Genomic DNA, 72,089 nt, shown 5'->3' with positions numbered 1-72,089 from the left:
TAACAGAGATGAGAGTGTGAGTGTATCGGACTGGAAGACTGCAGAAGTCTGTCCCAACTAGTGTGTACATGGATCCAGGAACCCCATATGATAAATAGTTGACACACTGATTATCATCAAGATAATCACGATGGAGTGATCACTCACCTAAAGCCAGACATCCTGGAATGTGAACTCAAGTGGGCTTTAGAAAGCATCACTACGAACAAAGCTAGTGGAGGTGATGGAATCCCAGTTGAGCTATTTCAAATCCTGAAAGATGATGCTGTGAAAGTGCTGCACTCAATATGCCAGTAAATTTGGAAAACTCAGCAGTGGCCACAAGACTGGAAAAGGTCAGTTTTCATTCCAAAACCAAAGGAAGGCAATGCCAAAGAATTCTCAAACTACTGCACAATTGCACTCATCTCACATGCTGGTAAAGTAATGTTCAAAATTCTCCAAGCCAGGCTTCAGCAATATGTGAACCGTGAACTCCCAGGTGTTCAAGCTGGTTTTAGAAAAGGCAGAGGAACCAGAGATCAAACTGCCAACATCCACTGGATAATGGAAAAAGCAAGAGAGTTCCAGAAAAACATCTATTTCTGCTTTATTGATTATGTCAAAGCCTTTGACTGTGTGGATCACAATACACTGTGGAAAATTCTGAAAGAGATGGGAATACCAGACCACCAGACCTGCCTCTTGAGAAACCTATATGCAGGTCAGGAAGCAACAGTTAGAACTGGACATGGAACAACAGATTGTTTCCAAATAGGAAAAGGAGAATGTCAAGGCTGTCTATTGTCACCCTGCTTATTTAACTTCTATGCAGAGTATATCATGATAAACGCTGGGCTGGAAGAAGCACAAGCTGGAATCAAGATTGCCGGGAGAAATATCAATAACCTCAGGTATGCAGATGACACCACCCTTATGGCAGAAAGTGAAGAAGAACTAAAAAGTCTCTTGATGAAAGTGAAAGAGGAGAATGAAAAATTTGGCTTAAAGCTCAACATTCAGAAAAAGAAGATCATGGCAAATAGATGGGGAAACAGTGGAAACTGTGTCAGACTTTATTTTTCTGGGCTCCAAAATCACTGCAGATGGTGACTGCAGCCATGAAATTAAAAGACACTTACTCCTTGGAAGAAAAGTTATGACCAACCTAGACAGCATATTTAAAAGCAGAGACATTACTTTGCCAACAAAGTTCCGTCTAGTCAAGCCTATGGTTTTTCCTGTGGTCATGTATGGATGTGAGATTTGGATTGTGAAGAAGGCTAAGTGCTGAAGAATTGATGCTTTTGAACTGTGGTGCTGGAGAAGACTCTTGAGAGTCCCTTGGACTGCAAGGAGATCCAACCAGTCCATTCTGAAGGAGATCAGCCCTCGGATTCCTTTGGAGGGAATGATGCTAAAGCTGAAACTCCAGTACTTTGGCCACCTCATGCGAAGTGTTGAGTCACCGGAAAAGACTCTGCTGCTGGGAAGGACTGGGGCAGGAGGAGAAGGGGACGACAGAGGATGAGATGGTTGGATGGCATCACTGACTCGATGGACGTGAGTCTGAGTGAAACCTGGGAGTTGGTGATGGACAGGGAGGCCTGGCGTGCTGCAATTCATGGGATCACAGTCGGACACGACTGTGCGACTGAACTGAACTGAACTGAACTGAATCACATTTAATGCAATATCAAAACTCCAGCAGAAATTTTTATTGTTTGGCCACTTAATTATAAAATCTATATGGAAATACAAAGGACCTAGGAAAGTCAAAATAATCTGGGAAAATTTAAAAAATTAAAAATGGAGGATTCACACTACCTAAATTCAAGGTGTACCAAAAAGTTACAATGACAATTGTTTTGGGCATGTGAATAAATCAATAAGTCAATGAAAGAGAGTAGAGTCTAGAAATAAATTTACAAATATAAATTAATTGATTGTCAACAAGGTTTTAGGTCAGTTAAGTGTGGAAAAATATTTTTTCATCAAATAATACTGGAATGACTTAGATAAATGAATGGAAAAGTCTGAACAATAATCTCTAACTTACATCAAATAAATTTTCTCAAGGGGCATCACAGATCTCAGTGTAAAAACTAGTATGATAAAGCTTTTCAAAAACACAAGAGAGTCCTTACAACTTGATGTGTCTTTACAACCTGATATGAAGATAAGAATGTTAGTGAAAGACATAAAAATTACTAGCTTTAAAAAATAAAGTTTGACAACTAGACTTTACCAAATTTAAAAATATTCTCCTCATCAAAAGCATTGCAACAGTATTAAGAAAATATAGAAGATAAAACTCATACTGAGGGAAATATTTGCAACACATATCTAAAAAAGGCCTTATATTCAGAATATCTTTTATAAACTCTTTAAATTTCAGTCATAGCACAGCAACACAATTTAAAAAGTTGTAAATAAGGCTTGAATGAAAGCATCATGAAAGATGCAAAAATGGCTAATAAGCATATGAAAAGTGAATGCAAATTAAAGCTACCGCAAACCAAGATGCCACTTCACTTACAGTACCAAATGCTGTTAGGGTATGGAGCAACTAGAATGAAGTGTTTCTAGTTGAAATGTGAAATGTTATAACCATCTTGATTTAGGTATAATCCAGCCATTTCTCCTAAATATTTACCTAAGGGAAACATAAATATGCATCCCCAAAAATCCCTTTATAGAATGTTCACAGCAGCATTATTAATGATAGACAAAACAGAAAATAACTCAAATGCAGTAAAAATATGACATATTCACACAAAGGAATACCATTTGAGTAATGAAAAAACATAGACTACTGATGCATAAATATATATTGATTAATCTTGAGAACATTACACTAAGTGAAAGCAAAAGATACCAGAGTCAAAAGAGTTATGAGTCCATCTCTATGAAGTCCTACAACAACCCAATCTAATCTATATTACTCAAAACTAGGACAGTGGTTTCCCATGAAGGATGAGAGGTATACCATGTGAAATGCTGGGCTGAATGAATCACAGGCTGGAAAAAAGATTGCCGGGAGAAATATCAACAGCCTCAGATATGCAGATGATACCACTCTAATGGCAGAAAGTGAAGAGGTACTAAAGAGCCTCTTGATGAAGGTGAAAGAGGAGGGTGAAAAAATTGGGTAAAATTTCAGCATTCAAAAAATTATGGTCATGGCATCCAGTCTCATTGCTTCATTACAAAAGAAGGGGTTTTTGGTGACAAATTTTCTTTTCTTGGACTCCAAAATCATTGAGCATGGTGACTGTAGCCATGAAATTAAGAGATGCTTGCTCCTTGGAAGGAAAGCTATGACAAACATAGACTGTATTAAAAAGCAGAGACATCACTTGGACAACAAAGGTCCGTATAGTCATAGCTATGGTTTTCTCAGTAGTCATGTATGGTTGTGAGAGTTGGACTGTAAAGAAGACTGAGCACCAAAAAATTGATGCTTTTGAACTATGGTGCTGGAGAAAACTCTTGAGAGTCCCTGGGACAGCAAGGAGATCAAACCAGTCAATCCTAAAGGAAAACAACCCTGAATATTCATTTGAAGGACTGATGCTAAAGCTGAAGCTCTAATAGTTTGCCCTTCTGATGCGAAGAACTGACTCATTGGAAAAGACACTAATGCTGGGAAAAATGGAAGGCAAAAGGAGAAGGGGTAGCAGTGGATGAGATGGTTGGATAGCATCACCAACTCAGTGGACATGAATTTGAGCCAACTCTGGCAGATAATGAAGGACATAGGAGCCTGGTGTGCTGCAGTCTATGGGGTCACAAAGAGTCGGACATGACTTAGCCATTGAACAACAACAAATATACATTTTGAATGTATTTTGTTTTAAAAGTTAAGCAAAGCCTTATCCTTATCAGTACATCAGATTTTATAGAGAGATCTGATGGTTCCACCTCTACTTACATAACACACGCACACACACTTGGTACTTTTGGTTCCCAAAATTCTCATAGATTGAGAGGTAAAGTTGAGCATCTTGAAGACAAAATTCAAAAGGGATTTAACTTTCAGATTAGCATAACTTTCATTAAATGGCACATAAAAGTTCATGACTGATGGCATTTATCTTGGTTATTGACAAAGTAAATGGAATCCTTGAGAAATAAATTAAACTGATAAGAAATATTCTGATTGGTCAAAGGGTCAACAGTTATAATTAATGGAAAATTGCAATAGTTTACAAAATGACATATTCCAGAGTCAAAAGTGATCATCCTAATTATTTTTGAATAGGTTTTAAATGAAAGCAGTAATGATGAGAGACTTTTATATAAATCACATGTACATATGTATGTCTAAAAGAACTATTTAGAATTTGCTCTGGTTTACATTTAATTTTTGAAAGGCTTGATCTTTAAATATTACATTTTTTATTAAGGAATTGATTATAGTCTTGATTGAGTTTACTGTAAAAAATCTAATAGAATATTTCATCAGTACAGAAGGACTGAAATAAATGTTAGATTTTTATTACTTTCAATATTGATGGCATGTCCTATGAATTGTTTATCATGGGGATCAAGAATACCTTGATTACTTATGCTAATTTTTATTTTTCATGGGACCTTTCCACACCCATTATGTCATAACCTTAAGCATTCAATAAGAAACCTATAAAAACATCAATCATATTTATGAAGAAGCTAAGATACAAAGGTTATCTGGACTATCTAAAGCTATGGAAATACTTAATGACAAAAATCAGAATAAGGCATGAATTTTTATGTGTCTACTCTTTCCACCAGATCATACTATTTAGTGCTTTTAGGGCAACATAACCACATGCCAGTAGTAATTTCCATAATATCAGTGGCTCCATAACTGAGGTTAAAGTCATTTTGGTTGAACATGTTCTTTGTTTTCTTTCAAGATGACTTTAATGATCATGACTTTAATGATCATTTACCAAACATTTTTGTGACAGAGTTATTGCATTTAATTTTCTTCTTAAGCATCAAAATCATCCCAAGAATAAGAAAGACCTGAAAGGAACACCATGACCCAGCTTCTACATAAACCTCTAGTTTGCTTTCTTACCATTCTTTGGCCAATTCTATCACCCATCAAACAAAAAGCCATTGCTTATAATTCTTGGTTCAAGCCCCATGTTTCTAGTCAATCTGCTTGAATGCTGATTTTTCCTATGTCTAGGATTCACCCCTTTACTGTGAGAACTGTCTTCTGTCCTCACATGACTAATTCCTGTTCTATTTATGAGGGGAAAATCTACTAAAAAATTATATATGTATATATACACATATATAATTTTACACAAGCATGGAAAAGAAATGCAAGGAATATTTTACAAAACCACAGTTGTAATAGGAGCTAATGATATGCATTGCCACGAGAATGGTGAACCAAACACAAAAACAATCATAGGATGTCTCAATGTAATGTGTCTATCAATGGCTCATTATCGAAGGGAAATTAAAAATAAGAAGAAGGAAAATTAAAAGTGCTTCATGGTGGAAATTCATTTTCTTGGCAAAGGAAGATATTAAATTTACTGGGGCTTGTCATTCAGTTTAGTTCTGTCACTCAGTCGTGTCCGACTCTTTGTGACCCCATGAATCGTAGCACGCCACGCCTCCCTGTCCATCACCAACTCTGGCATTAATAGTTATCAAATAGTCCTCACTTTCTTCCTTCTAGAACATAGTTGTATCATACTACCTGCTCTCTTGAAGTCAAGTGAAACCTTAGCCGATGAAATGCATTTCATTTCTGGGTAGACACTTGAAGACATAGTACATGTTTCTTCTTGTACTCTTTTCCTGCCTTGATCAACCATTTCTAACCTAGAAATAGAATTATACTAGATTTGCATCCCTCAGTGGCCCATGATATGAAAAAGCAAACCTTTGCAACATAACTAAGATTTGAGAGTGTATTTTTCCCATGGGTTACCTGACTAGGATAGCAACACTTTTGTAGTCATGGAAATGAAACTGAGAGTAAGATGGGAGAAAATTCAATATAAATTCATTGAAAAACAAGTAAAGTTTTTTTTTTTCTCCACTAAGTTTATTTCTGGTATGCACATATACCAATGGCTCAGTGAAATGGACCAAGGTGATGCTTTGACAATCTAAAAACATTCTTTTTATTTTAAGAGAAATGATATTTGAAAATTCTTTTATGAATGCATCCCTTCATATAAGGGAGACCTACTGGGTGGGAAAATGGATGATCATAGTCTCTGTAATGCTGCTCTACCACTTCCCAGAGTGGATATAATGTTCGTGGTATGGATGAGAATTTTTGTCAGCTTCAATGTTATGTCCTTGAGGGAGTCTTTGCAAACTGCTCCACAGCATTCCTTGCCTTGTCTTTTCCTTTCCTTTCCCTTTTTCCTCCCTTTGATATTTTCACTATCCTCTCTCATTTCTAGCTATCTAAAGAAAATGAGAAGGAGAAGTAGGATTTCTTCAATAGAGGAAACCACTGGACTCAGCTCCAAGCACACACCAGTCTCAATATTAGTCTTGCAAACTACAGTAAGCAAAAACAAAGCTTTCAAAACTCCCCCTTTTCTAGCCCCAGACTAGCTAGAGATGTTCTGACTCATTTGTGGCTGTATGAATTATCATTCTCTTTCTGGGCCATGATTCTAGAGGAGGAGAGAATTCATATCACAGTGTCTAGAGGGAAATGCATTGAAAGTTTTCACAATCTAGCCACTTGGCAGGTCACAGAAAGAGAATTTGGGAGTAGCTCTTATTCTTTACTTTGGGTTCTGAGTATAAACCTCAGAAGTCTGCCCCCCTAATCATTTATTGTGTATTGACTCTGCTGCTGGAGAACTAATATCCAAAATTAGTGTATATAAATATTACCCAAGTAGTTTATGAAACATGTCTCCCCATTGGAAATTCATTTGTAGGTCTGAGGTGAATCCCAGTAATCAGTAATTTAACCAGCACCACTCTCGTCCCCAGGGAGACTCTCAGACAGTGATCTGAAAATAGCTCATTTGAAAAATTCTAGGTTAGAGAATTGGGTTTATTGTTTTACATATAAATTATTTGCATTATGCTTTATCATAAAGTTTGCCTTGTTCCCAGAGGAAATATATAGACATGAAGTGAACAACATGTGTTCTCAACTGCTTTAATTAAAAGAGTGGCATGCAAATTTCAATGCTATTAACAAAACCAAAATGGATTTGCTTTTCTGGATAATTGAATATGTTAAAACTTCAGTGTTTTTCTTCTGTGACTTAACTCTATAAATTCTGCATCGTTTTCATTTTAGAGGTACTGGAATGTGTTGTGAATTCCTTTACAGCAAGAAGAATGACTTAAATGTTTTAGTTTTTTTTTTTTTTTCAATTTTAGCATAAAAACCAGCATAAAATTGATGCAAAATAAAAATGTAACGTAACAAAATTGTAATCAGTCTTTTCCATAAAGAAAAGTATTTTATTTTATGTTGGTAGATAGCTCTGTATGAGAGAAATATTTCTAAGCATGCCATATTTCAAAGAGTGAACACCCTCCCCCATTACATATATTTTTTGGATGGTACATATGAAATTTATTAAGGAGAAGTCAAATACTGAAGGTCAGGCATGTTGTTTTTCTAGTTACAGTAGTTTTCAGACAGGCACTTCTACTCCTGTTCTAAGCACTATGAACTGAAAAAGAAGGCTCTTCTAGGTAGAGGAAACAATGTACTCAAAGTCCAGAAAACAATGATAAGGAAAAAGGATTAGGCAAATATCAAGTAGTCTTATTTGATGGCAACAAGTTCCATTTGTCTCAAGGTTGTGGGCTTGGAGGGGTTGAGCCTAGAGGCAGGGCTAGATGTTTTCAGCATCTAGCAGTTGTCAAGAGTCTTCTTCTAGCCATTACCAAAAATCTATCCCATTGTTCTCACACATAGTACATACTTATTTCTCTTGTAAGAGAAATAAGCCAAAGTCCTATGTTGTAGGAAACTCGGTTTAAAGTCTGAATTCCAGGAGATGTGCATTCCTCTGTGTTAGGTTTGGATGTGCCTCTTTGTCATGCAGTTACTTGTGAATTAAAAAGATAACTCATATTCTCTCTTCCACCACCAACGCCACCATCACCATAGAGGAATGTGAATAGAATTACTGCAATCCGTAAGTCCATTCACAAAAGGGAAATTTGAGGCACACACAAGTCATTTCTTCAAAACAATAATCAAATCATGCTGCTGCTGCTGCTAAGTCGCTTTAGTCGTGTCTGACTCTGTGCGACCCCAGAGACGGCAGCCCACCATGCTCCGCCATCCCTGGGATTCTCCAGACAAGAATGGGATTCTCCAGACAAGAACACTGAAGTGGGTTGCCATTTCCTTCTCCAATGCATGAAAGTGAAAAGTGAAGTCGCTCAGTCGTGTCCGACTCCTTGCGACCCCACGGACTGCAGCCCAGCAGGCTCCTCCTCCCACGGGATTTTCCAGGCAAGAGTGCTGGAGTGGGGTGCCATTGCCTTCTCCAATCAAATCATGCTAGGCAGTTATTATGCGGTTCCTCTGTCCTATAGAGAAATAAAGCAGTTCCTTTGTTAGACCCCAGTTCTTGGTCTTTGGGAGGAATCATCATATTTTTAGCAATATTACAGGTTCCTTTTTGTCCACCCTCTTCTATACGTATCTGAAATAGTTAGCAACTATATATTTAGTAAGTATTACATAGAAATTGGATCCTGCTTCCTGCTTCTGCAACTTTGGGGCTTAACGTGTATGTAAGAGTTCAAGTAGTCAAAAGCATTTTAGTCTAGTCTTTCGGTGCCTTTCAAATTGGTTACCTCAGAAAAATTAGTAGGAGGAAAATTTTGTTGTGTTTTACAAAGCTAAAATGTACTTAAATTACAACCTAAAAATTACATTCTTGAATATTCATTGAAAAGGAATGAAAATTTATATTTACTCAAAAGCCTGTATAGAAATGTTCATAGCAGGTTAATTCATAATATTTAATAACTGGAAATGACTCAGATGTCCTTGAACAGGTAAATGGTTAAACAAATTGCGTGGCACCTTCACGCCTTAGAATACTACTCAGCAATTAAAAAAAAAAAAAGAACAAGCTATTGATATATACATAATAAAGATACATCTTGTATTAATTATATATTGCTTCTCTAACAAATTACCATGTGCTTAGTTGCTTAAAACAACACAAATTTATTTTCTTATTGCTCTGGTGGTCTGGAATCTAAAACCAAGGTGTTAGCTAGGCTGCACTCCTGGAGGCTTCAAAGAGAACCTATTCCCTTATCTGTTTCAGTTTCTATAAACTTCCTGCATTAGTTGGCTCATGGCCCCTTCCCTGCTTCATTCCAAGTACTTACTTCCATTGTTACGTATGGTAATTCTCTTTGACCTTCTCATCTTCCTCTTTTAAGGAGCCTTGAGATTACATTGGGTCCATTTGGATAATTCAGAGCAATCTTCTTACTTCAGTTCAGTTCACTTCAGTTGTGTCTGACTCTTTGTGACCCCATGGACTGCAGCACACCAGGCTTCCCTGTCCATCAACAACTCCCAGAGTTTATTCAAACTCATGTCCCTTGAGTCCGCGATGCCGTCCAACCATCTCATCTTCTGTTGTCTCCTTCTCCTCTCAACCTCAATCTTTTACAGCATCAGGATCTTTTTCAACTGAGTCAGTGCTTTGCGTCAGGTGGCCAAAGTATTGGAGTTTCAGCTTCAACATCAGTCCTTCCAATGCATATTCAAGACTGAATTAATCACATCAATAAAGTCCCTTTTGCTATGTGCACCCAGACACTGATAAGTTCAAAAGATAGGGCAGAGCAAATGCAGTGAGACTGGACAGCTTAAATAGCAGGCCAGGTGCTTCTCCTGGGTCAAGTTTAGATAGTTGTACTGTTTTGCTTGTTTTCTTAACTTTCATTATCCTTTCCTTATAACCTATTAGCAATGAGCAACAGTTAGTAAATTGACATAGACATATCTGAAATTGTGAAAGATAAAAGGATTTTCTATGACTGGGTGTCCCTGAAAGCAAAAATGAATGCTCTGGGGTATAACTCTCAAAGCTAGTGCTAATGTACATTGTCCCCTTCTTGATAGGTCCTCAGTAAACCTGGCACTCTACAAAGATAGTATACTGTGAGGGTGTTTTGGCCAGGGTTATCTTTGGACTTCTCTGGCTTTAATCACCCAGAATGAAATCAGAAATTAGATCATTTCATGGAAATTGAAGTAAGCATTTGTGTTGTCTCTCTCCCTGGAGGGTGGAGAAACAGTTTCTTAATACAGTCCTCATCCTCACGATCACCATCTTTATGGTAACTGCCATAGTAGTAATAGGCGCTCTGTGTGCATTGCTTTCATGAGTATCTCATTTAATTCTCACAATAAGCCTTTGTTTATTGTATTGTTATTGTCTCTACTTTTAGATAGCTATCTGAAATACTAAGTAGCTCACCTAAAATCTTGAAGAAACGTGAGGGCTGAAATTTGAAATTGGTCAGTCTGAATTCAGTGCTCATGTGCTGGAGTCCTGGTTCAGTTCAGCTCAGCTCAGTTCAGTTCAGTCGCTCAGTTGTGTCTAACTCTTTGCGACCCCATGAATTGCAGCATGCCAGGCATCCCTGTCCATCACCAACTCCCAGATTCACTCAAACTCATGTCCATCATGTTGGTGATGCCATCTAGCCATCTTATCCTCTGTCGTCCCCTTCTCTTCCTGCCCCCAATCCCTCCCAGCATCAGAGTCTTTTCCAATGAGTCAACTCTTCGCATGAGGTGGCCAAAGTATTGGAGTTTCAGCCTCAGCAACAGTCCTTCCAATGAACACCCAGGACTGGTCTCCTTCAGGATGGATTGGTTGGATCTCCTTGCAGTCCAAGATACTTGCAAGAGTCATCTCCAACACCACAGTTCAAAAGCATCAATTCTTTGGTGCTCAGCTTTCTTCACAATCCAATTACATGGCCTCAAAAGAAGTAGATATACTATGTTATTTGAATTAAAAATAAAACCATTTAAAAGTTTTCAGTATCATGCCAAGTGCTTACTTAGACATTCAATGCACATCAATTTTCTCCCTGTCTCTGTCTTTCTGTTTCTTTCTCTCTCAAGAAGGGAAACAATTACTATTAAAACAAATAAAAACTTGCTATAGTTTCCACATTCCAAGGACATGTAAAATTCAAAGGCAGGTGCTTTGGGACAGAAAAGCTTCTCATGTGTATTTTGGATTTGCAAAATAAGTACAAAGCCTGCTTTATGATGGGGAATCAGTGTTAAATTTGTCTGTAAGTAATGGATTTTGGAATTTAAGAACTCCAGATGGCAACCAAGGAGTATGGGGTGAGGACCCCTGCAGAGCATCCCAGGAGGAGACCTAGGTTTGACATTTCTGAAGCAAAGAAGAGATGGCATGAAGGAGGCAAAGACAGCTAAGGGATAAAATATGCAGAGAGAAAATCCAGATGACGAGAATAACAGGAATATTTTAGGAATGTTAATGTCTATTATTCAAGACTATGTTGTCTCCAATTCAGAAAAATCAGAAATTTTCCCTATTGTATGCTGCCACCATCTATGACACCCAAACCCTTAGTAAAATTAATAATGCACCTTAGGATGTTAGAGTTTTTTCCCAAGTGTGAAGGAGAATGGGTCGCACACCTGGGAAGGGTAAAAGGCATTGGAAAAAAAAAAAAAAAATCCTCGGAGCGAAGTGAAAATCAAGGACCTGGTGACAGCAGAATATCAGACTGCTCTGTGGTCTGTTCCAGAGTAGACATATTACTCAGTGCAGGTTTGTATTGCTCACTACACAACAGGCCAATAAATGAAGAGATGACTTGATTTGGAAAGCCAGCAGAATAAGAAGATAGTGGATATGTGTCCCCAGGAGCTATCTTACCTGAGTTAGAATTCAGACTTCTTTTATACTAAAATGAGACAGAGTGTAGGTGTTTGTTACAAATTTCTTGGTGCATGAATCCTTTGTTCTTGCAGCTGTCCAGCTTGGTCTGACAACAATGTTCCTATAAACCTCCAACAAGACAAATATTTTCTGTTTTGTAATTTTTTATCTCTGTGAAATAGAAAAACATTATACCTTTAAAGGTCAAAACTACCCTATTTATTTCAGACTATGGGCAATATTCTTTTACAAAAGAGGCAGAGACAGCATGACTAAGCACAGGCAAAGGAGCACAAAGGTTAGAGCTCAAGGGATAGATGCAATATGGAGTCAGGTTTGCTCTTCTCTGTTACAGATATAGATGCCCTCCTTTCCTATCAAACTAGAGCAAGTGGTCGATCTCTTACACCAGAGTTAATGGGGAACCTGATCCTGTTTCTGAAAGAAACTCCTAGGAGGCATTCTACAAGATTATCCTCATGCTGTCCCCTCATATTGCATACCCAGGGGCTACCATGCAGGGTATTTACCAGAAAAGCTTGGAGAACTGACAGTTCTTGGTCTTTGAAGCCTTGATTGAAGTTGGGTGAAAGATTTTTATCAAGATAAGTCCACCAGGAATCATGAACATAATTCTACTCTTTGTCTAAATGGCTGCTTCCCGCACGCGATGACAGCATTTTCTCCTTTCTCTTCCCCTCATCCTCCAGGGCAGCTCCTAAGTGGGGCAGCTTATTGAAGCTTCTATGAACAGAACCTTGAATATCAATAAGACCCTTGATCCTTCTCAGCAGAGACAAGTGAGACAGGTCCACCTCCCAGCTCTTTGAAAGACAAGAGGTTATTATGACTCTGCACTTTTTAACCTATTCTGTAGAGATAGCAATCACACACTGCCATAATTCCATTAGTTAATGAATACTTTAAGAATGTGTCCATCATAAAAATACACTTAAAAATTAGTCAACCAATTATCTTTTATGTTAATGCTTCCTCCTGTTTCTTAAGCCTTCTAATTTAACCAAGACCATACGGGAAAGATATGATTTAATTCTTGGGTTTAAAATCTTCATGTGTTTGTATAGAAGGACAAAAAAAAGAACTATTCCTGATTCTTAATGCAATGCAAGCATATCACTTCTCACTACTGTTGCTCATGGCAAACCAATAATTATTATGATTTTACTTGCTAGCCCAAGACTCAGCTTCAGAATCCTACTCGACCCAGAAACTGGGGAAATACTACCAGTGAGTCAATTTCCAGAGGTGGAACAAATTAATAACCTTCCATCTAATAGAAAAAGAACCTCATTTACCATGAGGAGACTTGAGCTATAAACTCATTTTCAGTATCTAGCTGTGACTTTAGGCAAATTGCTTTATTTTGAGTGTGGTGTTAAGTCACTTCAGTTCTCTCCAACTATTTGTGACCCCATGGACTGTAGCCCTCCAGGCTCCTCTGTCCATGGGATTCTCCAGGCAAGAGTACTAGTGGGTGCTATTTTTTCCTCCAGGGGGACTTCCCGAACCAGGGATCAAACCTGAGTCTTATATGTCTCCTGCATTGGCAGGTTAGTTCTTTACCACTAGCACCACCTGGGAAGCCCTGCTTAATCTTACAGGGTCTGCATTTCTTGTTCTTAAGTAGAAATACTCCAGTGGCATTAGACTTGTGAAAATTCAACTGTATATATTCAGCAAATAACAAGAACAACATTAATAATAGTTTTTCAATAAGAAAATTTCAAATAATTATAAATTACTTCATCTGGTACTCAGCCAAAGAAATAGTGACCTTTTTCAATGTAGCAGGAAAAACTGGTTGGATTGGTTTCATGAGGAAGTTGAAATAAACACAAAATCATTTGTGCTATTTTCATGAACCTTTCAAGATATTTTTGAAGGGCAGTTTCTACTGTACACAATTTTTTGCCTAAGTGATAATTATGATGAGATCCCTTTTAAGGAATGAGAGCACTCTAGTAAATACTAAAGCTAATGAGTGATAGTGATCTGGTCCCGTCACTTCATGGCAAATAGACAGGGAAACAGTGGCTGACTTTTTACTTCTGGGGGCTCCAAAATCACTGCAGATAATGATTGCAACCATGAAATTAATAGTCCCTTGGAATGCAAGGAGATCCAACCAGTCCATCCTAAGGGAAATCAGTTCTGGGTGTTCATCAGAAGGACTGAAACTCCAGTATTTTGGCCACCTCATGTGAAGAACTGACTCATTTAAAAAGATCCTGATATTGGGAAAGATTGAAGACAGGAGTAGAAGGGGACAACAGAGGATGAGATGGCTAGATGGTATCACCAACTCAATGGACATGAGTTTGGGTAAACTCCAGGAATTGGTGATGAACAGGGAGGCCTGGTATGCTGTGGTTCCTGGGGTTACAAAGAGTCAGACATGACTGAGTGACTGAACTAAACTGAACTGAATGAGTGATTGTGAGGTTAAATGAACAAGTAGAGTAAGGGAACTTTCAAAAGTGAGAAAGCACTATCAAAATATAAAATTACAGTGTGATGTTGGTGATCATGGTACTAGGAAACCCAGGGTGCCAATGGAAACTTATGACCAGCCTAGACAGCATATTCAAAAGCAGAGACATTGCTTTGCCAACAAAGGGCCACCTAGTCAAGCCTATGGTTTTTCCAGTGTATGGATGTGAGAGTTGGACTGTGAAGAAAGCTGAGCACTGAAGAATTGATGCTTTTGAACTGTGGCATTGGAGAAGACTCTTGAGAGTGCCTTGGACTGCAAGGAGATCCAACCAGTCCATTCTAAAGGAGATCAGTCCTGGATGTTCATTGGAAGGACTGATGCTGAGGCTGAAACTCCAATACTTTGGCCACCTCATGTGAAGAGTTGACTCACTGGAAAAGACTGTGATGCTGGGAGGGATTGTGGGCAGGAGGGGAAGGGGATGACAGGGGATGAGATGGCTGGATGGCATCACCGACTTGATACACATGAGTTTGGGTGAAATCCGGGAGTTGGTGATGGACAGGGAGGCCTGGCATGATGCGATTCATGGGGTCACAAAGAGTAGGACACGAATGAGTGACTGAACTAAACTGAATGAGAAATCTATATGCATCACCTAAAAATTGTTGTGCATATTTTCTCTGTGTTAAGAAATGATCAATCAATGTATACATGCCAGTCCCAATCTCTCAATTCATCCCATAACTTCTTTCCCCGTTGGTGTTCTTACATTTGTTCTTTATGCCTGTCTGTATATCTGCCTTGTAAACAGGTTCATCAGTACCATTTTTCTAGATTCCACATATATACATTAATATATGATAGATGTTTTCTCCTCCTGACTTCACTCTTTAGGACAGTCTATATAAAAGAGATAACTAATGATAACCTATTGTATAGCACAGAGAATTCTACTTAATGCTCTGTGGTGATGTAAATGGAAAGGAAATAAAAAAAGATATATGTATATATAGATCATTGATTCACTTTGCTATATAACAAAAACTAACAGCACATTGTAAAGCACCTATGCTCCAATAAAAAGAACTTTTTTAAAAAAGGTGATTTATGGATTATCTCAAATTCTGATACATTCATGACATCCTCAAGAATCTCTGTGATGAAGTTGTACCTGTATTCAATCAATTCAGGTAACACAGATGGGATATAAAAGTGACAGCATGGGAGGGTAGGAAGGACTTGGAGGTGGGTGTGAGTTTCCAAAGTATTGATTTTGGTGCTTGCTGGTACCTGAAGATACTGGAGATATTGTACAAGAGAAAATTGTACATATAGTCTAACCCCTCAGGACAAGCAGTGAAAAGAGAAGAATGGATTAGCTTAATGGTTCCAAGTCTGGGAGTTGTTTGGTGAAGAGCAATGCATTGGAGAAGGAAATGGCAATCCACTCCAGTATTCTTACCTAGAGAATCCCAGGGATGGGGGAGCCTGGTGGGCTGCGATCTATGGGGTCGCACAGAGTTGGACATGACTGAAGCGACTTAGCAGCAGCAGCAGCAGTAGCAGCAGCAGCAGCAGCAGCAGCAGAAATGGATAGGACTATGTAAAATACATATGGTCATATGGCTTTGAATTAATCAGGCAAAACACAAATCCATTTCTAAGGCCTAGAGAACAAATTCCTCAGCAATCAAGAGTTAGGTAGACAGTGAATACAGGGTAGTCCTAATCACAAGTATTCTCACTTTTCTAGCAACAAGGAGTAATTGTGACTTCCAGTCATTTTCAAGCTTCCTTCCTTATAATGTGTTGACTGGCTGCCACTCAAAGGCGTGTCCAAAGGCCCAAAATCAATATTAAGAAAGAGAGAAATCAAGGAATATAAGGCAGAGAAATTTCAGGTATTCTGACAGAGAAACATACTATGAGATTTGGATGAGAAAAAGCTGTCTCCAATTCCCTGAAACTCTTGTCTTTTTATTTTTTTCTCTTGGAAGATAATATACTCATTAGAAAGGGATATGTTTATTTGTGTGTGTGTGTGTGTGTGTGTGTGCACATGCAGGGTTTGCTTTGTTTGACTATGTTACTGATTTAAAACTTGGTGTTATGAACACTTTTTGTTTTATGACAGTGCTCAAAAATATTGATGTCATAAACTTATCTCACTTCCCAATTCTTCTCATTTACATGCCCTCTTTCAGGTCTGGTTTTTCATTATCATACTGGAAATTTCAAGTAGAATTAAGTTACCTTAAAGGAGAGTTTTTAACATTTGACTGTTTCAAACACACACACACACACACACACACACTCTCTCTCTCTCTCTCTCTCTCTCTCTCTCTCTCTCTCTCTCTCTCTCTCTCTCCCCCCCTCTTTCTCTTCTCAACTTTTATGATTTCCACTGCAAAGAAATTAGGAGATTTGGCAGAAACCCCACTATTTCTTGGTTCAGTTCAGTTCAGTCACTCAGTCATGTCCGACTCTTTGCAACCCCAAGAATCGCAGCATGCCAGGCTTCCCTGTCCATCACCAACTCCCGGAGTTCACTCAAACACGTGCATCGAGTCAGTGATGCCATCCAGCCATCTCATCCTCGGTCATCCCCTTCCCCTCCTGCCCACAATCCCTCCCAGCATCAGAGTCTTTTCCAATGAGTCAACTCTTCGCATGAGGTGGCCAAAGGACTGGAGTTTCAGCTTCAACATCAGTCCTTCCAATGAACATCCAGGACTGATCTCCTTTAGAATGGACTGGTTGGATCCCCTTGCAGTCCAAGAGACTCTCAAGAGTCTTCTCCAACACCACAGTTCAAAAGCATCAATTCTTTGGTGCTCAGCTTTCTTCACAGTCCAACTCTCACATCCATACGTGACCACTGGAAAAACCATAGACTTGACTAGACGGACCTTTGTTGGCAAAGTAATGTCTCTGCTTTTAAATATGCTGTCTAGGTTGGTCATAACTTTCCTTCCAAGGAGCAAGCGTCTTTTAATTTCATGGCTGCAATCACCATCTGCAGGGATTTTGGAGCCCCCCAAAATAAAATCAGCCACTGTTTCCACTGTTTCCCCATCTATCTGCCATGAAGTGATGGGATGAGATGCCATGATCTTCGTTTTCTGAATGTTGAGCTTTAAGCCAACTTTTTCACTCTCCTCTTTCTCTTTCATCAAGAAGCTTTTTAGTTCTTCTTCACTTTCTGCCATAAGGGTGGTGTCATCTGCATACCTGAGGTTATTGATATTTCTCCCAGCAATCTTGATTCCAGCTTGTGCTTCCTCCAGCCCAGTGTTTCTCATGATGTACTCTGTATATAAGTTAAATAAGCAGGGTGACAATATACAGCTTGACATACTCCTTTTCCTATTTGGAACCAGTCTGTTGTTCCATGTCCAGTTCTAACTGTTGCTTCCTGACCTGCATATAGGTTTCTCAAGAGGCAGGTCAGGTGGTCTGTTATTCCCATGTCTTTCAGAATTTTCCACAGTTGATTGTGATCCACACAGTCAAAGGCTTTGGCATAGTCAATAAAGCATAAACAGATGTTTTTCTGGAACTCTTTTGCTTCTCTTGGTGGTGATCTATTAAAATCATGCACAGATGAAAATGTATGAAATCATTTTTAGAAATTTACATTTCGTTGTGTGCGTGTTAGTTGCTCAGTTGTCTCTTTACCATGGACTGTAACCCACCAGGATCCTCTGTTCATGGTTTTATCCAGCTAAGAATAATGGAATGGGTTGCCGTTTCCTTCTCCAGGGGATCTTCCTGACCCAGGGATTGAACTCAGGTCTCCTGCATTGCAGGCAGATGTTTTATGGACTGAGCTACCAGGGAAGTCCATTTTAAATAGTTTTATTAGGTCATTTTAATGTGTACTTTTCCTTTTATTTTTCTGGAAGCTAGTCTTTCTTTCTCCTCTTTCAATGATTCCTCTAACACCACATTTGGAAAGGCTACTCACAGTTTTCATAGCATCCATTTTCCAATTACACAAGTATGTCTATTGCAAAAGAGATAGAGCCTACAGGGAGCATTAAAAAATTTCTGTCTTTGAAGATTAGTTTTAATGTACCATTTAATATTTCATTTAAAAATTGTACATAGAGTTAATGTTCTCTGTGTCTCAATCTGTCTGTTCTCTGAGATTCCCACACATCCTCACTGCTGATTTCAAGTATTCTAGAGACTGAGTTAAATGTGAGTTAAATGTTTGAGACTGAGTTAAAGGTTTGTTGTCGCTAGGTTGTTTCTGCCTCTTTCATTAACTCCATGAACTGTAGCCTGCCTGGCTCCGCTGTCCATGGGGTTTCCCAGGTGAGAATACTGGAGTGGATGGCCATTTCCTTCTCTAGGGGATCTTCCTGAACCAGGGATTAAATCTACATCTCCTGCAATGGCAAGTGGATTCTTTACCACTGAGCCACCAGGGAAGCCCATTGAGTTAAATAGATTTCAGTTAAGTAGATACGTACAGGAGCTATAAATGGACACAATGATAGACAAACAACTACAGAGACTCTGCCCAAGAGTCCTGCTTCTAAATGTTTACAGTTCATGGCACACAGCATTGGAAGTTTATTTCTATTGCTTGGTATTATCAGGTATCAGGACTATATTGAACAACATGGAAAAAGCCAAAAATGAATGACAATGATGAAACAATCTGGTTATCATTTTATTTCTTCTAAAAATAATACTAGTAAAAGAAGCACCTTCCTCTAAACTATCCAAAGAAAGTATTTATTTATCCAGCTTTCACTACAATGGTTTTTAAATAATACAAGGAGACCATAAAATGCACATTATTGGGGCACTATTCTGATTTAGTGGGGCCTCTGTAGGGTTAATAATCTGCATTTTAACAAGTGTCCGAGGTGATTATTCAGACAATCGAATACCAATCTGAGAAGCCTAGCCTTTCTTGAATACTTCAGGAAGGACAGTTTTGGGAGCTTTCAGATTTAGTTTTCTAGACTATTTTCTTGCTTCTCAGACATCAGTATAGTCCAATTACCCCACAAGGATAGGACTCCATGGAAACTTAACCAAAAATAGATGAAGGATGAGGTATAAAGTATTTTTTTCTGAAGACTATGCCCAGTTTTCTTTTGGCCTGCCATCTGATAGCTTTTAGATCTTATTCTTTTTTAAGAATTCCAAATTAGCATTTTTAAAAAATAAAATATTTCAAAGCATTTGATTTAACGGAGTTCTCCAAGATAAGAAAAAAATTAAAAGCTCTTATTGCTTCTAACTGTCAAAGAACATGAAAATAACCTCAATTCTACATACAACTTTTAACTCTTTTTAAAAAATTTTTTTCTAAATGCATTAGCAGATGATCGCTATGCAAAGATTATGAAAAAGGAAATATTTATGCTAATTTTTACTTATTCTGCTGTACATCATAAAGTTCATATGCTGACATATCTTCTGTATTTTTGAGCAAGTGTATGAAATAATAACAGTCGTAGTCATAGTAGGGTGTTTGTGGTAATATTTACCTGGAACAGTTACTATGTTCAAGGTGTATTATTAATCACTTTGTATACATCGTCTAAAGTATTTGTCACAATGATCTCATACAGGAGGGAAAGTGTAATTGCAATTTATAGATTAGGAAACCAAGGCTTAGGTTTGCTTACCCGTGGTCATGGAGATGGCAAATGACACCAAATGGACATGAACCTTACGGCACCCTGTTCCAACGACGCTTTGAACCACACTGTGGTCCATCTGCCAGCACTATCACCTTTCTTAACTCAAAATCTCTTTCTTACAGTATCTAATTAATACAGGCATTAAATTACATATCTTCAGCTAATAAAATCTACGAGAAAAGGTTCAAGATTTTGATTCCACGCCATCTTTGACACTCATGAAACCTCCCCAAATTATATAATAGAGATGATAGTCATCCATACTAAATATATTTTTAAAAACATTTCTGATAAAAATACTTAATCAGTGGTGAAGGGGCAACTGCCTCATTGGCTTGTCTTTCCATTACTGGTTCATGTATCATCCAACTGATTGCACTGAGGTCATTGCCAATTTAAGAAACAGGCAGCCATCAAGAAAGCCTCTCATCCTGACCCCAGATGACTCTCTTCCTCTCCCTCTAAGAATGAATAACAAGGTAAAATCTCTTCCTTTCATACGGAAGGCAAATCTTAAAATGTAAATACAACAGAATCCAAAAATATGGACTCCAGTAATTGTCAAATGTCCCCTGGGAATAGATTTCAATGTGCAGAAGGGAAGAGAATTTGAATGGGTGGCAGGAGAGAGAAAAAGACATGAAGGCACATAGAAACAGATGGTTCTTCCCTAGTTTACTAAGTATTAATATTAACAACTGTGCTCCCTTTGCTTGACCTCTCAGAGCAGTTTCTGATGGATTACCCCTATGAAGTATTTAAGATGTGTATGCTGCCACTTCAGTACACATTGACCTTTACCAGAAACTGTAAATGAAATAGACGTGTGTTTCTATACACTTTGTACCTAGATTTTTTACTCAGGATGGTAGGACTCTTTTTAATCACATTATCAATGTCTTTCTGTAAGATGCAACTCAATGAAAACCTGTATCAACTAAGGATCAGGACATGTTTGTCTTTTAAGTCTTTTTTTTAATCCCATGAGACCTACAGAAGGATACAAAACATCATTCTTTCTTCTCAGTCTGTTGGACTTTAAGAATATTTCAAATATCTTATCCCATCTTTTGGGTTCAATTATTGTCCCTCATCTAATTCTTTTAGTCTCACTACTTTTAACTGACTAGTGCTAACTGTGTCCATGTTCCCTAAATTATTTGAAACTGTTTGGAAATTAAGATGTGTATGTGTGTGTGTACAGGTGTGTCTATGCAAATATAATTTTCAAGTAAATGTAGATAACTGACAAGCCCATGTATTAAATAAAATAAATATGTGAGACAAATGAAAACTATTTAGTCATATCGAGAGATGTGTGTCTAGATGTTACTGTGGAGATTTTCAAGCTATATTACAACATGAGGAGCAAGAAGAGAAACAGGCTGGCCTATAGAGAGAGACACTTACTAATAAAATCATTTCCTGTTTCTTCATTGTCGCTAAGAACATGTACTCCTTGGAACAGTTTAGAATTTACAAAGGATTGCTGCATAACTGTTATTGCATATTTGTATATTAAAATGAAGCAGAAGTGTTAATAATCCGAGGCAAATCTTTTAACTTTGTCCTTAGCCATTCCTTTCTCATCACTTGTTGTAATATGGATGATCAGAATTTGTGATGATGGTAATTTTTCTTGATAGATTCTAGTTTTATCAGGGTAACAATAAAGAGAAAGCTTGCTCTGGGGCTGAAGATTTCCTTCTTTTTTCCCTTGTAGCTCATTTATAACTTTCCTATTAAGCTGTGGTATTTTATGCCTCAGAGAAGAATGAGAATACTGATGTTTGGATGGTTTCATTTTCTATCATTTCATATAAATTGAACTCATTTTCACAGTCTCTGAAGAATATTCTTTTAATATGCATGCTATCCTTTTACTTGTATCATGGTTCAAGAGAGCTGCCTTTGGACCTACAGAGTAAATAAAAAATGTGTGTGTGTTAGTCATTCAGTTGTGTCCGACTCTTTGCAACCCCATAGACTGTAGCACACTAGGCTCCTCTGTTAACGGAATTTTCCAGGCAAGAATACTGGAGTGGGTTGCCATTCTCTTCACCAGGGAATCTTCCGGACCCAGGCAAATTCTTTATCGTCTGAGCTACCAAGGAAGTCCAAATAAAAAATAAAGCCTTGTTTTTCATTCTTATCACTGGATTTGCACAGGTTTGTGTAGCTGGTCAAATATCCAATCTACTTTTGCCCACTATAATCTATTTAACGTTGAATCTTTTCAGTAACATAATGTGAATGTGCTTAATCGCTCAGTTGTGTCCGACTCCTTGTGACCCCATGGACTGTAGCCTGCCAGACTCCTCTGTTCATGGGGGTTTTTCAGGCAAGAATACTGGAGTGGGTTGCCATTCCCGTCTCTAGAGGATCTTCCCTACCCGGGGATCAAACCCAGGTCTCCTGCATTACAGATAGATTCTTTACCATCTGAGCCACTAGGGTAGCCAGGGACATGAATGACTCATGTTAGTCTTAGTCCTGAAGACCCTTGCACTGTAATCTCTAGACTCCCACCTCACTTGGAGACCCCTTCCTATTCATGGCAGAGTCCTGGTCAAGAAGAAAAAAAAAAAATCTTTTTAAGTTGCTAATACAGGGATTTCCACATCACTGTTTCAACTAATCTCTTGCTCACAACCTTGACTGAATTCCTAAATTCCATGGAATTTTCCACTGTCCCAAGTGTCTCTTCTCTTTTATAACCAGTAACACGATCAATTTCTATATCCACCAAGGGTGAGGCTCTATTTTTCCTTTATGGTTGACTCCTGCTGTGTGTTCAAAGGAATCTAACAAAAATGTGAAGATATTAGTTTCTGCTGCACAATGAAGTCAACCAGCTCTCTGTATACATATAACCTCTCTCTCTTGGACCTCCCTCCCACCCCACCCCCCAACACTGTAAAGCAACTATATGCCAGAAAATAAGAAAAATCAGGACACAAATTTTCCTTTTATAAAGAAAATTTACATTTATAAGGGTGTCTCCCTCTCCTGTACCAAGATGAGAAGGACTCTTAACAACCCTCTCTCTAAGGATAAGGCACTGTCTTCAATCTGTATAGTAAACTTTACCAACAATGCTATTTACCACCTTTCCTGACCACTTTCCCAAAACTAGCCTCCACCACCCAGAAGCCCGAAACCCCTTCTCCTTTGCTTATATACCGTATAACTTGAACTCATTTTCACAATCTCTGAAGAATATTCTTTTAGCATGCATGTTATCTCTTTACTTGTATCACAGTTCAAGAAAGCTGCCTTTGGACCTACAAGATAAATAAAAAATAAAGTGCTGCTTGAATTCGTGTCTTTATATGGTATATGTCTTATAGGGAATGTCTTTATATGGTATATAAGTTCTAAACACCTTTTTGGGTTACTCATCCCTGAGTATTCCAAAGTGTATGTGCAATGCACATGTTATTAAATTTCTGCTTTTTCTCATAAATAAAAAAAGACACATGAAGGTGGAAGTTATGAAGGTGAAGGTAGGGAGTAGCTGAAGAAAGCACAAAATCCTTCTCCCACCAGAATTCCAATTATTTCAGGCAGTTCTCCTATTAACACTAAAATCCTCTTTTTCTTTTCCTGCCCTATCACTTTGGAGAATGTGTTGTTTTTCTCTCTGCTTTTACCATAAATGACAGCAACTATCATGTTACCTACTCAGGGAGACATATGTTACTGTAGTCTCCAGGGTAGAGATTCTTTGTTGGCATGGGGCAATTTGAGATGGAACAAAACAAGTGGAATCATTTGTAAGGGTTTGTGAAACAAGCTAAAAAGCATTATTGTAATGTCATAAAATTTCAAGCATGAATATTCAGTAATTATTAAATAAGTATTGTTCATGATTAAATCATTTCTTCAACATGAAGATTCAGTTCCCCTTAAATATCTAGTTTATCCTTTCAGAAGTCATCATTTTGGAAAAAGCCTACTAGATTAGAATAAGAGAAGAACAAACAGACGTTTAGGCAAACATATATCTCATATGGGCTTTCCTGGTGACTCAGGGGTAAAGAATTTGTGGTAAAAGCTGCAGGAGACACGACTTTGATTCCTGGGTAGAGAAGATCCCCTGGAGGAGGGCATGGCAATCCACTTCAGTATTCTCACCTGGAGAATCCCATGGACAGAGGTGCTTGTGGTTTGGATTCTATAGTCCATAGAATCACGAAGAGTCAGACAGAATTGAAGTGATTTAACATGCACGCATGCATACCTCATGTATCCATGCGCAATAACCAGGGCAAAATGAGTAGCTCCTCAAGGTGGCTTAAAATTTAGACTATCATCTTCCTGGGCTTCCCTGATAGCTCAGAAGGTAAGGAATCCACCTGCCAATGCAGGACACCAGGGTTCAATCCCCAGGTTGGGAAGATCCCCTGGAGAAAGGAATGGCAACCTACTCTAGTATTCTTGCCTGGGGAATTCCATGGATGGAGGAGACTGGTGGGCTATAATCCATAGGGGTCACAAAGAATTGGACACAACTGAGCGACTAACACATAGGAACACTATCTTTATAGAATTAGGGAGGAGGTATTTAGACTCCTTAGGGAGAGAGTGAATGGTTGCTAGGAAAGATAAATGGTCCTTTGAAGAACCGATGGGAAGTATGGTAGTTGGTGACAAAATTGGTCTGGATGTGGTGTTGACTTCTGGACTCTTCTCTGTGATAAGAGTCAATCTTCCTCAGTTGATGAAAATCCTGGGGAGGGTATTTATGACAGTTGAATTTCTTTTGGAAGATCTGTGTTTAGGAAGTAAGGAAAATTCAGAGATAACCTCTCCCTGCATTACTATATTTTGCAAGTCTATAAGACTTCCCAAGTGGCATTATTGGTAAAGAATCCACATGCCAATTCAGGAGACATAAGAGATGCAGATTCGATACCTGGGCTGGGAAGATACTCTGGAGGAAGACATGGCAACCCATTTTGGTATTGTTGCCTGGAGAATCTCGTGGACAGAGGAGCCAGATGGCTATAGTCCAACAGGGCCGCAAAGAGTCAGACACAAGTGAAGCGACTTAACATGCATGCATGCATGCACATATCTATAGCTCAAAATAATCAATAAACCAAAGGGACTCACTGCAGCGTGTCATATTTGAAATCCTATAATCATATTTTGGTGTAGCATATTCTGCTATCCTTCATTGTGGAATAAACTGAAATTAAGATGGCCATCTTCCCAAGACAAAGCCAGAAATCCAACCTGTTTGCATCATTCCAGAAAATCATCTCATTCCCACAGTAGGGCACTGGGTGAATTGAGTCCCTCACAGAAGAATAAAGAGCTCTTTGAAGGAGGATAGGAGCCTGGATGCTCCTCTTTGTTATGTAAAATGTTGAGGGAGACTAAGAGAGTGAAAGAACTTCACCAAGTCCTCTTGGTGAAAGAACTTCACCGAGAGTCCTCGATCTCTTCCCAACTCAGAGATCGAACCCAGGTCTCCCATGTTGCAGGCAGATTCTCTCTGAATTGTTAGAACATTCAAACATATATCATCAATAAATAATTGAAGATGGCATTTGTATCACTTAGATCTTGGTTCTGCATGGGATGAAAACCCTAAAAAAGTGATTATTGTGTATGTATTTCTATAGTTATTGTTATGTCAGGACCCTTCTGACATTTATGGAAAGTTTTTCCTCCCAAGGGTTTTCAGTGGTTGATTGATCATGTGGTCTTCCTTTCCACCTGCATCTACTTCCTCCCTGACTAATCAACATATAACTTCGTTGTTTGAAGTACAAGATGATGGTTGCTGGGATACTGTCACCAGCCTCAGAAATCCTGAATATGAACAGCTATTTTATTTCTATAGCACTTCTTTTTAGCCATTTTTGCATATTGCATACATATTAACTTAGGAAACACATGGCTCTGCATTACTTATATTCAAATTGAGGTACCTTACATACAGTTTTAGGTACAAAGATTTATGCATGGGTAATAATGTTCCAAAAAAGGGTCTGATTTTGTGTATCTCCATAGGCACTCATTGTTCATTTATGGGCAAGACAGTAAACAGACATAGTGCATTGATACATTCAAAAATGAGGCTCAGACCTTACCTTGTGGCTTAGTGGTGAAGAGTCTGCCTGCCAATGCAGGGGATGTGTATTCAATCCCTGGTCTAGGAGGATACTATATGCTAGGGAGCAACTAAACTTGTGAATCACAACTATTGAGCCTGTGCTCCAGACCCTGGTAACGGAAACTACTGAGCCTATGCACTGCAACTACCAAAGCCTGTGCAGCCTCAAATCTGTGCTCTGTAACATGCAAGCCACTGCAATAAGACTCACGGTCCTAAAGAAATAAATTGATTAAATTATATTTTAAAAATGAAGCTCAGGGGCCATGCTGGAGATATCCTTAAACTTTAAACAAAAGTATTAGATAAGAAAAGATTTAATTTGATAGAAGAGAAAGTGTATCATGCCGCCCTGGGGGTATCGTTGGGTATCAGTGGTGTGGGTACAATTGTTCTCAGAGAAGTTCACTGCATTTTGGGAGGATGGGTTAATGGAGTCATACTAGAGTGGAAAAAAAAAAAAAAAAGCAAGTAAAAGCAAGTCAGATAAAAAGAAAAACCCTAGTAATGTGAAGTAACAAAAGATAATTGCAAAACTGAGGGAGAGACAATGTCAATACAGTCAGCAGGCATCCCCAGTGCCTCATCTGAAACCAGCGCCATCCGAAGGGCTTATTACCATTTGAAGGAATGAGTGAGTGAATAAAAGTCTGTTCTATGTTGAGAATCAACAAAATAATTGCTGCAAGGATGGAAAGAGATTCCTTTCCCCTCTTCAGGACAGTAACTTCCCACGTGTCAGAGCAGCTAGGACCAGAGCAAGAAAAATCAAAACCAACCAAAAAAACAAAAACCCTACCAATATCCAGAAAGTTGCAAAGACAGTGAAAGGACTCCAGAAATTTACTAAGTGTTCTCTGTGTGTAGCAGATGGAGAACCATATGCGGGCAAAGAGGGAGACTATAATGACTTTCCAAGAATACATGTGAACCATCAAAGTGACTCTGCCATCACAAGTGAGGCACTTGGGGTTTGGAGTTCAGAATTATAGTGGTGGTACCCACAGCCAATGGCTCTTCTTAGTGAGAAGTATAAAGACTGTATTTTGCATCTTCCAGTCTTGTGTCCTGGGAAACAAGTACATACATATTTAATTCAGTTAAAAATTACTTCCAATTGGCAGATGTTGGGATATTAGCTTCAGAGCTGAGAGAAGTATTAAAATATTCACTAAATACATCAGTATGTTGAACCGTCTGTGGGCTTTAAAATTGTATTGTGTATCCCATTATGGAAATATGCATTCAATATGTTAGATGAGGAAGGCAAAATACAAAACCATATGTACACACTGTGTTTACAACTATGTTAAAATGTACAGTTATAGGATTTGAGAGAGAAAAATACCATATGATCATTAGTAAGGATGTGAATGTTTGGCATTTTAAAGTTTTCAGAATATTTCCCTGTGAATTTCTGTACAGTAAACTTCATTATAGAGAAAGTGGTTGCCTCATCTAGCCAGTCAAATCACATATAGCCAGATGGAGATATATGTGTCCCATACCTACTATAACACAGAAGGACCATAATGTAGGATATTCAATCTGTAATGGCTCTATCACTAAAAATAAATGATTTACCAGCAGGCATACAGACTGAGGAAAATAGCATTAATAAACTTTAACATGAGTTTCCCTAGATAAGCTTTATTGTTTTGCATTTAGGTTATACTAGGTCAACTGTCAACTAGACACTAAGGTTCAATTTAAAAATATTATTAATTAGGTAGACTATCTCACAATAATAATTTTTTGCATTTCATTCAAACTCAGTGAATTTCACATCTTTCCCCTGCTGGTCATTTTCCCCTTAATAAAAGAACCAGGAAAGTTCTTGAGCTTTCATTCTGGAAAGAAGATGAAAGGGGTTGAGTAGGAACCTAATTAATAGTAGCACTTTGCATATTTCACCACCTTTCTGTAAACAGATGTTCTGTTAGCTGGCTAGACTACAAGTGCCTGAATCATAAGAGGAACATAATTAACAGAATCCTTTATGATGTGCAAAATCCATCTGCAAAGACTCCTCCAGAAGACTTGGACAAGCGTGGACTTCAGCGTTCTTTTTATTCTTCGCCCTAACTCTTGGTCTCGTAGCCCTGTGCTATCCTCTCTTCTTTGCTCCCCTCTGAGAGGCTTCAGAGCAAGGAGAATAATATTAGAATTTTTCTCAAATTCTATTGAAAGATTGGATCAATAGAATGTTTGTCCTGGTGACTCCTCCAGGTTATGTCTAGAAACCTCAGGCTTTAATATGCTGGGGAGATATGCACCTTAAAAATATTTATATTTGAGTACATTTGATTTATAATGTTGTGTCAGTTTCAGGTGTATAGTAAAGTAATTCAGCTATATATATATATCTATTTTTTCCATATTTTTCCCTATTAGGTTATTACAGAATATTGAGTATAGTTTCCTGTGCTATACAGTAGGTTCTTTGTTGATTATCAATTTTGTATATAGTAGTGTCTGCATGTGAATCTCAAATATGTTGTTGTTGCTGTTCAGTCACCAAGTCATGTCCAACTCTTTGCAACCCCATGGACTGAAACACACTAGGCTTCCCTGTCCCTCACCATCTCTCGCAGTTTGCCCAAGTTCATGTCCACTCAAACATGTACTTTTCTACCTAAGACTTTTTAAAAAGACTTAGTGAACAACAAGACTCAGTGCTTCCAATGTAGAGGGCATGGGTTTGATCCCAAGATGGGGACTAAGATCCCATATGCTGTGCAACACTGTCAAAAAAAAAAAAGAAAGAAAAGAAAGAAAATGTAACTGCAAACAAGAACTACTTGCTATAAATTACTTGAAAAAGAAGAATGTTAAGTGACTTCCCTGGTGGCTCAAACGGTAAAGCATCTGCCTACAATGTGGGAGACCCGGGTTCAATCCCTAGGTAGGGAAGATCTCCTGGAGAAGGGAATGGCAACCCACTCCAGTATTCTTGCCTCTCCTCTCCCCCTCTACCCAAATGAGGGGCTCAAAGAAATAAAACACATATTACATTAAAAAAGAAAAAAAAAAAACACCTTTCTGTTATTGAGGGATTAGAAACTCCTGTGGACTCATTCAAAAGTCATAGCTCTACATTTTTTACCTCTTTCAAGTCTTTTGGGGGAACTCTTACTAGTAATAGTCCTACACATTTAATTTTTCACCCCATATACAGTTCCCCAAACATTAGCTCAGTATTTGCTCAGAGTTTGTGCCATTAAATGATGCTGCACTGCTGATGCCTGAGCAACTTGCCTTCAGATTACACCCAGCACTTACCACCTCTTTCCAAGGGGTAGTATCAGAATTCCTCCCCAGCCCAGGCTGCAGACTGAAATCATGTGATTAATTGCAATTTCTCAGGCTGGCTTTCCTTGTGGACTGTGGAGGGAGAGGTTGCTAGAGAAATGCCTACAGCGATCAAGCTGTTCACAAGCCACTACAAAGGGACGATAGTGCCATAAAGAATGGTCGAGATGAAGAGAAATCCCACTGTTAGTCCAGAAGGCCAGTGTCATGTCTTATTGGTTACACCAGATGCAGCTCGTTCAGGTCCGCTTTGCAAGCAGCTTTGGCTACAAGCTCTGGTATCTTGGAATTGAAAGTGAAATTAAACCATTTGGCTCAGGAGTCAGCATGTGCCTGATAATTTAGGCTCAGTGTGCTAGTGAATCTACCAAAAACCATATTCAATAATGCATATTGGATTTGTTGAACCATGAAGAGAAAATACTTTTTAATTTTGAAAGACTTTCTCAAAATAGCTGCCAGTGTCTGCAGTTTTCCCTGAAACCTTTTCTCCCACCTGCAGCCATTACAGCTTTGTGGTAAAGATTATATTCACGTCTGTTGAGTTTAGGACTGAGTTCCCAGAATTCACATCCAATTTGTCTCATCACCATATCTTCTTGTCCACAGGCACATGGCTTAGCTGAATGCATGGGGCATCCCACATGGAACCTACCTGATTTTACAAACAATCCTCCCTTCCCATCACCTCTCCATTTTACAGTTCTGGACTCTAGATATTACCTTAACCAGTTGCACCCTCCTGTGAGTCTTCATGTCCCCTACTGTCTCCTCAATCCAAGTTTCATAATTTCAAAACAAATATGTGCAGATTGAAAGCAAATGCTTTGATATAATCTAACTTGAAACAATTCTTATGAATTGATATTACTACTATTATTATTATTTTACTGTAGAGACCTGATTTGTTGTCAGAAAACTAGCTCTTAAATTCACAATCACTGTTTTAAATCTGTAATATTTCTTTCTTGGAAGCTAAAAGACAAATTTTGAATTAAAGTTAGTGTATATTTTTTGTTGTATTTCTTAGGTAGCTAATATCCAGTGACATATTGATTGTGTGTGTGTGTGTGTGTGTGTGTGTTAGTTGCTCAGTCGTGCCCGACTCTTTGTGATCCCATGGACTGTAGCTCACCAGGCTCCCCTGTCCATGGAATTCTACAGGCAAGAATACTGGAGTAGGTTGCCATTCCTTTCTCTGGGGGAATCTTTCCAACCCAGGGATTGAACCTGAGTCTCCAGCATTCCAAGCAGATTCTGTACCATCTGAGCCACCAAGGAAGCCCGGACATATTGATAATAGCTGCCTATATTGCTTTGCTGTGAAGAATTCAGAGCACAGTTCCTAAACTGGGGCAAAGGGTTCTGGGATCGATTAGTAATGTCTGTTTTTGGCTTAAGGGGAAATTTTAAGGTATACATGCCTTATATTTGCCATCTTTCTCTTAACTTTTTCAGAAAGAATTAATTTCAGATGTCTTATTCAATAATATAATCCAATTACTAGATCAAAGGGACTTTAACTATAGCTAGAGGGCCCATTTCTTCCAGTCTGTGTTCTTGTAAATAAAGTTTTATTGGAAAACAGTCACCCTCATTTGTTTACATGTTGCCTATGGCTTTGCTTTTGTGCTGCAGCCAACATATTGAGTAAGTATGAAAAAATTGCATGGCCCATAAAGCTTAACATATTTGCTATATGAGCCTTTACAAGAAGGGGGAAAAAAAGTGCCACTTCCTGATCTAGAAAGAAGCAGTAGTAACTTCCTGGCTCCTGTCTCTGTAGAGTTTATGGCGAGGGCCACTTAACCCCTCTCCACTGATTCAGCCTCACCTGGTCTTCAGTCAAATAAATTTCTTTGAAAAGCTTAGGTGTATCAGCATCAGGTTATCTTCATGACCTCAAATAGCTCCTCAAACACGACTTCAGCAGACCTTATTCTCCTCAACTCTAATAGTTGGCATCTGTTCATTTTCTGTAAATAAGTTGCTACTTAGATGAGTCCAAAATATTAAAATTTATCCCTCCTACTCCTATCTCTGCCTTCCGGATACCAGCCACCTATCTGAAATCAACTAAGTCATCTATCACAATTTTAGTGGCTACAACAGCTGTTGCACGTAAAATAACCTCAAAACTCATGGCTTCAAACAACAGTCATTGTTAGAACTCTCACATCCCTCTGACAGCTCCTTTGGGCTGGGTCTAGCCATGGATCTTTAGGTCAGTCAGGGACTCTACTTTACGATAATTTTGGCTAGAAAAGATCAGCTGGGCAGCTTTGCTCCACAGTTCTCTCATTCTCCTCTCAGGATCAGTGGGCTAGTCTTGATGTGGCCTTGGTCTCTTAATGACCTAAATACAAGAGAGCAAACTCAACTACATAGGTGATTCTCAAGCCTCTCCTTTCTTATATCTGTAATAACCTATTGCCCAAAGCAAGCCACAGGGCCAAACTAGAGTCAAAGAGCAGGAACAAAGCTCCACTCACATAAGGTGGTCTCCAACATTACATGGCAAAGTGCAAGGATAAAGATTATTAATATGGTTTAGAGCATGGGCTATTTGTCCAATATCTCCATCAGATATCACCTGTCCATCATCTGTCCAATATCTCTGGTTCAGAGCGGAACAAAACCACTCATATATTACAACATAGTACTTTTCCTAGGTACTAAATACTGGGTGCCATTCCAGATATTTTGATTCCTAATCCCAAGTCATGCATGAGACATGGAGAAAGAGAAAATTACATCTTAACCCAAATTCTACCACTAGCAACGACCTTCCTGAAATTTGTTGTTTTGTCACTAAATTATGTCCAACTCTTTTGTAAGCCTATGGACTGTAGCTCACGAGACTCCTCTGTCCATGGGATTTCCCAGGCAACAATACTGAAGTGGCTTGCTATTTCCTTCTTCAGGAGATCTTCCTGACCTGGGGATCAAAACCTCATCTCCTGCATTAGCAAGGGGGTTCTTTACCACTGAGCCAAATACACAAAACTTTTGGAAGGTGCTCTTCTAAGTGAAGCTCACTTGTCCATCCTTATCTCATAGGACATATAATTGGAATGATGGTAAGCCATCAGACTGAGTTGGTGGCTCAGTACATGCAGTTAGCAATGGTTACTTTTTTTTTTTACTTCATATTTTGAAATAATTGTGGATTCACATGCAGTTTTATCACAGAAATATACTTTATACCCTTCACTCCCTTTCCCCAATGGTAATATCTTCAAAATCTATAGTATAATATCCCAACTAGGATGTCAACATTGATAACACCCATCAAATTTATTCATATTTTACCACTTCTTCATGCTAAGTGTGTATGTGTAGTCTTATACATTTTTATCATGTGTAGATTTCTATAGTCAATATCACCACAGTCAATATGTCAAGATACAGAACAGTTCTATCAAGCATCTATTTTTAACTTAAGTCTAAGAACAGTGAATTCTGTAAAAGAGCTCAGAACCAACCTTAGTGAAGGTTTTTTTTTTCTTTTTTAACAGTCTCAACATTTGGTTCATGTCACACAGACATAGCCTCTGTCAGACACAGGATATTTGTCTCTTTTTTAAACAGGTAATTGCCTGTTAAATGAGTCACATAACTACTCCCCTCTCAAATGACCATGCAGTGCTTATACAATGTGTATCTCCTTACAAATCTAATAAGAGCTGTGTAAAATGAATTAGAAAGTGTTTCACTGAAATGCTATCTCAAGGAAACCCAGCCTCTGCCCATTAGATTTGAAGCTGTGAAAGAATCTGAAACACATTGATGAGTGAGCCCCATTTAGATATTTGCAAAAACGAGATGGCTTCAGTTTTCCTGTTGTTGATCTCATCAGAAATGATTCTTTGGCCATGCTAGTTGTCTTGGTTCTGAAACCCTGATTAGTGAATAACTATAACAAATGACTTGGGTCTCCAATTCCTATAGACATTTTATAAATGGAAGATTTGACAGTGGTTGTGATGAGCATGAAATTTCATGGTACTCATTACCAGAGAGAGGGCTAGGTTTCTTTCTCCAGACTCCACGCCTAACTTTTGTGAGCAAAGACTTCAGGAAACTGTGGTCCTGACAGGATGCATTTGTAAATTGTTGCTGGGACCCATTCAGCACACTGTGTTAGAACTTCAGGGGAAGTACAATACACACAACTCAGTACCATACAACCTATTGTACAGAGGTCAATCACAGAACAGTCAGTAACACCAGAAGAGGATTCTTCTAGTGAAGGGGTTTGCAATACTTTTTAACATTAGAACTTTAGAATTTTTTTAACATTAGAACAATATTTACAATATTTTAAACAAAGGCTATATTAATGCATTCTTTAGAAATGTATTTTAAAATCTGTACAAGGGCATAGTCTAAAGAGTCAAATACTTCTATAAGGCTTAGTTTAAAAACGGAAAGCTGACTTAGGAGTAAACCATCTTCAGTTTGCTAAATCCCTGGTGTCTAGTTTCTTCTTGCTGTTGTATTGCTTTTTTAATGTACTGCATATTTTTTAATGCCTTAAAAATTCCTTTTCTTGTCATTTTAAAGTTCTGGGAAGAAGCAGAAAAATAATTATATTTACTCTGCCATGATTTACCAGAAAGTCAATGTAATCTTAGTTTGAATCTCAAACTCCTAAAGACTTCCTCTGTGTTGTATCTCATCCCTTCAGAATCCTCTTGAATCATCTCTCCCCAAAATTCTAAAGGCTCCTTGAAGCATCATTTGAAAAAGCAGCACTATAATCCAATCTCAGCATTTCATAGATGTGGACACTAAGTTAAGTAAGTAAAGTCGTTGCCTGAGACTGCATACAGGGTTGTAGGCAGATTTAAAGCCATGACCCACATCCCCTTCCTCCTAGATAGGTCCTCTTTTTATTATATTACATTGTTTTTCTTTAAATCAAGAAATAATGAAACTTCTCCTGATCTTATGATACTGGTCTCCTCCATCTATTGAGTCATCATTTATTTTCCCACTAAATAATTTGAACACATGCTCTGTCCTAGGTATTGTGTTTGACACAGAAGATAAAATAGTAAATAGAATAAATATAAACAAGCTTGAGCCTTCCCTTGTAGCTCAGCTGGTAAAGAATCCATCTGCAATGCAGACGACTTGGGTTCGAGTCCTAGGTTGGGAAGATCCCCTGGAGAAGGGAAAGTCTACCAACTCCAGTATTCTGGCCTGGAGAATTTCATGGACTGTATAGTCCAAGGGGTCACAAAGAGTCGGACATCACTGAATGACTTTCACTTTTATAAACAAGCTTGATCCCTGCCTTCCTGGGGTCCACATATGAATATGGAGAAGTCTTTTTCTGGCAATTTTCAGGCCAAATTTGGGAAGCATACATGCCTTATTTGACCTGACCATTCTTTAATAATGAATGAATTCATTGCTAGTATTTATTTATTTATTTTGCTGGTAAATTTTTTTTTTAATATTTATTTTTACTTTATTTTACTTTACGATACTGTATTGGTTTTGCCATACATCAACACAAATCCACCACGGGTGTACATGAGTTCCCAAACATGAACCCCCCTCCCACCTCCCACCTCACACCATCCCTCTGGATCGTCCCCGTGCACCAGCCCCGAGCATCCTGTATCCTGCATCAAACATAGACTGGCGATTCGTTTCTTACATGATAGTATACATGTTTCAATGCCATTCTCCCAAATTATCCCACCCTCTCCCTCTCCCTCAGAGTCCAAAAGTCCGCTCTACACATCTGTGTCTCTTTTGCTGTCTCACATACAGGGTCATCGTTACCATCTTTCTAAATTCCATGTATATGTGTTAGTATACTGTATTGGTGTTTTTCTTTCTGGCTTACTTCACTCTGTATAATCGGCTCCAGTTTCATCCATCTCATTAGAACTGATTCAAATGTATTATTTTCAACGGCTGAGTAATACTCCATTGTGTATATGTACCACAGCTTTCTTATCCATTCATCTGCTGATGGACATCTGGGTTGCTTCCATGTCCTGGCTATTATAAACAGTGCTGCGATGAACATTGGGGTACATGTGTCTCTTTCAATTCTGGTTTCATCAGTGTGTATGCCCAGCAGTGGGATTGCTGGGTCATAAGGCAGTTCTATTTCCAGTTTTTTAAGGAATCTCCACACTGTTCTCCATAGTGGCTGTACTAGTTTGCATTCCCACCAAAAGTGCAAGAGGGTTCCCATTTCTCCACACCCTCTCCAGCATTTATTGCTTGCAGACTTTTGGATTGCAGCCATTCTGACTGGTGTGAAATGATACCTCATTGTGGTCTTGATTTGCATTTCTCTAATAATGAGTGATGTTGAGCATCTTTTCATGTGTTTGTTAGCCATCTGTATGTCCTTTTTGGAGAAATGTCTATTTAGTTCTTTGGCCCATTTTTTGATTGGGTCGTTTATTTTTCTGGAATTGAGCTGCATAAGTTGCTTGTATATTTTTGAGATTAGTTGTTTGTCAGTTGCTTCATTTGCTATTATTTTCTCCCATTCAGAAGGCTGTCTTTTCACCTTGCTTATGTTTTCCTTTGTTGTGCAGAAGCTTTTAATTTTAATTAGATCCCATTTGTTTATTTTTGCTTTTATTTCCAGAATTCTGGGAGGTGGATCATAGAGGATCCTGCCATGATTTATGTCAGAGAGTGTTTTGCCTATGTTCTCCTCTAGGAGTTTTATAGTTTCTGGTCTTACGTTTAGATCTTTAATCCATTTTGAGTTTATTTTTGTGTGTGGTGTTAGAAAGTGAGTTAGTTTCATTCTTTTTTTTTTTTTGGGAGCACCTTGACATTTCTTTTATTTTTCTTTTTTTTTTTTTTTTTTAATTTATTTTCATTCTTTTACAAGTGGTTGACCAGTTTTCCCAGCACCACTTGTTAAAGAGATTGTCTTTACTCCATTGTATATTCTTGCCTCCTTTGTCAAAGATAAGGTGTCCATATGTGTGTGGATTTATCTCTGGGCTTTCTATTTTGTTCCATTGATCTATATTTCTGTCTTTGTGCCAGTACCATACTGTTTTGATGACTGTGCCTTTGTAGTAGAGCCTGAAGTCAGGCAAGTTGATTCCTCCAGTTCCATTCTTCTTTCTCAAGATTGCTTTGGCTATTCGAGGTTTTTTGTAATTCCATACAAATCTTGAAATTATTTGTTCAATTCAAAGGTATTGTATTAAAGGCAATCTGCCAGTCTGGCTTCTCTTAAGGATTATTGTTTTGGAAAGACAAAGCCTTTAGATCCACCTAACATCAGTAATCTGGAGTGAAATATAGCAGCCTTTTTTTTTCTAGGCATGTGCCTCTGTGCAGCCCAGCCCCCACCAATCCATTTTCCTCTTCTTTTACCATCTGAGCCATCAGGAAAGCCCTCTTTGATATTACCTGCCCTAATCTTGTAAAAGGGCTTCCCAGGTAATGCGGTGGTAAAGAATCCACTTGTCAATGCAGAGACAGATGTGAGTTTGATCCCTGGGCCCAGGAAGATTTCCTAGAGTGAGAAGTTACTGCTCACTCAAGTATTCTTGCCTGAAAATCCCATGGACACAGGAGCCTGGTGGGCAAAGAGTAGGACAGAACTTAGTGACAAAGCAGCAATACAACCCATGAATAGGCTTGAAAGGAGACAAAAACTGAGGATGAGAGAAACAGTATCTAGAATGGTACAGCAAACGTACCAAGCAGCATGTCTAATGAGAAAGTGTTTATTAAATGCATCAGGCTACTCTGTATTCTAATAATATATAAACAAGCAATTTCTAAGTGTGAAATTATCTTTCAAAACACAATAAGAACATTAGGAAAATCCCACTGATTTTATTGACCATTGCCACTAAATACTCAAATACTTCTTCGAATAACTCTTCTGGTTTATATGCAAATACAACAAAATGGAAGCTTGTTTTCTAAGTAGATTGGCGGAAGGATGCATGTATCTAGAAATGAAAATAAGACTTTATTTCAATGAAACACAGACTCAGTAAACACCTAGTGAATTTGTCCTTGATAATAATTAAGATGAATTTGTGTGTTATCACTAGTATATAACAATTCTTATTAGAATTGGTCCATTTTTATAATTTATAAGGTCAGGTTTCTCAGGCATTTCAAAGATTGAGGACGATTTGGTTAATTGTTGCTTTGAAATATAAATATTATTCTCTGCTTTTACACTTTTAGCATTTAAATTGTGAGGCCTCATATAGAGACAATTGCTTATCCCATTATGGGCTTAATTTTTAAATATTGATATCTGCCCTCATTGCAGTTTTTCCTTTTAATCCTTCTTTTCATTATTTCCAGAGCATAGCAAAGAACTATAAATGATTGTAAATCAACCTAAACTCAAAAAGTCCATGGTCATAATATACATTCTCCTACCTCTCCACCAAGGTAGCTACAGAGAAATGTCGTGAGGGTCTATTTCATGGATTCATGCAAGTTTTTATAGTGATATCTGCATTTAACAGTTTATCAAGTTCACACTGACATGCTCATTTGATGATGTTTCACAACAAACAGAACAAACAAAACAAAACAAACTACCAAGCTATAATATAAATATTTGCTTTACAAATACAAAATTAAATTTCATAGGAACAAATGACTTATTTAAAGTTCATCTGCTGACTCTGACTTGGGTTCTTAACTTTCTTTGTTAAATAAGTGCTCAGAGTGTAGCAATCCTATAAGGTTGTTAAAAGGATAAAATAGAATAACAGAGGAAAGGTTTAATATAAAAATTAGTACCTGGCAGGGGCTTCCTAAATACTTATAAGTAGTAAATAGTAAAAGGATTTGAACTTGGCTATTCAAGTATTACATTTGATTATCTCTCCTACTTCCTATCCTTTGATGTTGCAAATATGTTATAGAATCTGGGAGTGTATTTAAATTGAACATGACCCAAAATTGTAGTTACTCATCCTTTGCAGTTTACTGAGTTTTCCAGGGAATTAATGGTTATAGATCAAATCCACAGGACCCTTTATGCAAATAATTTGTTTTACTTCACAAAAGTTATTCACATATGTGTTCATTTACAAGAAGACATGAAATAATAAAATATAAACTTCCAGATTATATATGGTCATCTTAACAAAAATCCTTTGATTGTTTAAATCCCTTCAATACTATTTCTACCCAGCACTCATACATTTTGTTCAGTTCAGTTTAGTTCAGTCGCTCAGTCATGTCCAATTCTTTGCATCCCCATGAACCGCAGAATGTCAGGCCTCCCTGTCCATCACCAAATCCCAGAGTCCACCCAAACCCATGTCCATTGAGTCAGTGATGCCATCCTCTGTTGTCACCTTCTCCTCCTCCCCTCAGTCTTTCCCAGCATCAGGGTCATTTCAAATGAGTCAGCTCTTCGCATCAGGTGACCAAAGTACTGGAGTTTCAGCTTCAACGTCAGTCCTTCCAATGAAAACCCAGGACTGATCTCCTTTAGAATGGACTGGTTGGATCTCCTTGCAGTCCAAGGAACTCTCAAGAGTCTTCTCCAACACCACAGTTCAAAAGCATCGTTTTTCGGGGCTCAGCTTTCTTCACAGTCCAACTCTCACGTCCAAACATGACTACTGGAAAAACCATAGCCTTGACTGCTGCTGCTGCTGCTAATTTGCTTCAGTTGTGTCCGACTCTGTGCAACCCCACAGATGGCAGCCCACCAGGCTCCCCCGTCCCTGGGATTCTCCAGGCAAGAACACTGGAGTGTCAGTGCATGAAAGAGAAAAGCGGAAGAGAAGTCACTCAGTCGTGTCCGACTTTTCGAGACCCCATGGACTGCAGCCCACCAGGCTCCTCCGTCCATGGGATTTTCCAGGCAAGAGTACTGGAGTGGGGTGCCATTGTCTTGACTAGACAGACCTTTGTTGACAAAGAAATGCCTCTGCTTTTTAATATGCTGTCTAGGTTGGTCATAACTTTCCTTCCAAGAAGTAAGCATCTTTTAATTTCATGGCTGCAATCACCATCTGCAGTGATTTTGGAGTCCAAAAAGTAAAGTCTGACACTGTTTCCACTGTTTCCCCATCTATTTCCCATGTAGTGATGGGATAAGATGCCATGGTCTTAGTTTTCTGAACATTGAGCTTTAAGCTAACTTCTTCACTCTCCTCTCTCATTTTCATCGAGGCTTTTTAGTTCCGCTTCACTTTCTGCCATAAGAGTGGTGTCATCTGCATATCTGAAGGTATTGATATTTCTCCCAGCAATCTTGATTCCAGTTTGTGCTTCCTCCAGCCCAGCGTTTCTCATGATGTCCTCTGCATATAAGTTAAATAAGCAGGGTGACAATATACAGCCTTGATGCACTGCTTTCCCTATTTGGAACCAGTCTGTTGTTCCATGTCCAGTTCTAACTGTTGCTTCCTGACCTGCATACAGTTTTCTCAAGAGGCAGGTCAGGTGGTCTGGTATTCCTATCTCGTTCAGAATTTTCCACAATTTATTGGGATCCATACAGTCAAAGGCTTTGGCATAGTCAATAAAGCAGAAATAGATGTTTTTCTGGAACTCTCTTGCTTTTTCCATGATCCAGTGGATGTTGGCAGTTTGATCTCTGGTTCCTCTGCCTTTTCTAAATCCAGCTTGAACATCTGGAACTTCATGGTTCACGTACTGTAGAAGCTTGGCTTGGAGAATTTTAAGCATCCCTTTACTAGTGTGTGAGATGAGTGCAATTGTCTGGTAGTTTGAGCATTCTTTAGCATTGCCTTTCTTTGGGATTGGAATGAAAACTGACCTTTTCCAGTCCTGTGGCCACTGCTGAGTTTTCCAAATTTGCTGGTATATTGAGTGCAGCACTTTCACAGCATCATCTTTCAGGATTTGAAATAGCTCAACTGGAATTCCATCACCTCCACTAGCTTTGTTTGTAGTGATGCTTTCTAAGGCCCACTTGACTTCACATTCCAGGATATCTGGCTCTAGGTGAAGGATCACACCATCCTGATTATCTGGGTCATGAAGATCTCTTTTCTTCTGTTATTCTTGCCACCTCTTCTTAATATCTTCTGCTTCTGTTAGGTCCATACCATTTCTGTCCTTTATCGAGCCCATCTTTGCATGAAATGTTCCCTTGGTATCTCTCATTTTCTTGAAGAGATCTCTAGTCTTTCCCATTCTGTTGTTTTCCTCTATTTCTTTGCATTGATCACTGAGGAAGGCTTTCTTATCTCTTCTTGCTATTCTTTGGAACTCTGCCTTCAGATGCTTATCTTTCCTTTTCTCCTTAGTTTTTGGCTTCTCTTTTCACAGCTATTTGTAAGGCCTCCTCAGACAGCCATTTTACTTTTTTGCATTTCTTTTCCATGGGGATGGTCTTGATCCCTGTCTCCTGTACAATGTGACGAACCTCTGTCCATAGTTCATCAGGCACTCTGTCTATCAGATCTAGTCCCTTAAATCTATTTCTCACTTCCACTGTATAATCATAAGGGATTTGATTTAGGTCATACCTGAATGGTCTAGTGGTGTTCCCTACGTTCTCCAATTTAAGTTTGAATTTGGCAATAAGGACTTCATGATATGAGCCACAGTCAGCTCCTGGTCTTGTTTTTGGTGAATGTATAGAGCTTCTTCATCTTTGGCTGCAAATAATATAATCAATCTGATTTTGGATCTCAGACGTGGGGTAGCTGCTCTCTCTAGCTTCACTGATCTACTTCAAATTTCCCTCCAAGATGTCATCCAGTCCTGTGACTGAAATGTCATCTATTAACTGATGGCTGTATAACTGGCCATTCTCTCAAACTCCAGATTAGTCCTCCAAGTTGCTCCTCTTGACATTTTTGCATCTTTTCCTCTTTTTAGTACATGTGTTCCTCCTTGCTCATCCCTTTCTGTTCTCAGTTGCAGAAAATACACAGCATAAAAGTTGAGAATTATGCTTTATTCAGCATGCAAACTGAGTACTTAAGCCTGGGAGATAGCCTGTCAGAGAGTTCTGAGATTTTGTTCTGAAGAAGTAAGCAGGAGCCAGGAAGTGTAGTTTTTGCAACAAAACCCAGGTAGTTAAAACATCTAAAGATTGTTGTCAATTAAACAGAAACCCAGGCATCCCAGGTGGCACTAGTGGTAAAGAACCCACGTACAAATGCAGGAGACATAAGAGACCTGCATTCGATCCCTGGGTCAGGCAGATCCCCTGGTTGTAGGCATGGCAACCCACTCCAGTAATCTTGCCTGGAGAATCCCATGGACAGAGGAGCCCAGCAGGTTAGAGTCCATGGTGTCACAAAGAGTTGGACATGACTGAAGAAACTTAGCATGCAAATAAAAACCAGACTGCTTAAGTTAATGAATTTAATATGTGTCTGTATGAAAACATGCAAGAATCTGAGCTCCCTAAAATTGTCTCTTTGTTACGCACCTTAACCATCTAGCGTCAGTACCCCCCCCAAATTTTGATGGCCACAATATCTTTTGTTTGCTGATGCAGCAGGGGACACTCTTCATCCACATTCTGCTCACTCAGAAGAGTCCCAGATCTTCATCTGCCTGTCGTGTCATCTCTACTCATCCAGAGCAGCCCTCCAGGATCCTCATCTGCCCTCCCATCTGTGATTGGACTTCTGTTCTACATCTCTCCTTTGACATCCAGAATAATCCTTGCAGTCTCATATCTACCCTCTTTATTTCTGTGTCTGTGGCTCTGCTCTGCATGTATGCCTTTCCAGGACAGAAGTTCCAACTCCATCCTTCTAGCTTCTTTCATATCCCTCTCGTCCTCATTCAATATCAGCTTCCATTTTGTTCTTGAACCCAGGGGTTTTCAAGTTTGGAACTCAGATCAGCAGCAGCAGCATCTACTGGAAACTTGCTGGTAATGCAAATTCCTGTGCCCCACTGCAGACAAACTGGGTCCCCAACTCTGGGGGTGGGGCTCAGCCATCTGGGTTTGACAAGCCTCCCAGGTGATTCGGATGCATGATAAACTTTGAGACCCACTGTTCTCCAATCCACCTGTTCTCAGCCTTGGCTGACATTTGAATAACCTGAGGAGCTTTTTAAAAAAATATCCGTGTCTGGGCACCGCCCCAACCCTATTAAAACAAGTTCTCTGGAGGCGGGGCCCAATTACGTGCATTTTTTTAAAAGCTCCCCTGGTAATTCTAATGTACAATCAGGGTTGCCTTTAATCTGCCAAGATGTCTCCTGTTATTAGGCATTTACTTGGTCTATCTGTCTGAAAAGCTCTTCCCTGCTTCATGTGCCTTGTCCTTTTGTAGTCTTCAGGTCAGAGCAAAATTATAACCTTCTCAGAGAGGCCTTCCCTGGCCATCCTTATTCCAAGAGCACTTTTTCCTTTGATTTTTCCTTAATCCGGCTAATCTCTAATTGAAATTATTTTGCTTAATCATTCATTTTCTCAATGGCTCCACTAGAATATCAGCTCCTAGCAGAACAATGATTTATTTTCAAGGATGAATCCCCAACTCCCTGGAACAGGGCTGGGTTCCTGGTAGGGACTCAGTAAATATTTATTGCATAAAAGAACAAACACCAGACAAACAAAACATGCTGTTTATTCCAAACTCTGTCCTTTTGATGAATTGGTTTCCCTTGCTTAAAATTTTATTCTCCTTTCATTATCTTTTATCTTTTGATTAGTAACATTTTCACATGGGGCCAGAACATCTGTCTCAAGTCTTTACCCCCTCTGAGCTTTCTTTCTTGAATTCACATTAAGATTTTTAACCTCACTGAATGATTCACTTTTCTTTAAATGCACCATGAATATTTGCTTCTAATGGACGTTCCTGAAGCACATAGACCAAGTTTTAGGTCTCTTTCGGCTTGTTCCCTGGTGTGGATGGGTTATGCTACTGGGTACACATGAGTAGATACTTTCTGTGGTGAATTGACCTGAGGAAGGGAAAAGCTTTCAGTCAATAGTTTTAAAAGCCAAGGGACCATTGAAAAGAGAGAGCAGGAAAAATAACATATACAGGAAAGGACACCTGGCTTAATACAGAGACTGAGTTTTTATAACAAAACAAACAAGAGGGGCGGGGCGTCTAATGCATGTCTGAGTATTGGGAATGCTGTTTCCTGTTGCTCCTTCTTTCTAGTCCAGCATTTTGGAAGACCTAGGTCTGTATAGAAATCCTCCTCTGCCCCCCGACTTATCCCTTCCCTTTCTGTCTTAAACTGCAGAGAACTCTGAAACCAGCACTCACATCAGGGAATGCTGGGAAGCCACAGGCAGTCTTTCATGGCAAGCAAGCTGCTACAGAAACTCCCCTTTTATGATGTTGCAATATCTATATAAGAGCAATCAAAGAGATCAGCTGGAAATCCCCCAACACTGAGCAAGAACTGAGGGGCTCACACACTGCTTCTTGAAATGTCTTGCTGGGTGACCAGTAGGGTTCTTCAGCTTGAATTAACATGCCAATCCTAAGAGATTGATCTGTTCCTCAGGAGGAGGGAATGCCTGCTGGCTTCAGCTGGACAGAGGCCGAAAGAGGACAAAACCCTCAGATGATGATCTAATATGTTGGAATTAGGATGCTTTCATCTTCCATTAGTCCAGGCAGTGTCTTCATTTTGTGTATCTGAAATTTCTTAATGAACTAGAGATAGAATTATTTAGACGTATTTCCTCTTAGACATGCAGTTTTATGTTTTAAGATCTAGGCTGGCCCTTAACAAAACTGTTAGAGGTTTGGTAGCACTTTAACTCTTTTGACTTTGACCTTCTTTCTATACTCTGAAAATTCAGGAGGCTCCTTAGTTCTCAAGATTCAAGAATCAGAGACATGTATTTTCATTATTTTCCCTCATCTGTATTCTTGCACTGACTATCCCCTCCTTCATCTATACTCCTCCATCCAAGGAATCAATATTCCCCACTGTTGCTGACTGGTTTTTGCCATCCCTTTCCCCACTCACACCTTCCATCTTCTATAACCTGCCAAACTCCAGAACTTTCCTCTCATCACCTTCCTGGGTCAATTTCCTTCAAGCAAGCATATTTTCTTGAGTCAAAAAGACTTACACACAACTGAGCACACACACAGGCAACTTGATAAACTAATTTTCACTCTGTTGGTGACCTAATGTGTTACTTTTACTAAGAAATGGATTTGCTTTTAAAAGATGTCAAACTCAATAACTCAAAGATTATAAATAGGAATTTCTAGTGGTATTTGTGGATTAGAAAAATGCAGGGAAGATTTCAGCAGTGGGTGAGGCAAACCATGTAGAGGTGGTCTCAGTCAACTCACAGGGGGCCACCTCGCAGAATATACTTTGTTAGCATAATCCAATTTGCCATGCTCCACGCACAGCACCAATGCAAAATTCTTCATGCACTCCTGGAGCTAGAGTCATTGCCCCAAGCTTGACATGCAATGTCTGAGGACTAGCCATAGTGCAGCAGGAAAAGGAGAGATCTTTCTAGGCTCACAGAGAGGGAATTTATGAGAAAGGGAGAAAGAGAAAGAGAAACCAGTTTGAAGACCTACAATATACACTTAGTCTATGTTCTAGATGCAACTTAACAACAACAACAATAAAAACTATTGAAGTCATTTATAGGGAATGCCTTCAGGCAGAGTTCAGTTCATTTTAACTGTTTATTGACTGCCAATGCAAAATTCATAATAATAGTAATAATAAATGACTAATCAGTGATGATAAATTGGCACTTACTTTGTATCATGCAGGCTTCCCTGGTAGTTCAGGTGGTAAAGAATCTGCCTGCAATGTAGGACACCCGGTTCAATTCCTGGGTCTGAAAGACCTACTGGAGAAGGGATAGGTCACCCACTCCAGTATTCTTGGGCTTCCTTGTGGCTCAGCTGGTAAAGAATCTGCCTGCAATGTGGGAGACCTGGGTTCAATCCCTGGGTTGGGACGATCCCCTGGAGAAGGGAAAAGCTACCCATTCCAGTATTCTGGCCTGGAGAATTCCATGGATTGTATAGTCCATGGTCCCAAAGAGTCAGACTTGACTGAGTGACTTTCATTTTCTCTTATATCATACATTCTGCTAAGCATTTTACATGGATTATTTCAGTTAGTAATTTTATCAGCTTTGTTGTTTGGTAGGTGGTGGTATGCTAGTTAGTTAATTCTCTAAGAAGGAAAAAGCCCTAGTTTGTAACATTTGCTGATTGTGGAAATAGTCCCAGCATGGATGATTTCAAGTCACCAACAGTTCACAAAATTTCTGAATATATAGCAACTGGCCCACAAAATTCCTAATGGTAACAGTTGGCTCTCATTATGAGTAAGAGTGGTTCCAGCACATCACAGGTGGAAGGGACTTTTTTAAAACTGTATTTCTGTTATAGCTGACCTGGGCTTCTCAGGTGACACAACTGGTAAAGAACCCATCTGCCAATGCAGAAGACAGGAGATGCAGATTTGATCTGGATCAGGAAGATAATCTAGAGGAAAGCATGCAACCTGCTCTAGTATTCCTGCCTGGAGAATCTCACGGATAGAGGAGCCTGGAAGGCTCTAGTCCATGGGCTTGCAAAGAGTTGCGCATGACTTAGCAAACACATAGTTGATTTACAATGTTGTGTTATTTTCAGGTGTAAAACAAAGTGATTCATCTTTGCATAAGTGAAAGTGAAGTCACTAGTCGTGTCCGACTCTTTGCGACCACATAGACTGTAGCCTACCAGACTCCTCTGTCCATTGGATTTTTCAGGCAATAGTACTGGAGTGGATGGCCATTTACTTCTCCAGGGGATCTTCCCAACCCAGGGCTCAAACCTGGGTCTCCAGCATTATAGACAGACGTTTTACCATCTGAGTCACCAGGGAAGTCCTATCTTTACATAAACATATACTTATTTCTTTTCAGATTCTTTTCCCCTATAGGTTATTACAGAATATTGAGTAGAGTCCCCTGTGCTATATTGCAGGTCCTTTCCAATTGTCCATTTTATATAAGTAATGTGTATTTGTTAATCCCAAGATCCTAATTTATATCTTGCCCCAACATTTCCCCTTTGGTAACCATAAATGCACAGACGAACTGTACAAAAAATAGCTTCATGACCCAGATAATCACGATGGTATGATCACTCACCTAAAGCCAGACATCCTGGAATGTGAAGTCAAGTGGGCCTTAGAAAGCATCACTATTAACAAAGCTAGTGGAGGTGATGGAATTCCAGTTGAGCTATTTCAAATCCTAAAAGATGATGCTGTGAAACTGTGGCACTCAATATGCCAGCAAATTTGGAAAACTCAGCAGTGGCCACAGGACTGGAAAAGGTCAGTTTTCATTCCAATCCCAAAGAAAGGCAATGCCAAAGAATGATCAAACTACCACACACTTGTACCCATCTCACACACTAGTAAAGTAATGCTTAAAATTCTCCAAACCAGGCTTCAGCATTATGTGAACCATGAACTTCCTGATGTTCAAACTGGTTTTAGAAAAGGCAGAGGAACCAGAAATCAAATTGCCAACCTCCTCTGGAAAATCTCATGGATGGAGGAGCCTGGTGGGCTGCAGTCCATGGGGTCGCTAAGAGTCAGACACGACTGATGACTTCACTTTCACTTTTCACTTTCATGTATTGGAGCAGGGAATGGCAACCCCACTCCAGTGTTCTTGCCTGGAGAATCCAGGGACGGAGGAGCATGCTGGGCTGCCATCGATGGGGTCGCGCAGAGTCCAACAAAACTGAAGCAACTTAGCAGCAGCAGCAGCTGGATCATCGAAAAAGCAAGAGAGTTCCAGAAAAACATCTATTTCTGCTTTATTGACTATGCCAAAGTCTTTGACTGTGTGGATCACAATAAACTGTGGAAAATTCTGAAATGGATGGAAATACCAGAGCACCTGACCTGCCTCTTGAGAAACCTATATCCAGGTCAGGAAGCAACAGTTAGAACTGGACATGGAACAACAGACTGGTTCCAAATAGGAAAAGGAGTTTGTCAAGGCTGTATATTGTCACCTTGCTTATTTAACTTCTATGCAGTGTACATCATGAGAAATATTGGGCTGGAAGAAGCACAAGCTGGAATCAAGATTGCTGGAAGAAATATTAATAACCTCAGATATGCAGATCACACCACCCTATGGCAGAAAGTGAAGAGGAACTAAAAACCCTCTTGATGAAAGTGAAAGAGGAGAATGAAAAAGTTGGCTTAAAGCTCAACATTCAGAAAATGAAGATCACGGCATCCAGTCCCATCACTTCATGGCAGATAGATGGGGAAACAGTGGAAACAGTGTCAGACTTTATTTTGGGGGGCTCCAAAATCACTACAGATGGTGATTGCAGCCATGAAATTAAAAGATGCTTACTCCTTGTAAGGAAAGTTATGACCAACCTAGATAGCATATTGAAAAGCAGAGACATTACTTTGCCAACAAAGGTCTGTCTAGTCAAGGCTATGGTTTTTCCAGTGGTCTTGTATGGATGTGAGAGTTGGACTGTGAAGAAAGCTGAGCATCGAAGAATTCATGCTTTTGAACTCTGGTGTTGGAGAAGACTCTTGAGAGTCCTTTGAACTGCAAGGAGATCTAACCAGTCCATTCTGAAGGAGATCAGTCCTGGGTGTTCTTTGGAAGGACTGATGTTGAAGCTGAAACTCCAGTACTTTGGCCACCTCATGTGAAGAGTTGACTCATTGGAAAAGACTCTGATGATAGGAGGGATTGGGGACAGGAGAAGAAGGGGACAGTAGAGGATGAGATAGCTGAATGACATCACTGACTTGATGGACGTGAGTCTGAGTAAACTGCGGGAGTTGGTGATGGACAGTGAGGCCTGGTGTGCTGCAATTCATGGGGTTGCAAAGAGTTGGACACGACTGAGCAACTGAACTAAACTGAACTGAACCATAAATTTGCTTTTAAAGTCTGTAAGTCTATTGCTGTTTTATAAATAAGTTAATTGCAACATTGTTTATAGTAGCCAAGACATGAAAGCAACCTAAATGTTCATTGATAGAGGAAAGGATAAAGAAGATGTGGTGCATACATACAACGGAATGTAACATTGTCATAGAAAAGAATGAAATAATGCCATTTGCCGCCACATGAATGGACTTAGAGATTATACTAAGTTTTCTAAGTCAAAGGCTTCCCTGGTGGCTCAGCCTGTAAAGAATCTGCCTGCAATACAGGAGCCACCTGCAATGCAGGCGACCCGGGTTTGATCACCGGGTTTGGAAGATCTCCTGGAGAAGCAAATGACAACCCACTCCAGTATTCTTACCTGGGAATCCCATAACAGAGGAGCCTGAGGGGCTACAGTCCATGAGATCAGAGATGCAGACATGAGTCTCTTAGCAACTAATCCACCATCATCAAAATAAATCAGAGAAAGACAAACATCCTATAGTTTATCTTTAAAAAATGATACAAATGGAAGGTTCAGTTCAGTTCAGTTCACTTCAGTCGCTCAGTGGCGTCTGACTCTTTGCGACCAAATGAATCGCAGCACGCCAGGCCTCCCTGTCCATCATCAACTCCGGGATACATTCAGAGTCACTTCCATCGAGTCAGTGATGCCATCCAGTCATCTCATCCTCTGTCGTCCCCTTCTCCTCCTGCCCCCAATCCCTCCCAGCATCAGAGTCTTTTCCAATGAGTCAACTCTTCACATGAGATGGTCAAAGTACTGGAGTTTCAGCTTTAGCATCAGTCCTTCCAAAGAAATCCTAGGGCTGATCTCCTTCAGAATGGACTGGTTGGAAATCCTTGCAGTCCAAGGGACACTCAAGAGTCTTCTCTAACACCACAGTTCAAAAGTATCAATTCTTTGATGCTCAGCTTTTTTCACAGTCCAAATCTCACATCCATATATGACCATTGGGAAAACATTGACTAGACGGACCTTTGTTGGTAAAGTAATGTCTCTGCTTTTCAATATGCTATCTAGGTTGGTCATAACTTTTCTTCCAAGGAGTAAGCGTCTTTTAATTTCATGACTGCAATCACCATCTGCAGTGATTTTGGAGCCCAGAAAAATAAAGTCTGACACTGTTTCCACTGTTTCCCCATCTATCTGCCATGAAGTGATGGGACTGGATGCCATGATCTTCGTTTTCTGAATGTTGAGCTTTAAGCCAACTTTTTCATTCTCCTCTTTCACTTTCATCAAGAGTCTTATTAGTTCCTCTTCACTTTCTGCCATAAGGGTGGTGTCATCTGTATATCTGAGGTTATTGATATTTCTCCCAGCAATCTTGATTCCAGCTTGTGCTTCTTCCAGCCCAGTATTTCTCATGATGTACTCTCATGATATAAGTTAAATAAGCAGGGTGACAATATGCAGCCTTTTCCTATTTGGAACCAGTCTGTTGTTCCATGTCCAGTTCTAACTGTTGCTTCCTGACCTGGATATAGGTTTCTCAAGAGGCAGTTCAGGTGGTCTGGTATTCCCATCTCTTTCAGAATTTTCCACAGTTTATTGTGATCCACACAGTCAAAGGCTTTGGCATAGTCAATAAAGCAGAAATAGATGTTTTTCTGGAACTCTCTTGCTTTTTCCATGATCCAGCAGATGTTGTCAATTTGATCTCTGGTTCCTCTGCCTTTTCTAAAACCAGCTTGAACATCTGGAAGTTCATGGTTCAAAATGGAAGATACCTTTTAAAAATTCCCTCTTTGTTAGTATGACCAGTTCATTCTAGTTTGTCTGGGACTATCCTGATTTTAGTGTTGAAAAATATGCATCTAGGGAATCCCCTCAGCCCCAGAAAACTGAGGATACCCTATCCTTTTTACCTATGAGGAGACCTAGACTTAGAGAATTAGGTAATTTGTCCAAGATCACAAGGTAGTAAGCAACATAACTGCCATCAGGATCCTGGAGTTAAATTACAGAGAGCCTGTGAGCTTCACTACAGCAGAGGTAGTGCCTTCCTTTCTTTAGCAGAGAAGATCAGACATGAGTACACAACTGATCATAAAAGAGATGACCCACACAGGCACAGAAATCCACACACTGCACAGGGAAAAAAAAAAAAAAAGCCATGGTGCTCTGTAGCAGAATGAAGGCATATTTTACATATATGAAAAAAGGAACTATAGACTGCCTAACTCACGCACTGAGCTCAGTCTCAATTTACTGAGATCCCTCCCCACAAAGGAAATTTCCACTAATTTTTAGAACTTGCACTAACATAATTTGATATAAATTCTTCACATTGTACTATGGCCATAGATGGAACCAGGTTACACTTTGCAGCAGACATCTGCAGCAGTACAGCTAAGGCTATGTATTTTAATAACCTAGGAAATTTTATATGAGAACATTTGCCTTTAATGATGCACTGTTGAATGCAAGCTTCATTAACTATAACACAATCCTTCAATTTAAGAAATCATTTCAATGATTATTCCTAATGAGTATCAAGATATTTACATGAAAAGTAGAGCTTTTTCCCTCCTAAATTGAAACTCATGAAATTTAGTATATCCTTTAATGATAATAGCCTTCAAGAATAAGTCTCATGAATAATAATGCTAATGTCCCATTATTTGTTAAATAAAATAAAGTTTTGTTTGGAAACTTCAAATTTTGCTTTTTTAAAATTTCTGGTATAGGTTTTAATAAATGGCATCCATAAAAATTTAAAAGCTTTGTTTAGAGTGAACATCACTTTTAACCTAGTAGACACTTTTTAATGGATAAAATGCATTACCTATTACATTGAGATGAGTTATTCTGATTTTGTAAAATGCCATACCATTCTGAAGGCATTAGAAGAGTGCAAAATGACATTAATTCACAACAAGCGACATTTCAGAGAAGTTGATTCAGTAAGAACACACACATATGAAAAATAGTGATTCTCAACACCCATGAGCTATCTTAATTATCTTAAAAGCTTTCAAGAAACTCTCCTCAAATACTCTTCAAAAAAAAAAAAAAAGTCACACACTCACCTCATTAACTTTGAAAAATAAGCCTATGCTAAACAAGGCTCTGTGTGTGAGTGTGTCTGTGTGTGTATGCATGTGTGTGTGTGTGTGTGTGTGTGTGTGTGATAGCAAATGAAGGAAATAGGGATGTTTAAGTTGAGGGTCACAACGTAGTTACCAGAAATAGATTTAAATTTCATTTCACAGAGGACTTTATGTCCCTGAGGTCTATTCCACGCTAAAATTGCAGGAATCTCGTAGTGCAAAGGGATTTACAAAAAATGTTATAGAATCCTTGGAGCTAGACGTCTCTCCCAAGTGAGTAGCAAAAGAATGTGGGTGAGGGACAGGAGTACAAGGAAACTTGGGAAGAAAAGAGTGTCACTCCAATACAAATCAGCAATTTTGTGTTTTGCATAAAGAAGATATCTTCTATTTCTATTTGTTTTGCCTAGGGCCAAGAATTTAAATTGATATCACTGACTTCAGAAAACATGGAAAGAACGGAAAGCACAATATACTGTCACCTTAAAAGGAAATTTAATAGTTCTATTTTTGGGACAATTCAAGATCAGTTTTGTCTATAAGCTACAAACAACTGGATATTCTTAAATCAGAGATTATGACCTGAGTTTTGATTTGGGAGTTAGGGCTACTGAAAGCTCCAAATTTGATGCAAATTTTTTTGGGAAAATTATTGAAATATCAATTTCTTGTCAAAGAAGCTCAACAAAATTCAAGGAACTCTAGTAGAATCTCTGGCTTATGGCTGCATCGTGTAATTCATATTTATGTATGTTTATTACATACTTGATTACTTAGAAGGTGTACAGTGTAATTATAATAAACCTTAGTCACATTTTTGCTACATTTTAAACATGCTAAAAAAGCTTACTAATTAAAGCAGATGGAGTGAGTCTAAATTCAAGAAATTACAAAATAATTATTTAAATATACATTTTAATGATATTCTCAAATTGCAGCAGTAACATGTTCTTGGAGACATAAGCACTGTTTTGTTTTTTTTTTTTAATAGTAGCAGAGTTGGCACTTTGGTCAGAATTTATCATCTGTAAAACATGATGGTAGAGAAGTTATCAAGATAAATCTGAGCCCACAAATGCCCTATTGCCTTGCTGGGCTGTAAATTATATTAATACCCCTGCATATCCATACTTCTATCCCATCTCCTCTTGTTTCATCTAAACTGTAATACTTAGGGACAAATCATTGCTTTAACCCACATTATTCATTTATTATAATCATAAGCACGATCATGGAAGACTCCCATGACCTGTCATATTTTGAAAGGGAAGAGAGAAAGAACTCTTGAACACAAGGGGAAACAATTTCCACTGAAAAAGAAAATAATTATGAAAATGTAAGCCGGGAATGCTAAAGATGGCACTCACATATCATTCATCAGTCTTTATATGTCACTTATAATTGACAGAAAAATGCATGAAAAATAAGAGTACAGACATATAGGTAAGAATGGTATCTTTAATATACTGGGGCCATACAAGTAGCAGCTTAATAATCTATATGCAGATAAAGTGTCATTCAAGATTCAAGAGAAAATAAAAAGATTTTGATATCCACAAAAGTGAACAGAAGTTACTATTGACAGATTGACACTATAAAATGACACTGACACTATATAAATGTCAGGAAGAAAAAAAATAAAGCCATAATAAAGGGATTATTGTTCTTCAGTCACAAAGTCATATCCAACTGTTTGTAACTACATGAAATAGGAAATAAGAAATCTACCAAGGCTGACAATTTTTCTTATATATAGACATTCATTATTAAAAAACTAAAATTAAGTGGGAACTTAAGAATTCAGAAGAGGATGGAATAAATAATGATGACTGAAGAAATGGATTTTCATGTAAACTCAATAAACATTGATTGCAAAAATCATTATGATAATAATAATGACAAGAGAATGCTTGTCATGAGATTTAACAATAAGATGGAATTAAATTAAGCTAATAACTAATGAAGGAGAGAAGGGGTATTTAAAGAAAAAAAATGTTTGGAAGGAATATAAAGACATAGATTAACTTTCAGTTCGGTTCAGTTCAGTCGCTCAGTCATGTCCGACTCTTTGCGACCCCATGAATCGCAGCACGCCAGGCCTCCCTGTCCATCACCAACTCCTGGAGCTCACTCAGACTCACATCCATCAAGTCAGTGATGCCATCCAGCCATCTCATCCTCTGCCGTCCCCTTCTCCTCCTGCCCCCAATCCCTCCCAGCAGCAGAGTCTTTTCCAATGAGTCAACTCTTCACATGAGGTGGCCAAAGTATTGGAGTTTCAGCTTCAGCATCATTCCCTCCAAAGAAATCCCAGGGCTGATCTCCTTCAGAATGGACTGGTTGGATCTCCTTGCAGTCCAAGGGACTCTCAAGAGTCTTCCCCAACATCACAGTTCAAAAGTATCAATTCTTCGGTGCTCAGCTTTCTTCACAGTCTAACTCTCACATCCATACATGACTACTGGAAAAACCATAGCCTTGACTAGATGGACCTTTGTTGGCAAAGTAATGTCTCTGCTTTTCAATATGCTATCTAGCTTGGTCATAACTCTTCTTCCAAGGAGTAAGCGTCTTTTTATTTCATTGCTGCAGACTAACTTTAGAGTTTACTAAATATATATCATTAAAAATGTTAACTGTGCTCTTCTTCTTTCTCTTTTTTAGTTCCCTTCCCTTCTTTTAATGAACAATATAAGTCAACAGCAATGGAATGAAATAGAGCAAGGCAGATGTCTGTGCAGGAGTCGAGGCAGCCACAGTGGCTTCTTTGCAGTCCAAAGACAATGATGAAGACATTCAAGGACGTTGTTACCTAGCAAGGGCAGGCTAAGGAGGGATGTCCGTGCAGGAAGGGCCCTGATGTGAGATGCTGAGAAGACTCAGGAGGCTGTCTGTCCACATGGGACTGGAGAGGTGAGGAATGATTTTGTGGTGGCTATTGAAATCTAAGGGAAAATATCAGAGCACAAGTGTAGTAAAGAAAATGTCAATCCAGGAGGGGCTGTTCGGTCTGAGGGGTGGAGCCCAAGTGACTGAGAGGTGTCTGCCTGTGTGTTGAACCAAAGCAGTGTTGAACCCAAGTGGGTTCAGGGAGGGCCTGAACATAGGAGGAGCATCCCAAGATGGGGTCATGAGGCTGAAAAGAGAGTCTATGCAAACGAGTGGGTCCAAGTGGGATTTCAGAACCTGGACAGGATGAGAAAGGTACTTTTCCAGTAGGGATCCAGCCTTGAGGGTTGAAGCCTCTCATACTGAAGAGAATGCACCCAAATACTAAGGGTGGATGTGGCCTGCAACAAGACATCAGAGCATGAGAAGAATGAGCAGAATTTCTGCTCATGGGCAGTACAGCAGCAGTGATGTAAGATTGGTTATAAACAAGGGGACTGATTCAATAAGTAAATATATATCAAGGACAGTAGGAGGTAGCTTTCTCACTTTTAGAGAAAGGAGCTACAAATACAGAAAAATGAAAGAAAAAACTAACTAGAATGAGATTTGTGCTACTGGATTGGAATTATAACTATTGGTTTTCAATTTAAAGAAATAAATATAGATGTTTATATATGTATATATAAATATATTTGCAAACATATATACATTTATAAACATATTTATGTATAGATATTTAATTACATATATAAATAGTTTGTTGTTCTTGTTTAGCCACTAAGTCATGTCAGACTCTTTGTGACCTCTTGGACTGTAGTCTGCCAGGGTCCTCTGTCCATAGCATTTCAGGCAAGAATACTGGAGTGGGTTGCCAGTACCATCTACAGAGGATCTTCCTGACTCAAGGATAGAACCTGCATCTCCTGCATTGGTAAGCAGATTCTTTACCATTGAGCCAACAGGGTGGCCCCTCTTACATATGTCTATATGTATGCAATAAATATATACATAATAAATCATATACATATACACATATACACAGAGTAAATCATATACATATATATGCACATATACATAACACATGTATATGTTTTGTATATGTGTATATACATAGGTGTGTATGTGTCTATATACACATATGTATTTGCTATCGCTCTGCCCCAGAGTAGCAACACTCTAATGAAAACTTCAGGAACTCTGATTTTGGCTTCTAAACACCATTGTATTTAGAATAACAGAACTACGGATCCTTGTAGAGATAACTCATTCCAGAAAACAAAGATATGCCAAAAGAATGAGGAGAACATGTCAAAAATACGTGGTAACTAACTTGAAGAGAATCTCACTTGCCAAATCTGAAGTAATATATGCTGTGCTGTGCTAAATCGCTTCAGTCATATCCAACGCCTTGTGATCCTGTGGACCATGCCCTGCCAGGCTCCTCTGTCCATGGGATTCTCCAGGCAATAATACTGGAGTGGATTGCCATGCTGTCCTCCAGGGGATCTTACCAACCCAGTGGTCAAACCTACATCTCTTAGGTCTCCTGCATTGGCAGGCAGGTTCTTTACCACTTGTACCACCTGGGAAGACTCCTGAACTAATATATGTGATGATAGCAGCAGACAATTTACAGCTGTAGTAGAGAAAAAGAAATAGACAGTAAAATAACACAAAAAATTAATTTTAAAAAGTGATTCTTAAAAAGCAAACCCCGCAAAAAAGAAAAATACTAAAATATACACAAAGTGCTAGAAAAAAATGATATAAAAAAGAAGAGAGAAGACACAAGGAAGAAAAATTAATATCATAAAAGTGCATAATTTCATATACAGTAGATATTTAGAGTCTGAAGATAATTCTGTGGGGGGGAAAAAAACCCTAATTGCAATAAATTTTCAAACATAGGCAAATGTATAACTTTTGGGCACCCTGGTGGCTCAGTGGGTGAAGAATCTGCCTGCAGTGTGGGATACCTGGGTTCAACCCCTGGGTTGGGAAGATCCCCTGGAGGGAAGGCATGGCAAGGATTCCAGTATCCTTTCCTGGAGAATCCCCATGGACAGAGGATCCTGGGAGGCTGTAGTCCATGGGGTCACAAAAATTTGGACATGACTGAGTGTCTAAACACACACACACACACACAAAACTTAATTGAAAATCATAATTTGCTATATTTTATTATATAACATACATAAATTAAGTAGACCATTACAGAGAATTGAATTTATAGTAAATTGCCACCTCCCATATTATACATACCTTTTCACACACACAGGGGCAACAAATAAACATGATTTTATTGGCAAGTCCCACTGAACTTTCCTGATTTCTGTCTTATTTGAAGTAACTCAGAGAAGAATAAAGAAGAATATCCATCCTTTCCAAAGCTGTGTGCTGTGCTAATTTGCTCAGTTATGTCTGACTCTGTGGAACCCCATGGACTGTAGCCTGCCAGGCTCCTCCATTCATGGGAATTCTCCAGGCAAGAATACTGGAGTGAGTTGCCATTTCCTTTTCCAGGGGATCTTCCTAATCCAAGGATCAAGCCCAGGTCTGCACTGTAGGTAGATTCTTTACCACCTGAACCATCGAGGAATCCCCTTCCAAAGCATAGCCTAGATTAATCTTTGAAATATAAATCTGGTACAAATTATACAAGAATAAAAATATAAACTATTTTCATTGTAAACATAGATGCAAAAATCTAAATATTAAATTAGGAAACTAAACTGAGCAATTCATAAAACCATAATGTGTTGTGATCAAGAAGAAACAACTAAAAAAAATTTTTTTAATGGCATTACATGTCATTATATTAATGCAATTCACTACATATAAAATACTAGATAGCGGAAAATATACCATCATTTCAACAGTCATAGGAAAGAACAATTGTTCAATTCAATATTTACTCCTAAAATAGTCATACTTGTTCAATTCCGCATGGAGATTCCTTATTAATTCACAACTAAACTTTAAGTTTTTGAAAACATGGTATGAAATCAATAAATGGCAGTTATCCAGAGACTACATGAAGTAGTTGAGAAATTTGTGTTCCAAGAAAATGTCCCTGGTGAAAAGAAATCAATTTGAACCTTCAGTCTGTAACACCTTCAAATGATCTAAATATTGTTTTTCATAATGAAAATCCCAAATGAAGGCCATAAATTACAAATATCAGAAAGGAATGACACAGTCCAGGAAATATGTCATTGGAAATAACTGCAAGTCTAAATTATAAAGCAAATTTTGCTGACTCATAACATTATTTTCTGTTGTGGGGAAATGGCACACTTACTTTGGAGAAAAAGCCTATCATTTTCTCATTTCTTTAATCCAATTCTGTAGGTGGTCAGTTCCAATTGCTAAGCCTGGCACTGTTAGTTTAGTTTCTCTTAAGCCAAGTAAAACAGACGGAGGATAGCTAAATTGACAAAAAATAATTTACTATGGGATATGTTCACACAATTTCACACCTTCCAAGAGTTATAATAGCTATATTGTTCATTGGAATATATTCATATAAACCTAGGGCAAAGGGAAATAGGGATTTTCACTTGAAGCAAAGCACTGGAAATATATTAACATCAAAACCAGGAGCAGAAGATGCTCTCAAAAAATATGTTCATACAGCTGGTGGATACAATGAACATTTACATTGGCATTCCTGATTGCTTAGTGATTCCAAATGCTGTTAGGACTAGAAAAAGTTTAAAGGTTGAAGATTCTTGATCCTGGCAGATTTGGTAATGAGAGAGCTTTTTTAATTAAAAAAAAAAAAAAAACTGAAGGTACAATAAAACATCAGGAGATGAGGAAAAAAGGATGCTTATAAATGGTTATTAATTTGCCATGTTGGGTTGTAAAAGCATCTGTATGTCTCCATGTCCATATATATTGGGAAAAAGAAATGTTCTGTTCAAATCACTCAGTGCGATTGAATGAGAAATCATTAATAGCGAGTCCTCACAAGAACGAATCCACTCTTTACAAGGCTATCCTAATGTGTTGTTCCCTCTTTCAGTCATTGGTAATTTTACAATATTTCAGTGGATACTGCCAGAGTCAGGGCCTGTGGAATATTTACTTAGACTACTAGGGAAACATTCAGTAATTAAGGCAACATAGCAGTTAACCTCAATTAAAAGGAACCTCCAGGACAAAGTTGGTTTTCTGATTTTCCGCAGTCCAATGCTTCTACACTTTATGAAAACGTTAGTCAAGTTTGAATTGCCCACGTCACTGAGAGTAAACGTCATGTAGCTCAGGATTTGTTTCTGAGCCTTCCTGTCACTAATCAGTTATATAAACTTTTCTGTGTACTTCGTTCCAAGCTATGAAAATTTCCATCTGGAAAGAAAGCTTATTTTTGGTTATCTTTTTTCATTTTATTTTTTTAAAACTGTCTTCTTATAGTCTCTAGGCAACATATATTCTGAACTCTCTAAATTACTTTTTGAAGAATTTCAAAGTAAAAGGAGAAACAAAGAATCATATTAACATGTTAACATTTTCATACCTTTACTGACAAATTTCCAAATCATTCCTAAATGCTATTAAACCTGAACGGCCCCATAAAAAGCAAGAGATCTTTCTACATCACCCGGGACAAGGTAAAAGCCCCTACACAGCTCAAAAATCCACCAAGCTTTTGGAATTTCAAATTCCAGAACCCTCTGTCTTCTTATTCACTCCTCAGTGGATGTTTCCATAATGGAAGAAAATCCCTGGGCTGGTTGATGGTGGTGGTTAGGTGTCATGACTATACAATAAGACTAATAGTCGATAGTTTGCATTAGCAAGTGGATTACCACTTGGTTTAGCCAATTACATCGTTAAGTCAACCCAAAGAACTAGACCAGACATAGGGCCAAATTAATTTGTCATTTTAATGATAAATCAGGTTAGTCTCCCACTGATTATAATTGATTTATGCTGCACAGATTTATTTGTCCCTCAACTATCATCAAAAGGGTTTAACAATCTTTTCTCTTTGCCCACCCCAACCCCAATCAACGTTTTATTTTAAACCATTTATCTAGAGAGAGAGAGGGTGGTTTTCTCTCAGATGCTAATGAACAATTCATTCTGGCAAGAAAGACCAACACAAACAACCCTGAGGTAAAGTTCCCGCTTCCTAATGAACAGCGCCCTTGGGCTCCAGGCTGCTGTGCCAAATAAATGACTCCACAAGTCCAAAAGCTCATTATTGGCCTGAAATAGGCCCAGCCTCAGGCATCTATGGCCCTATTCAGATCATTAAGGCTCTTCTGTTGCTTATTGCTTTCTCCCTTTTCTATATAAGAGTCCAGCAAGATACTGGTTTCCATCCCGCCCCACACCTGTGAGCCTATTTCTTATTCCAGATTTTGCCATCTCCTGACTTTCCACCTTGTGTTCTTTTTCTCTAACTTACATAAAATTAAGACTCTCAGGTCAGTGACCCTACTTTAGAGGTTCACTAGTAGACCCGTACCAGCTGGGAACTTAACCTTGTTATTGTCTTAAAAAGCCCACCACAGAGGGTCACAACCTTGTTGAAAATTTGCTCCTTTCATGTCTGAGCACCCACAAATCTGATGTGAGTTTAATAGCGAAATGTAGATCTAGGTTGAAATTGTTTTGGAGAACATGGACAAGTCCATTTAAAACATTTCTTATCTCTAAGTCACATATGTTACAGAAAAAATTCCTGGGAGAGTTCAAATTTTGGATGTGTCTTTTAAATTAGCAAATAACTTGTAAAATATTTTGTTTTTCCTTTATAATACAGAAGCTTTCAGAGCTCAAATCTGTTCTTTTTTTTTTCCAATTTGGTGCTAAAAAATCTTTTATTTTAAGCAAGGTATTAATTGTCTTATTCTACCTATTAATATTTTTTTATATCCACCAATACCACAATAAACAAATCTGAAGTTTCACTTGCCAAAAATTTTTGATTCTATAATTATGATTACTGGAAGATACTTCATACTGAAACTTTCTCATCAACATGTTTCTTTCCTTAAATTTGTTCTAGATATCAGGACACTGAACTAAACATCTGTTCAATAGCCATGTTTCAGTTTTATTTAGAATATTTTGTTTTGAAGAGTGAATCTTTGAGAAAATGATTTCAAAGAAATATTTGGCAATGGAGAGCTGAGACAGTCAAAGAAGAAAGCATGTACTCAATTTTGTTACCTAGACCTTAATGGTAGAGGGGTGAAGCTAGAAAGAAGAAAGTTGAAGAATTCCTCTGTTTGTAAAGACTTCTTTTTAGTAAAACCTAAATGTAGAAGAGTAAGAAAATGGAGGTAAGCTATTATATATAGCTTTCCGATTATTTTTCTTTTAGTTTTATATTTATCAATGCTTGTGATAACCCTGTTAGGGATTTTCTCCATTCATTCATTCATTAGATAAGGCTTTGTTGAGCAGTTTTTTTGTGTGTTTGTTTGTTTGTTTATTGAATTCAATCCTAAAGGAAATCAACTCTAGATATTCTTTGGAAGGACTGATGCTGAAGCTGAAGTTCTAATACTTTGGCCATCTGACACAAAGTGCCAAGTTCAGGGAAAAGACCCTGATACTGAGTAAAACTGAAGGCAAAAGGAGAAGGAGGCAGCAGAGGATGAGATGGTTAAAAGCATCACTGACTCAATGGGCATGAATCTGAGCAAACTTCAGGAGACACAAATTTATAGAATTAGGGCTATATATTTTAGTGTCAGAATGCCTAGTTAATAAGCTTTGGAGTCAGCTTGACCAAGTTACTTGTTTTTGTAGCTTAGGATAGGACATATATTAGCTCTAACTTCTTAACAGTTTTCTCAACTGGACATTGAGCTAATAATAATAAATAGTTTATTTGGTGATGAAATGAAATAATTCCTGTCATAAACCTGGAAAAAAGTTAACATACTCCAGGATATTGGCAGTTAATAGGGATTTGAGTCACATGAATAAGTGTAATGATTTTCCATGACAAATCTGGAATACAAAACTCCTTATTTTAAATAAATTAATCTTTAATTCTAATGTTTGGAAATAGAATAGAACTAAACTCTTGGAACTGCTCAGATTATCTTGGATTTCTTTTCCTAGAAAAACATTCAGTAACTACAATGGTACGTACTATGTGATAGGTGTTACTCTAAATACTGTATGAAAAGTGAAAGTGAAGTTGCTCAGTCATGTCCGACTCTTTGAGAACCCATAGACTGTAGCCTACGAGGCTCCTCTGTCCATGGGATTTTCCAGGCAATAGTACTGGAGTGGATTGCCATTTCCTTCTCCAGGGGCTCGAACCAGGGTCTCCCACACTGTAGACAGACGCTTTACCATCTGAGCCACTAGGGAAGTCAAATAATGTATACATCGATATATTTATCTCAGAGCAATTATTAGGTACTGTTATTTTCTTCATGATATGAGAAACTGAAGCTCAGAGATGTTAGGTATATGAGCAAAGTCACATACTTGCTATATAATGGAGCTGAATTTTGGACTCAGTAATCTTGCTTTGCCATACATATTCTTAACCACCGTGTTTGCTGTCTTACTCCATAGGCTAATATCTTGTCAGCGCCTATTTCATTACGGTAAGGAGCAAAGAGAGGAGAAATTGGCCAAAGCATTTTGTGGAGCCTGTTTCATTATACCTGGTAGTCAGTCATCATCCATGAGACAAGCCAGCTTGAATATGATGACCCACGAATGCTTGTGCTTTTCTATTTGCTTGAAACATTTCAGAATAACAGCAGAATTCTCTCAACCAATTGATTGATAAGAAGCATACTGTTCCACTACGAGATCATGGTTGCAAATGCCAGAAAACACACACAACATAACCACCAATCCTGGCCTCAATTCACTGAATGGAGTAGTGATGTCAACTCTATGAAATCATGGCTTCCAAGTAGTCAATTTTAAACAGAAACTGAAAAACATTATAACAGATGCTGATGTCTACATGTTAGGAGATGTTATGTGTGTCTGAATAATATTTACTTCGTTATAAGTTAATTTTGGCAACTGGTATATTTTTGCCCTTAAATATAACGAATGTTACTATAAAAAGCATGTTTTTCAAAATTCCTAGGATTAGCTATTTACTAAACATTGCTAGTGTGCCATGTAGAGGGAATGCAGAGATTTAACTAGGAACTGAAACAATTCTAACCTTCTTCCCATTATGTCAAAACGTATTTGTGCAAAAAAAGATGATCTGCTAAACAAAACAAAACAAAAACTGCTCAATACTTTTACCTTGCTTAGCAAATGAGTCAGCTAAGAGCAGACGTTTTCAGTTCCCAAACAAAAAGCACACTGCCAAAGCTTGCATCGTTATTTTACTTTCCATGTAATTTTACTTGCTTGCAGCTCCCACTTAAATATTAGCTAAGATTTTACAGAAGAATTCTTATCAATTAAATATCCAACTGTGAACAAAATTGTGTCCAGAATAATGACATACATGTACTTATTTGTTTAAATTGCATGAAAGTGAAAGTGGAGTCACTCAGTCGTGTCCAGCTCTTTGCGACCCCATGGACTATAGCCTACCAGCCTCCTGTCATGGGATTTTCCAGGCAATAGTACTGGAGTGGATTGCCATTTCCTTCTCCATGGGATCTTCCTGACCCAGGGATCAAACCCGAGTCTCCTGCATTGCAGACAGAAGCTTTACTGTCTGAGCAACCAGGGAAGACAGTTTAAATTGCATACTTTGGTTTAATATAAAGATTTTAAAAGGCAAAAAAAAAAAAAGGAATTTTATCTACCATTGGTGTGAACAGAAGAATGGAGGTAATTATTGAGGAAAAGAGAAAAATCTTAGCTCTGATAAAGGATTGAGTTGGAAAGGTTAGCAGTTATGGACAGGAATAGACAGGTCAGGCAGAAAGTAAGGCGATAAGTTCTCCACATCAGGAAGCAGATGGCAGTGAATACCCAGAAGAAGGGGGACACTGGTGAGAATTCAGACAGTGTGAACTTGGACATTGCTGCAAGGAAGTTGAAATAAGTGGGGCAGAGATGGATAGACCAGGGTTACAAATCATCCCTGACACACTTCTGTGTGCATATAAAAAGACAGTGGAAAAGAGCAAAAGTTTATTCAGTTAAAGGCATGATTATACAGATGAGCTACAGGAACAAACATAAATATATTTTTTATACATTTGTATACACATGTACATGTAATGTGGGCTTTCCAAGTGGTGCTAATGGTGAAGAACCCACCTGCCAATCCAAGAGCTGTAAGAGACCTGGGTTCTATCCCTGAGTTGGGAAGATCCCCTGGGGGAGGGCCAGGCAACCCACTCCAGTATTCTTGCCTGGAGAATCCCATGGTCAGAGAAACCTGGCAAGTTATAGTCCATAGGGTCGCAGAGTTGGACACAACTGAAATGACTTAGCACAGACACACATATACGTGTAATGTAATGCATGATAAAATTTTTCATTTCTATAATACTTGCTTCATGCTAGTAGGATGCTTCACTGAAGCAAGTTCTATGAACCTTAGAAGCATCAGTTGGTAATCTACCAAAATCTCATGCATCAATTTTCAAAGCAGACAAAGCACAATATTAGTATCCACTGGGATATACTTAGTCTTCCCTCCAGGCCCCCTCTCTGCCCTCACAGATGAGCAACCGAGGAGAAAAGTGTTACTTTCCCCCTGTTTTCTGGGTAATGGAGAAATAATAGGGCCAACACTTCAGCACCAAATTCCCATTTTATTTTCTCCTACTTCATATTTTCCATTTATGTCCCCTCTCTAATTTATAAGCAACAATAATGTTAGGTTAGCATTTCTACAACAGTTCTGTGTTTATATATACAGTTGAAAGGAAATCAGTTTCCAAAAATCTTTGGTAAAAATGTTTACTTTTTCAAGACTCAAAACTGCCAGTGACACAAATCTGAGTTGGATGGTGCATTAGAAGAACTGGATTGTTCTTCTGTAACATCTCGGAATTCTATCATAATATAAAATGTGGAGGAGTTCAGTTTGTTTAAAAATTGCATTCAATTATTTTCCTCCATATCTTGTTCTAATTTGTGTATTGGTTATAAATAGAAATTGCCATTTTCCAAAGTGTAAGCTATTTTAAGAAAAATAGTTTTTTAGCTTGGCTGTCCTCCTTCCTCTACACTTGAAATAAGCCCAATTATCACTCCCTCACTGGCATCCTCATTCCCCTGTTGGCAAGCATTTCCCCCATGAAGGCCTTCTCTACATGGTACATGTATAGTAGTATACAGTTAATTTAATATTCAAATGACATGAAAGTTCTATTAAGCAGTATTATTTTTATAATAGAGACATGGTCTAGGTAAAACTCAGATTAAGCCAAAGCGTGCCAAAATTTGGAAGGTTTTGCCTGGCAAGTGGAATCTGCTATTGAGGAAAGGAGCCCATATGTTATGTGGGAAAGAGTGTGGATGAGACTTAAAAGAACATGTTTGTGTAATTACCGAATCCTATAATACAGATTCAGCCTTCACTGTAGGGTGCCTCTATCTCCATCTCTATGTCAAAGGAAGCAGTTCAAGTCGATGTTTTTAAGTGTCTGATTTGACTCTAAATTTCAGTGATACTGAGTAGGGAAAAAATTGTAATTTTTTGAGGGATTAATATTAGAGGTTAAAAAAGATATATTTCTAATGGTAGAATGTCTTTAACATAGGCCAGTATCATCCAGGAATGCTTTAAAATTTCCTTCATTTCTGAAAAAAAATATGATGTAAAATCCTATGTTTTAGAGTTTAAATTAGTCCTTCTTGAATGAAGATAATGAATTTGATGAATGACTTCTAGTATTTCAGAAACCAGTATAATATTTTTAATGAAGTAACAAAGAATTACTTTATTTTTGGTGAAAGATACTAGGAAACAAAACCAACCATCAATAAAAATATCATGATGAAAATTCCTTTAAAGAAAGAACATTTTAGCATAAAAATTAGGAAGCACATAATTGTGGGATAAAAAGCCAATAATTTATGCTGAATTCTTTATGAAAGAACTCATTCCTTTTCCTAATTTATTTCATTTGGCCATTAACTGTGAAAACATTATCTCGGACCAGCACAGATCAGAGGATTGGCTTTTGAAAGCTGGTGGATTAGATGACCTCTCAATTTCTGTCACTTAATCCCATCATTTCCTTAAATCGGTTTAATTATCCTTCAAAAATAGATCCACAGCAGTGGCTTTTGCAATTTCTTCTTGATTTGAGCAATTTCCCTGTCCCTTAGTTTAAGTTTATTCTATTTGACTGAACATTGTCATTGACTCACTATGAAGTTAATCATTTAGATATCTTCTGTTAAAGATGTCTCAGGAATCATGATTGGAAAATAGGCCATGGCTGGTGGAACTATTTGTTGATCAGTTTTTCCTTTTGCTCTAGATACTTATTTGAGTAAAATCTTTTCTTTTCAGTTATGTTCATTTCTGCTGATTATTTGTGTATCATATCTTTCTGAACAGAGTACATTTGAATAATAAGTATAAGCTACTTTTTCCCTAGCTCTATCATTTTTCTAAAGCTTAAGAGGAGAAAGAAAAGACATTACCTAAAAACAAAACAGACAACTAAAAATCTAAAAAAAAGTCTTTCTGTATATGTGTGTTTCAGAATCTCAATTATCTTATAATTGTATAATAGCTACCACTGCCTTCTGTGAATGACCTTTAGAGAATGACCACTGTATAATAAGAAACTTCTGAAGTTGAAGCCTTATTCTTTGCTGAGAATTGAGGCGGGGGGGATCTTATCACAGGAGTGCTAAGTTTATTAAAATTGTCTTGCAAAAGCTATCAGGAATCTGTATCTGTAAAGAATCTGAGATCAGTCACCTACCCTTTATTATGTGCTAATTACAGACGTGGAGGCAATGTGTCAGCTCTTTGGAGCCCTCAGATTTAGGTGGAACATTTGGGGAGAGAAAGCTTACATGCAGATTTCTCTCCCATCACCCCCACACCGAAAATAAATAGAAGTGGATTCCATTTTGAACCAAAAGGATACCTGGTTATGTAAAAAGTATACAGTCATATTATAAGCAGGACACAAATAAAGAACTATTTCTTGCTCACAGTCCAATGCATAGCTGGAATCTAGAATGGAGGGATCCAGACTGACTCAACCTTCAAAACACAGTTCCAGAGGTTATCCTGGGAGACAACATCCAGGCAGCATGAAAAAAGAAAAAGAGAGAGAGAGTAGAGGGTTGTACATGTGTTTTGGTTTACTTGGCCAGACTTATAAAATGTAATCATCTGTTCTGCCCATACTTAATGGACCAGAACTCAGACACTTGACCTTACTTCTTAAATGCTAGAAGTGGGACTTGGACAAATAGATTCTGGTAGGACAGCCCTCTTCTGGCACCAGCTCTCCATTGGCAAGAGGAGACTTCCAGGGCAGCTGACTGATTTTTTACCACAAGAAATTTTCAGAAACACTCATCAGCTATAAAAATTAAAACTAGAAAAGAACCAATTAAGAAAATTTCCAAAATACTTGACAAATGGAATTGTCTAAGTTCCAGAAGAAAATCTTCAGGACCAAGGAATTATATGAATGCTAATATTCATTGACCAAGTATTTGAGTTTCCTCAAATATTCAGTGCTCACTCACATTCAGAAAATAAAGTGAGAATGTAAAATATTGTACATCCAGTTTTTCTAGACTTATGTTCTTAAAGGAGTATTTTCTCAGCATCCAATCATCCTCTCTTCTACGTCCTTTTGTGCCTTTTAAGTCTTAACACTTTCTCCTGAATTTGTAAGGCCCTAGATACGGCTGTTCACATTCAGACTATATAGCCTGAACATACTGTCACTACACATAGATGCCCTGCACTAATCTGAGGAAAACTTGCCAAGAGCAAGGATCACACTTGTGCGTCATTCACCTTGACCCTTTTTCCTAAAGCCAAGGATGCTGTATTGATTCTATTGTTATTCTTCCATCCCCTTGCCCTTCAGTTCACCTTCATAGGCTCTCCATTTACATTCACAAAAACTTTACAGCTAGTAGGTAGAGGAGTTCTACTTTCTCAGGTGATTTTTTATTTTAACTGGTTTTAAAATTCTTCAACATAAGGAATGGAGATGAGCTCAGACAGCATAGCAAGATGGAAGTTGAAGAATGACTCAGAATTACCACCTGGAGTGCGTGCTGGCCACCTTGGCCTGGATGATGAAGGCGCAGGGAGATTGCTTTTTACTGACCTTTATTTTTTAATTGATTTGGTTATGTTTTGTCTCCCACTATGTATTCTATCATTTAGAAAAGAACAACTACATATCTGAATTTGTCTTGCTATAGCTCTGAAGTGAAAATGTCTCCCCTTTATGGGGTCAAAATTCTTCCTTTTTTTCTGTCCCCTCATTTTGAATTTAGTAGTCATGTTAACAGTTTGGTATCACTTTACAATTTACAAAGCACTTTTATGATCTTTGATGCCCATGACTGATTTGTAGCTTGAATTTATGAGACAGCCTCTCCATGGTAGAAGTTTATGAGAAGTGAGGAAAGAATAAAAGAAAATAGGATAACCGCTTATGAAATAACTGCTGATCAGTTAGCCATGATTAGACCCTGAAATCAATGTTTCTGCTGTTATATCTAACAAGGCACACAACTTTCTTATTTCTGTCTGAGAGACTAGTAATTTGTTCTTGGCTTCTGTCATTAGCCCCTCCCTCCCATGGAATGTCAATTACCTTTCAGAAAAATTGTTACGTAGTTAGTACATTGTGTGTATTATAATAGGGAAGCATGATAATAATTCTATTTGCTAAATGTTTAGAAGACAGACACTACTCAGAACTATTCTGGAATCTAGAATAGGGGGATCCAGACTGATTCAACCTTCAAAACACAGTTCCAGAGGTTATCCTGGGAGACAACATTCAGCCTACATGAAAAGAGAGAGAGAGAGAGTAGAGGGCTGTACATGTGTTTTGATTTACTTGGCCGGACTTATAAAATGTGATCATCTGTTCTGCCCATATTTGATTGACCAGAACTCAGACACTTGACCTTACTTCTTAAATGCTAGAAGTGGGACTTGGACAAATAGATTCTGGTAGGACAGCCCTCTCCTGGCACCTTCTCTTCTGTGAAGCTTCTTGTACGTTGAAAGCAGTTGTAAAGTGGCATTTACACAACGAGATACACCTACATTCCAGTTGTTGTTTTTCAGTTGCTAAGTAGTGTCCTTGGAGAAGGCAATGGCACCCCACTCCAGTCCTTTTGCCTGGAAAATCCCATGGACAGCCTGGTAGGCTGCAGTCCATGGGGTCGTGAACAGTCAGACACAACTGAGCGACTTCACTTTCAATTTTCACTTTCATGCATTGGAGAAGGAAATGGCAACCCACTCCAGTGTTCTTGCCTGGAGAATCCCCGGGATGGGGGAGCCTGGTGGGCTGCCGTCTATATGTTAGACGGGGTCTAACAGAGTCTAGGGGTCGCACAGAGTCGGACACGACTGAAGTGACTTAGCAGCAGCAGCAGCAGCAAGTACTGTCCTGCTCTTTGAGACCCTAGTGCACTTTAGCATCCCAGGCTCTTCTGTCCTTCATTATCTCCCTGAGTTTATTTAAATCCACTGAGTGGGTGATGCTCTTTAACTATCTGATCCTCTGCAGTCCCCTTCTCCTTTTGCCCTCAATTTTTACCAGTATCAGGGTTCTTTTCCAATGAGTCAGGTCTTTGTATCAGGTGACCAGTGGCCCAAATCCAGGACAATGACAACACCAAATGCTGGTAAGGATATGGAGCAATTGAAATTCTCAGACATTGCTTGGAGGCTACAAAATGATAGAGCCACTTTGGAACACAGTGTGGTGTTTCTCATAAAATTACCCAGACTCTTACTATACTATCCATCTTGGTAGTCACCAGAAGGAACTGAAAACTTATGCCTACACAAAAACTTGCACAAGGATGCTCATAAGCATTTTTATTCATAATTGTCAAAATTTGAAAGCAACCAAAATGTCTTTTAAGATGACTGGATAAATAAACTGGGTTACCTCCAGACAATGGAATATTATTCTTCACTTTAATAAAAACGAGCTTTCCAGCCATGAGAAGACGTGTAAAGAACTTAAATGCACATCACTAAATGAAAGAAGCCAATGCTAAAAGCCTACATACTGTATGATCCCAATTAAAGGATTTTCTGGAAAAGGCAAAACTATGGAGACAGTAAAAAGATCAGTGGTTGCCAGGGGTTAGGGAGTGTGTAGAGATGAATAGGCAGAACATAGAGGATTTTTAGGGCAGTGGGAATACTCTGTATTGTGTTATAATGATAGATATTTGCCATTATAAGTTTGTCCAAACCCATTGAATGTACAATATCAAGAGTAAGTCCCAAGGTAAACTACAGAGGCTGGGTGATTATAATGCCCATCCATGGTTAAAAAAAAATAATAAATGTCTTCTTTTGTTGAGTGATGTTCACAATGGGGTAAGGGGAGGGAATATATGGGAAATCTCTGCACCTCCTTTTTAATTTTGCTTTGAAACTAAAACTGCTCTAAAAATAAAGTCATAGAAACAAAACTAAAACTGAAGACAAAAGTCTAGGAAAGAGTAATCCATAGGGAGACGATACTAAAGGAGAGAACTGGCAGGAATAATGACTCACCTCCATTCAAACCTTATTTCTCCCTTGATAATAAAGATGGATATGGATCATGAGAGAAAATCTTGATAAAAGGCTGAAAGGGGGTTGAGAAACAAAGGGTATATGTGAGAGATATTATTGAGTGAGGGTGAAAGATAACATATTTATGCAAAGATTTAAGACAATAATGAATTAATATTTTAGACTCTGCCAGTGGGTCACTCTTTCGTTGTTGTTCAGTTGCTGTCGTATCCCACTCTTTGTGACCTCATGGACATGACAGGCTTCCCTGAGTTTGCTCAAACTCATGTCCATTGAGTTAGTGAGGCCATCCTAACATCTCATCCTGTTTTTCCCTTCTCCTGCCTTCAGTCTTTCATGGCATCTGGGTCTTTGCCGATAAGTTAGCTCTTTGCATCAGGTGGCTAAAGAACAGAAGCTTCAGCTTCAGCATCAGTCCTTTCAGTGAATATTCAGGACTGATTTCCTTTAGGATTGACTGGTTTGATCTCCTTGCAGCCCAAGGAACTCTCAAAAGTCTTCTCCAACACCACAGTTCAAAAGCATCAATTCTTCAGTGCTCAGCCTTCTTTGTGATCCAACTCTTACATCAGTACATGATTACTGGGAAAACCATAGCTTTGACTATACAGACCTTTGTTGGGAAAGTGATGTCTCTGCTTTTTAATATACCATCTAGATTGGTCATATTTTTTCTTCCAAGGAGAAAGCATCTTTTAATTTCATGACTGCAGTCAATGTCCACAGGGATTTTCAGTTCAGTTCAGTCTCTCAGTCGTGTTCGACTTTTTGCGACCCCATGAATTGCAGCACACCAGGCCTCCCTGTCCATCACCAACTCCTGGAGTTCACTGAAACTTATGTCCATCGAGTCGGTGATGCCATCCAGCCATCTCATCCTCTGTCGTCCCCTTCTCCTCCTGCCCCCAATCCCTCCCAGCAGCAGAGTCTTTTCCAATGAGTCAACTCTTCACATGAGGTGGCCAAAGTACTGGAGTTTCAGCTTTAGCATCATTCCTTCCAAAGAAATCCCAGGGCTGATCTCCTTCAGAATGGACTGGTTGGATCTCCTTGCAGTCCAAGGGACTCTCAAGAGTCTTCTCCAACACCACAGTTCAAAAGCATCAATTCTTCAGCACTCAGCTTTCTTCACAGTCTAACTCTCACATCCATACATGACCACTGGAGAAACCATAGCCTTGACTAGATGGACCTGTGTTGGCAAAGTAATGTCTCTGCTTTTTAATATGCTATCTAGGTTGGTCATAACTTTCCTTCCAAGGAGTAAGCGTCTTTTAATTTCATGGCTGCAATCACCATCTTCAGTGATTTTGGAGCCCCAAAATTAAAGTCTGACACTGTTTCCACTGTTTCCCCATCTATTTGCCATGAAGTGATGGGACCAGATGCCATGATCTTCGTTTTCTGAATGTTGAGCTTTAAGCCAACTTTGTCATTCTCCTCTTTCACTTTCAGGAGGCTTTTTAGTTCCTCTTCACTTTCTGCCATAAGGGTGGTGTCATCTGTATAGCTGAGGTAATTTATATTTTTCCTGGCATCTTGATTCCAGCTTGTGCTTTACCCAGCCCAGCATTTTGCAGGATGTACTCTGCATATAATTTAAATAAGCAGGGTGACAATATACAGCCTTGATATACTCCTTTTCCAATTTTGAACCAATCTGCTGTTCCATGTCCGTTTCTAACTGTTGCTTCTTCACCTGCATAAAGGTTTCTCAGGAAACAGGTAAAGTGGTCTGGTACTTCCATCTCTTTAAGAATTTTCCAGTTTGTTGTCATCTGCACAAAGGCTTTAGCGTAGTCAATGAAGCAAAATCAGATGTTTTCCTCAAATTCTCTAGCTTTTTCTATAGTCCATTGGGAGTTGGCAATTTGATATCTGGTTCTTTTGCCTTTTCTGAATCTAGCTTGTACATCTGGAAGTTCTCAGTTCACATACTGTTGAAGCCTAACTTGAAGGATTTTGAGCATGACTTTGCTAGCCTGTGAAATGAGTATAACTGTGCAGTAGTTTGAACATTCTCTGACAATCCCCTTCTTTGGCATTGAAATGAAAACTGAACTTTTCCAGTCCTGTGGCCACTGCTGAGTTTTCCAAACTTGCTGGAATATTGGATGCAGC

This window comes from Capricornis sumatraensis, chromosome 3 (genome assembly GCF_032405125.1).
Source record: "Capricornis sumatraensis isolate serow.1 chromosome 3, serow.2, whole genome shotgun sequence".
NCBI lineage: Eukaryota > Metazoa > Chordata > Mammalia > Artiodactyla > Bovidae > Capricornis > Capricornis sumatraensis.
This window is presented reverse-complemented; position numbering follows the sequence as displayed.